Source organism: Blennius ocellaris (assembly GCF_963422515.1).
Source record: "Blennius ocellaris genome assembly, chromosome: 24".
Taxonomy (NCBI): domain Eukaryota; kingdom Metazoa; phylum Chordata; class Actinopteri; order Blenniiformes; family Blenniidae; genus Blennius; species Blennius ocellaris.
In genome coordinates, this window is record NC_137673.1 from 16,362,256 (window position 1) to 16,423,421 (window position 61,166).

Consider the following 61,166-nt stretch of genomic DNA (forward strand, 5'->3'; position numbering starts at 1 on the left):
CCTATATCACTAATCGATGTAGACCTTGACATGAACACAAAGGCATTGGCATGAGCAAGCAGAATGGAATGGATAATAACCCCACATACACCCTGATCACCCTCCTCCACACTGATCACCCTCCACCCTGATCATCCTCCACCCTGATCATCCTCCACACTGATCATCCTCCACACTGATCATCCTCCACACCGATCACCCTCCACCCTGATCACCCTCCTCCACACTGATCATCCTCCACACCAATCACCCTCCACCCTGATCACCCTCCTCCACACTGATCGCCCTCCACACTGATCGCCCTCCACACTGATCATCCTCCACACTGATCACCCTCCACCCTGATCATCCTCCACACTGATCACCCTCCACCCTGATCATCCTCCACACTGATCATCCTCCACACTGATCACCCTCCACACTGATCACCCTCCACACTGATCATCCTCCACACTGATCACCCTCCTCCACACTGATCATCCTCCACACTGATCACCCTCCTCCACCCTGATCACCCTCCTCCACACTGATCACCCTCCTCCACACTGATCACCCTCCTCCACACTGATCATCCTCCACACTGATCATCCTCCACACTGATCACCCTCCACACTGATCATCCTCCACACTGATCATCCTCCACACCGATCACCCTCCACCCTGATCACCCTCCTCCACACTGATCGCCCTCCACACTGATCGCCCTCCACACTGATCATCCTCCACACTGATCACCCTCCACCCTGATCATCCTCCACCCTGATCATCCTCCACACTGATCACCCTCCACACTGATCATCCTCCACCCTGATCATCCTCCACACTGATCATCCTCCACACTGATCACCCTCCTCCAGCCTGATCACCCTCCTCCACACTGATCACCCTCCTCCACCCTGATCATGCTCCACCCTGATCATCCTCCACCCTGACCACTCTCCACCCAGACCATCCTCCACCCTGACCACCCTCCACACTGATCACCCTCCACCCTGACCACTCTCCACACTGATCATCATCCACCTTGATCACCCTCCACCCTGATCATGCTCCACCCTGATCATCCTCCACCCAGATCATCCTCTGATCACCCTCCACTATGTATGTATATGTATGTGTCTGTGTCTGTGAGTGTGAGTGTGTGGGTCGGTGGGGAGGGGGGTGAATTGAGACTCCTGGGCGTTGGAGGGTGGCTGTCCTCCGGCCGGGCCCGGCTGGGTCTCTGCTCTTCCTCGTCTGGGGGGGGGTCTGGTCTGGGGGGGCTGGGGCCTTCTCGGTCCCGTCTGGTTTGGGGCTCTGCGCCTTTTATCCTTCTCCTGTGGGCCCCTCTGAGCTGGGGGGGGGGTCCTCTCTGCACTCTCCCTCTGGTGCCTTCCGGGTTGGGGCGTGGCTCTCCGGGGTGGTTTGTCGGGGCCTCCCCGGGTCCAGGGGGTGCCGGGTGCTGGACTGGCGGCATCTGGCCCAGTGGTATTGCAGGCCCCCCACAACAGTTCCAACCACACCCAGTGGACAACCCTCACACACACAAACACACACTTCCACTCCTCATCGATGAGATTTGCTGCTGATTTTTCTTATTTTCTGCTATTGTTCTTTAATGATCAAAATCATGTTTTTGTTCTTTGTTTTGTGTCGTTTTACTTCCTCTTTTTTTTTTTTTTGCCTACCTGTTAATTTATACTCTTGCGAGAAAATCCTGTTACTGTCTAGATAGAGCTGCTCAGGCTGGTTTAATCTCATAACAGTTGGAAAATATTTGGATCAGTGTGATTACTGTAAAAAAAATATATGTAGCACTAACAAGGGTGTTATATGTATCTCCCCACCCAGTCTATCTCTCTGTCTGTCCTATCTCCTCTCCTCTGACTCTGGTTTCTACAAACGTTCTTCCTGTTAAAGAGAGTTTTTCTTTCCACAGTCGTAAACAAACCTGCTGCTCATGTGGATCTGTTGGGTGTTTCTCTTTTCTTTCTGCCTAGGAATGACTGTGTTGTATTTGGTGCTATATATATATATATATAAAGCTGGATTGGATTGAATTGAAATTTAATTGGCTTTGATTTGATTTGATTTTACTGTATGTATGAAACAAACAAAGTGCATGATTAAAAAAAATTGCTATAAATCATTTTCTGGAGGTAAACGTGTTAAAATGTCAAGATTGTCAAAGGTGGAGTCATATTTGAAGGTAATAGGAGAGTTAATGTGTTGTTCTTTCTGGTTCAATAAAGGTTTAATTAAAAGATATAAAACATAGAGAATCAATGAGAAACTGACTTTCTGTGACAGACCTGGCTCTTGGTACTCAACCAAAATAGTTATGTTTGTTTTATATATAACAATTTAAACAATTTCTCCTGCTGCAGCTTTTGAGTTTTATTGATGCTATACATTTTATAATAACTTGATCTTTGTTCAGGAACCAGAAGCTACATTTTCAATCATTTCTGTGAGAAATAGTTTGGCTCTTTCATACGGATGCAGTGAAGAGATTGCCCTTCCTTACAACTTAATCTGGACTCTGAGTATGTGAGAACTGAAGGTGTGTATAATTACTAGTGAAGCTACACCCTCAACATGTGTTGTAATCACGATGAATTGTTCTGGTGGAACAAGAAGTGGGAGTGTATATAGTGTATATAGGTATTAGGATTTGTTCTCAGGTGTGTGTGTGTGTGTGTGTGTGTGTGTGTGTGTGTGTGTGTGTGTGTGTGTGTGTGTGTGTGTGTGTGTGTGTGTGTGTGTGTGTGTGTGTGTGTGTGTGTGTGTGTGTGTGAGACTTGCTGCTGATGCTGCTAACTGATATGTCAGAAAATCAATTAATTACTTTTAAGCGGGCGTTTACGGCATCCGCACAGTACACCCCATGAATTATAGATGAGCTGTGTGTGTGTGTGTGTGTTGTTAAGTACAACTGGTGATCAATTGAGGAGTGCTTTAATACCAATGTAGAGAGGAGTTGAAGTGGATGGATTATTTCTGCTGGTTCCTCCCTGGGTGTCGTTCAGGACTCTTCACTAATTCATGTTGTAACACACAGAGTGAATCCATAACATCACACAAGTTCATCAGTCCAAACGATAAACACTGATAATAAAGGTGTTATGAACGTATTTAACGTCACAGCATTGTCCTTCCATCCTGCGTCTGTTGCTCCGGTGAAATGAGCTGTTCTGTGTGGGGTTTGCATGTTCTTCTTGTGGTCTTAGTGTTCCAGGTCCAGATCTGGATACACATCCAGATCCTGATCCCTTCATCCATGGAGGGATATATACCATCATTCTTCTCATTTCTTCATGAAAAACCATTGTTTGGCATCAACCTTCAAAGGTTTGTTTCATATGAAAGTGTAGAAATGTTCTCTGGTTCAATCAAACGGCCCTCTACTCCATAAATCCTGCTCTTGGGGTGGCAGCCGGGGGTGGGAGGGGGATTGATCCTGCTGTGCCACAACAGCTGGTTGAAACAGGAGGTAACAGCCGGTAACAACAGCTGGTCGTAACAGCTGGTCATAACAGCAGGCAACAACAATTTGTTTTGACAGCAGGTAACAACAGCTGGTCGTAAAAGCAGGTAACAACAGGTGGTTGTAACAGAAGGCAACATGTGGTTGTTACAGCGGATAACAACAGCTAGTCGTAACAGCAGGTAACAGCTGGTCATAACAGATGGTTGTCATAATGGAGATCATGGAGATATGTAGGGAGAATATGGTGGGAGAACATGTAGGGAGAACATGGTGGGAGAACATGTCGGGAGAACATGCAAAAGAACATGGCGAGAGAACATGGTGGGAGAGCTGAAGGGAGAACATGGTGGGAGAGCTGAAGGGAGAACATGGTGGTAGAAAATGGAAGAAGAACATGGTGGGAGAGCTGAAGGGAGAACATGGTGGGAGAACATGGCAGAAGAACATGGTGGGAGAGATGAAGGGAGAACATGGTGGGAGAACATGGCAGAAGAACATGGTGGGAGAGATGAAGGGAGAACATGGTGGGAGAACATGGCAGAAGAACATGGTGGGAGAGCTGAAGGGAGAACATGGTGGGAGAACATGGCAGAAGAACATGGTGGGAGAGCTGAAGGGAGAACATGGTGGGAGAACATGGCAGAAGAACATGGTGGGAGAACATGATTGGAGAACGGGGGAGGAAACGTTAAAATGGAGGAAATGTTCAAATGGAAGAACCGTTAACAGTGCGGAAACGTTAACAGGGATGAAATGATGTGAGCTGCTAAATGAAATTAGCAGCTTTACAGCGCCGGAGGGCAAAGTGGAGCTGTGTCCCCCGTGGCTACGCTTTACAGGAGGAATGAATTCAGCTTGACTGGCTCTTTCCTCCTCCTCCTCCTCCTCCTCTCCTTGTCCTCACTTCCCTCTCCTCACTTTCTTCTGCCTTGACTAATATGTAGAGTTGGGGGGGGGGTAGTGTGACGGGGGTGAGGGATATAAAAGCAGGGTGCAGGATTGACTCGTGATTCTAATGATTTCTCAAAGCATTCAAAGAGGAAAACTTCTTTTTCCTCTTTGGTTCTTGTTTTTCCTTAACATCATTTGGTGGTTCTGCTGGCCGTGCAGATCTTTTGGCCAGTGAAGTTCTTTTGCAGCTCTGCTGGGAGTTTTGGCCAGTGGTAGTTTCCACTCCAGACAGAGGATGAATCCAGGGGCGTTGAGCAGCTCTGGTCTTTCATGGACCATGTACCTGATGAGGAAAGGTCGAACAGCCAGTGGGATCTTTGGTAAGAACACTTGGTTTTACTTCTAAATGTTTTGTTGTGTTTGTGTGTTGTGTCAGCACATCCATTACCGCACCACCTCAGTCGTCCTGCTTGTTGTTCAGAGGCTGAGCAACTTACTTGACCAGGTGGCATGGCTGGTTGGTAGAGTAGTCGTCTCCCAATCGGAAGGTGGAAGTGTCCTCGAGCAAGACGCTGAACCCCAGACTGCTCCCAGTGGGATTGCAGCACCTTGCACGGCTGTAGCCTCCATTGGCGTGTGAATGTGTGAGTGAATGGGTGAATGTGATGAACTTTGGGCCTGCTCACACAGCAGAAAGGTGCTAAAGAAGTGAAGTCCATTTAGCGTCCTCTTCATGGTTGGCCTGAGATTGAGGGATAATTTTAGCATTTTCAAACACAGAGATCGAGTCTAAGAAGATTTCTGTACTCAAGCTACAAAATATTTCATTGCAGACAGGACAGAAAGTTCTCCCAGGTTTTCCATCCAGTTGGTTAGTGTTTCTCCATTGTTAACACACACACACACACACACACACACACACACACACACACACACACACACACACACACACACACACACACACACACACACACACACACACACACACACACACACACACACACACACACACACACACACACACACACACACACACACACTTTCTGACAGCACACCTCACACTCACAAACCTTCGTCTGAGTCAACATTTATACCAACCAGCTGAACGCTGATCATTGGAAAGCATTCCTCCATTCATCATAAACACTTGGTTTACTCAGTGTTACTGCAGACAGTACTTACATGAGTGTGTGGCAAATTGTTTTAGAATACCGTGTTTATACTCAGAACACAAGATCACACATTATATATATTTACTGTACATTATCCCACTAAAACAATGTCCATAGTGCACATCCCAACCAACACAACATTGAGTATCCAGTGGCCTACATACACAACAACACAAGTGTTTCCTGTAGACAGATACAGAAAAACAGACTCTGCTGTCTCCTCTGGTCTGTTGGGGTCACTGCACCTGGTCCACATCTCAGGCAGTGTTTTCCCTGGACTAACAGCATTGGACATAGCCAAGCATGGCCACTCAGCCATGAACAGCATTGGCTGTTATACCACAGGAGGGGTGGGGTTTTGTTACTCTTTACATCTCCACAAGAGTAGGGTTCCAGCACATAGTTATATCTCAATTCTCTGACACTTTCTGAACTGCGATCAAATGTTGGCCTGATTCATCCTCACAGTTCTCCTGCACAAGACAGCCCAATGTTCATGAGATTACCGGTCAATACTTTGAAATATCTGCAACCTTTGTTTGTCTTTGCTGGGGTGGTATGATGCTGTTTTCTAGGACCATGTTCATGGTTTCACTTTCCACCTCCTGCTGGTAATCTTTTAGTTCTGCAATACAAACGGTAAAAGTAGTCCCTTGTAACACCCTAACCTGGGTCAGCATGCAAAGTACACACCAAGCCAGTGTAACAGTTGTTTAGTGGTGATTACATTTGTACCATGTTGTATATTTGTTGTACATTTGGTTCATTATTATTGTTTGTGGCCCTGTATGATATTAAGTTTTCCACTGTTTTCTTTTTTTTTCTTTTATTATGATTTCTAAGTTTTCAATTTTTGGTGGGCACTTTAACGCAACACGGCCAGCCCCTGCAGAGTTAGTCTGCTACCAGTAATTTGGCTAAAGCGAAGTTCCCATAAAATAACTGGCAAAAACAGAAAAAAGGTCCTTTAGTTGCCACACTTGCTAGGGTGTGCTCTATCCAACAGTTGCTGACGTTTTGTATTGAGTCATCTTGTGGTATATGGCTTCAGAAGATGCTGTATGGCTTTGCTGCATTGAAATTAAATGGCTAATGCTAGTTGCTCATGGTAATGGTTATGCTAATGACTAATGATAACAGCGTGGCCTTTGGCATTGGCTCCTGTCAGTTGGCTTTCAGTTCATTCTGTTCATGGACAAGGCTGTGAGACCTGTGATGCACCTATTTTATCGGTATTTCTCAAAACAATGCTTATTAAAGATAATCAATTCGAGCCGGACAGCCTGTCAACAATAAACACAAAGCATGACGACCATGAAACCGCTACACCAGGTTTGGAAAATGCCATGCTTTTATTATTGAACACAAATGACATAAGACTTCAGCACACCTGTGTTTCCCCCGGTCACGTGTGACCAGACGCCCCCTTATGAATCCAGACCCCTACCAGAGTCTGTAGTCGTGACCCCTGACCAGTCTGGAGTCGTGACCTCTGACCCCTGACCAGAGTCTGGATCGTGCCCCCTGAGCAGAGTCTGGAGTCATGACCTCTGACCCCTGATCAGTCTGGAGTGCTGCCTCTCCACTCTGCCAAAACTCTACATGCTGTGTCGGAAGACATTTCCCACATACTTGAAACTGCTGTAGTACTGTACTCAGTGAGCACTGTACTACTGTACCTACTGAGTACTCTACTACTGTACTCACTGTGTACTGTACAATAATATCTACTAAACTACTGTAGTACTGTTTTTCTGGACATTCTTTCATCCAAGATGGCAGCGTGTAGGGGCACAGCAGCTCATTGCTCTCCTGTGTTCGTTGGTCTCGTGCTGTTTTCTGTCTTCTGGAGAGCTTTGCTGTGTAAAGCTCTTATACACGACAAGAAATGATCAATATCGGACAAACTAAGTTCCCTAGTTACGTGGCAATTCCAGCAGAGCTGTGACATCTCAGCGGACATCTGCACGCCACCGGGAGCTCCAGCGAACTGGAGCAAACTGGGGCTAAGAATAGCGAAGAACAACTTAGTACTTAGAACTGTGGTGTGATGATCATGACTGAAACCTGGCTTCATCCCATGATCCCAGACTCGGCCGTGCAGCTTTGCAGGGTGTACCACTCACCAGCTTAATAAATGAGGGTTAGGGTGTACATTTCTATACCTCTTCGTCTGGTTAGGAGGGATTCTACACCTCCTCCTATGGTTAGGGGAGTTTCTATACCTCTTGGTCTGGTTAGGGGAGTTTCTTCACCTCCTGGTCTGGTTAGGAGGGCTTCTACACCTCCTGGTCTGGTTAGGAGGGTTTCTATACCTCTTGGTCTGGTTAGGAGGGTTTCTCCACCTCCTGGTCTGGTTAGGAGGGCTTATACACCTCCTGGTGTGGATCCCGGAGACCAGGAGGCACAGCAGCCACTGCGGCCAGGCCCCTGAAGCTCATCCTGCAGGCGCAAAGCCAGAGGACAATCCCCCACCCTCAGGGAAACATCTAGAACCTGCAGGACTGCAGCCCTCCAGGACCAGGATTGCCCACCCCTGCCCTAGTCTAACATGACACCAGTTCACCCCCCCACCCCCACAACCCATTCAGCCCCTGCACCACAAGAACTGTGCAACACACCCCACTATGCAGCAGCCAGCCCCACCATGAGTCCGAGTCCGAGTACTGAGTCCGAGCCAGGTAGGTGTTGGGACCCCGTCCAGACCCCTCCCTGGGGTAAGGGGGCCTTGAGCCATCCCAAACATGAAAAGTGCTGGGCACTATCCCTTCCTTTTTTTTTATTGCTGTGTGGTGCATTAACATTGGGTGCATGGATGGGCAAGGCGGGGTCCCAAAAGAGGGTGGTAGGGCACCACTGCTCTGTAGCCTTCCCCACCGGAAAGTTCTCCCCATTCCGCCTGATCCGTCACCCCCGCTGTGGGTGTATGTAATGTGTTTAAAACATGCTTCACGGGTGTGGCAGGGCTTGACATTAAGGATTAAGGTTTAATGGAAATGTATACGCGTGGGTGATGTATGACTTCAACCAAGATAACTTTTTATATAAAAACAACTAGTAGTTTCTTTAAAAATCAAGATATCTCAATGAAACTCAGGGAAGGTGTATCTCTTTTTACTCTTCAATCTGAAGGAATAGTAATCTATATTCTAAGATTGTTCTCCACAGCAAAAAGCCCAGAGTTGAATTAACACCCATGGTGTGCATTTTAGGCTAAGCGTCCTCAAATAAACATTTAATAATAATAATGATAATAATAATAATAACAATAATAATGTGTATAATGAACACAGCTTTTTGCTGTGTTGGTCTGAAATAAATTTGATAGTATTAAGATTGAAGCTGCCACACTCTACTGCAACATACTACGACATACTACCACACCATATTTATTGTATTCGTCACTTTTTATCCATATGCATTTTGTAAATAACATTATTAATGCATGACATGTATTTTTACCATAATAAATCAAATCCTGTCCCTGTTTCTCTTCCCCTTCCTGCTCAGTCAACATTTTTGTGAACCATAAAAAGATATGAAACTTCGGGATTAGAAAATCAAAATAATGAAAAATATGTTGTTTCAGTTGAAGTTGACTGAGTTTTTAAAATGTTCTGGTGACGATCTGAATCTTGACAGAAGGGAAAAATTCAAAGTAGCGGACAACGAGGAGTTTCACCGACGAGGTAATTAAATATTAACTAACTTAAAGGACTCATATTCTACTAAATGGACTTTCTGGTCTTTAAACATCATAAAAGTTCTATTTGGGGTTCATAAACATCCCCAAAGTGTTTTTTCATTGAATCCCTCCAGCTTGAGTTCACAGTGATCTTTCTCTGTTCTACCTGGTGGGGGAGCTCAACACCTTGATTCTATTTGATGACGTCACAGAGCTGGAGAAGCCCCGCCTCCAGGAAGATTGACATGAGGAGAAACCAAAACAAGACACGCCCACCAATGTGCCAAGGAGCCTCTTCTCTGCTCTCTGTCTCTGCTGCTTCACATTGAACTGCTGTTTTTGTTGTTCCACATCTGTTTTCCCCTTCATGTCCACTGGAGAAAATGTGTTTTCACCTTCATGTCCACTGGAGAAAATGTGTTTTCACCTTCATGTCCACTGGAGAAAATGTGTTTTCACCTTCATGTCCGCTGGAGAAAATGTGTTTTCACCTTCATGTCCACTGGAGAAAATGTGTTTTCACCTTCATGTCCGCTGGAGAAAATGTGTTTTCACCTTCATGTCCACTGGAGAAAATGTGTTTTCACCTTCATGTCCACTGGAGAAAATGTGTTTTCACCTTCATGTCCACTGGAGAAAATGTGTTTTCACCTTCATTTTCCGCTGGAGAAAATGTGTTTTCAGGTACAAGTATGGTTTTTGTTGTTCCACAACTGTTTTCACCTTCATGTCCACTGGAGAAAATGTGTTTTCAGGTACCAGTATGGTTCCTCACTATTTGTCTTGTGGAAGAAGAAGCACAGCGGCCAATGTGGCTGGACTTGTTGTTCTTTTCCACAAACAATGTTTGTTTGTGAGCGACTCTTCACCAAAGAAGCTTCCAGAACTACGGTACTTTGAAACTGGACTTCCTCAGAAGCTCCTCTTGAAACCTGCTGCTATTCCCACAATAAAGACTGAGGGCCGAGATGTGTCAGTACATTACTACAACTACCAGCTGAGCTGCTGGCTACGTCACCCAGGGGGTGGAGGAGGCGGCTGTGGGCTGGGCCGCAGTCTCCGTGAGGGTGGAGGAGGGGGAGAAGCTGAGAACCACCATCATGAGAGGTGACGTCAGCTCAGTCCAAGAAATAACTAGAATTTCACTAGTTGTGAGTGTTTATACTGGATCACCCACATTATTAGAGCAGAGGAGGGACTGTGAAACATGAAATATACACAATATGGGTCCTTTAAATAACCTTTTTACAAACGAGAGTGATAATTTGGTATTAGCTTTTTCCATTTTAGCTGGTGGTGGCCCAATTTTACTATTAATTGATACATACATTTATGGAAAAAAAACTAGTGCTGTCAATTAAAAAAATAAAAATTGCACAAATTTCTGTAATTGCGATTAATAATGTTTTTTTTTACTGAAGACTGAAGCGTGGAATTGATTTTTTTTAAACCACAGAATTTATATCAACTCAACACATGCAGACTATATTTAAATTGATGTAATGTTTTTTATAACATCCCTTTAGCTTTGCATGAAACTGTTTCTCTCCAAGATCAGCAAAATAATAGTAACACAAATGAACAAACATCTAACATAAGTCTAGGTTTTGATAGAGTGCAGCTCCACCACTGTGAGATTTTGAATATTTCCACAAACACAGTTGTAAACTTATTACATGAACAAAGTGGCAATAATATACTTTAATACACACTGAGAGAGAAAGACAGTAACACCCATTGAGAGAGAGAGACAGAGAAAAACGCACACAGAGAGAGAAACACAGAGAGAGAGAGAGAGAAACAGAGAGCGAGCACTCACACACACACACACACACTCAGAGGGAGAGAGGGAGAGAGAGAGAGAATACAGGAGAACCAGGGGATGAGAGAAAGAGGAAAAAATAGTATTTTACCTGTAAGTATTTCCGCCAGGTTTAGTAGTTTCTTATATCCTGGTGAGCCAACATGGCAACCTGCTGTCTTGCTGCAGAATTACTTCTGTTGTCGTTATATTCCTCTTTACAAAGTAAAATTAATTACTTTCACTTTCTCAATCAGTCTTCAGGAAACTTTTTTAAAGTCAAACTACCTGCCTTAATATTAATCCACTAGGTATTATGCTGCTCTGTAGTCTCAGTGCTACACACAGACGCTGCACGTTAGGCTGCTCAGGTAAGGGAGTAAAAAAACTATAAAAAAAACTGAAGTACACAAAATACGTTAATTACGTTAAAAAACGCATAAATTAATTAAAGTAATCCGTTATTTTTGACAGCACTAATATATATATATATATGTGTGTGTATCTATATATACATGTGTGTGTATCTACATGTGTGTTTATCATTGGTTAAGTTAAGTGCTTTTTAAATAACCATAACATATTTGGTGTTTGGATCAGATCTGTTTCAGAGTTTGAGTTGATCTGTGTATATTATTATTATATATTATTTATTTTTATTTGTTATTATTTATCATATCATATCATATATCCATTTCTATTGTATTCTACTATTTGATCTTGATAGGAGGTTGAGCCGGTCTTTTGTGCGGTCCTGAGGCGGGAAGCTGCTGCAGGTTGATGTCCTCTACTGCCCCCTGTCGGCTAGAACATACACGCACATGAACACACTCAGGCTCACACACGCACTCACAGGTATTTCGCCGTTGTGAGTGTCCAGATGTCCAGTGGAATCTTCAATGTCTAAATTAAAAGAATGATTCTTGTAGCTGCTCTGTCTCCGCTCTGCCTGAAGGTACAGGGACTGAAGGCCAGATTATGTTCTCCGTTCTGCCTGAAGGAACAGAGACCTGAAGGCCAGATTCTGTTCTCCGTTCTGCCTGAAGGAACAGAGACCTGAAGGCCAGATTCTGTTCTCCGTTCTGCCTGAAGGCCTGATTCTGTTCTCCGCTCTGCCTGAAGGCCTGATTCTGTTCTCCGTTCTGCCTGAAGGAACGGAGACCTGAAGGCCAGATTCTGTTCTCCGTTCTGCCTGAAGGAACAGAGACCCGAAGGCCAGATTCTGTTCTCCGTTCTGCCTGAAGGAACAGAGACCTGAAGGCCTAATTCTGTTCTCTGCTCTGCCTGAAGGAACAGAGACCTGAAGGCCTGATTCTGTTCTCCGCTCTGCCTGAAGGAACAGAGACCTGAAGGCCTGATTCTGTTCTCCGCTCTGCCTGAAGGCCAGATTCTGTTCTCTGCTCTCCCTGAAGGAACAGAGACCTGAAGGCCAGATTCTGTTCTCTGCTCTGCCTGAAGGAACAGAGACCTGAAGGCCTGATTCTGTTCTCCGCTCTGCCTGAAGGAACAGAGACCTGAAGGCCAGATTCTGTTCTCTGCTCTGCCTGAAGGAACAGAGACATGAAGGCCAGATTCTGTTCTCTGCTCTCCCTGAAGGAACAGAGACCTGAAGGCCAGATTCTGTTCTCTGCTCTGCCTGAAGGAACAGAGACCTGAAGGCCTGATTCTGTTCTCCGCTCTGCCTGAAGGAACAGAGACCTGAAGGCCTGATTCTGTTCTCCGCTCTGCCTGAAGGAACAGAGACATGAAGGCCAGATTCTGTTCTCTGCTCTGCCTGAAGGAACAGAGACCTGAAGGCCTGATTCTGTTCTCCGCTCTGCCTGAAGGCCTGATTCTGTTCTCCATTCTGCCTGAAGGTACAGAGACCTGAAGGCCTGATTCTGTTCTCCGCTCTGCCTGAAGGCCTGATTCTGTTCTCCATTCTGCCTGAAGGTACAGAGACCTGAAGGCCTGATTCTGTTCTCCGCTCTGCCTGAAGGCCTGATTCTGTTCTCCATTCTGCCTGAAGGAACAGAGACCTGAAGGCCCGTAGCTCACAATCGATCCGTCATGTTCATTCCATCAGGAACGTTCTCACCCGTTCTGCTTTATTTGACACTTTTTGAGGTCCGGACTTTGACGGACGCCACTTTGATTGGTCGTAGCTCGTGTGACGTCACTCTTCCTGAAGCCTACCATGAGCTGCCGCCCGGTGACGCGCGGCCGCGGGGTTGTGCCGGTCAAAGTGTGTGTGTGTGTGTGCGGGGTTGTTGTGCGTGACGGCGGAGCAGAGAGCATCTGGCACGGAGAGCGCAGCGCTCACGGTCCGTCCCGCTCTCACCTCACTGGGGGACACTTCTGTCTCTCGGTCAAACCCAGGAGCGCCGTCCCACCACAGGTGCGCACACTTCTCACGCAGAGTTTCGCGGGACGGTTTTTGCGCACGGACAATTTTTACGCAGACAGTTTTCACGCACAGATTTTACGCACAGACAGTTTTCACGCACAGTTCTTACGCACAGCCAGTTTTCACGCACGGAGAGACACCGTGGAATGTGGTGCTGAGGCGGAGCAAGACGGAAGTGGAGAGGTTGAGACGGAATCCGGAGCGCCGCAGCGGAGAGTTGAGACCGTGTGGAAGCACCGGGACGCTCCGATGGTATTTCTGTGGGACGCCAAATACGGTACTTTGTCTTCTTCCTCTGCCTCGCCAGCATCACGCGCTGCGGACGGAGGGTCTTTACTTCTCCTGCTTTAATTCACCTGCTGTTAAATTCCTTAGTCATCAAGACGCACTGATATTCAGTCACCCTCCAGCGCTGCCTTCTGCATTTTTAATTTCATCCAAATCATTATCATAACTAACACACACACACACACACACACACACACACACACACACACACACACACACACACACACACACACACACACACACACACACACACACACACACACAGACCCCCCCCCCCCCCCCCCACACACACACACACACACACACACTGTCAGCTCAGGGTTTTGAGATATTACTGAGAATTTTAAAATGCTGAATTATTAAATTCTGTCAGTTAAACGTAAAAATACGATTTATGCAGAATTCGAAAAGAAAATGTTCAAACATTCAGAATGTCAAGAACTATTGTTCTACTAATCTGACAATACTTCACAAAAAGTCAAGCTTAGTCCTTTATTTATCTCACACACTGTTTATTCTGCACAGTATAATGTGCAGTTAAATGCTGCGAGTACATGTTCCCAAACAGGTTTTTATGGGATAGACAAATGTGATTTTTTTTTTAAGTAAGTAGCAACACATATGACTATTAAAAATATTAAAGAAAATTAAGGCATGTGAAAGATCAAGGATGAATATAGGTACATCAGTGTCAGCAGTACAAGTACAAATGCAGTTATAGGGGAAGATCTGCTTCTTAATCTTCCAATTGTATTCTGAATATATATAAGTTGTTTAAAATGTCATTTCATCTAATTAAAATAATTTGCTCAGTACAAGTCAAACTCATTCTTAATAGCAGAAGCAGCAAACTGATTCATATTTCATCTTTCCATTGGTTTTAACTTCAAGTGCTGTATTCCTCTATTTGTCCCATAATCTCAGTTTATATTTCATATTTATTTCCATATTTGTCATATTTAATATATTTTTTTTTTTTTTATGTGACCATGCAGCAGACACTAGATTGATTATTTTACTGATGTCACGCACTCTTTAACCCATTCTTTTATTTTGACACCTCTCTCAGTTCCGGTACCATTTATTAAACATTGTTTCATGTTCCTATCAGGGAGGAAGTAGTGTCAAGCTGGAGGAATCTAACAGAATGAGGATTTCTCCACGATTAAGGATTCCAATGAGATCATGAAAGCTGGGAGTCACCTTCAATCCAGCCGTTCACCATCAGCACAACAGAAACACATGAAGTAAACTTGATAGATAGATAGATAGATAGGTAGATGTTGAAAAAAAAAGTTGAATCATAAAAGCAGAAAACATTACCGACAAACACCAGGTCAATGATGACCATTGTATATATTACTCCGACTAAGGACATAATAAAATCATCAGCGTCTGGTTTCTGCAAAGATTTCTTCCTGTTAGAGGGAGTTGCTCCTTTCCACAGTCGCAAATAAACCTGCTTGCTCGTGTGGACATGTTGAGCTTTTCAGGAAAGGGAAAAAAATTTTTTTTTTTATCAGCGTACATATTTGTTCGTCTGTCCCTATGTCTAGATTATGTCAAAACTACAGCTCAGCTTTAATGTAAATTTTCACCACAGGTTATATTAGATAGATGTTAGGCCCTGGAAGATTCCATTACATTTTGGAGGTGATTTTGATAAAAACATTTTTCTCAGTCCAAATAAACATTTGGTGGCCATCAGAAATCTGTGATTACTCTTGTTGGTAGCTTCTTGCAGCTGACTTCACAAGAACGAAGGATATTTAATAAAGTGATGGTTTTTCTATACTTATTCACTGAAGTCAGAATGTAGGAAACTGGAGTGATTCCAGATAGACTGGGAAAGTTTGTTCTGAAGAGAATACTGTTATGGGGGACATCCTGTAGCTGATCTCTCTCTCTCTCTCTCTCTCTTCTCTCTCTCTCTCTCTCTCTCTCTCTCTCTCTCTCTCTCTCTCTCTCTCTCTCTCTCTCTCAGACCCAGCCCAGGGTCGGCGCTACACGCCTCCCTCCAGCACACTGGCGTCGGGGGGCAAGATGGCGGAGGCTTTACCGCTCGGAGCAAAGGAGGCTGGAGGAGGCGCCGCTCTGGTGGGCAAGCTGCGTATGGCTGAGCGGGGGATGGTGGAGGTATGACCATCATCACTGTGATGTTCCACTGGTTATGGAATGGTGTAGTAAATGTTACACGGAGATGGAAAGTAATGTTGCACTCTTTTCAGAAACTTCTGTTCTCAGTGACTGATTGTGATTAAACATCCAGCCGAAATGTGGCACATATCCTACAGATTTTACTTGAAAACGTCATGTAAAGGCGAATGTATGTACTTCGATTAGATAAAAAGCTGCTTCACTCTTTTTAAGCATTTGCCTTTATTTACAAACAAGGTTTTTCATACAAACATCAAAAATAAAAGGCAAGTAAATATACAAGCTCAATTAATAAAAAGTTGGAATAATGTGCAACATTTAAAAAAAACCTGCACAAACAATCCATTTTACTTGTACAACACCTGTATTTCTCAATCATGTTGCCCGTCACTGTCCTCAAATTCTAAATGAGAAGTGTCTTGGTTTTTTTATCTGTTCAGTGTTGAATAAAATATGTTTTAAAGAGAAAAAAACAAGAATATGATGTGATGTTCCAGGTCATCTCCGATCATCCAGGAGAGTTGGTGAAGACAGACAGTCCAAACTTCCTGTGCTCGGTTCTACCCACCCACTGGAGGTGCAACAAGACACTCCCCATCGCATTTAAGGTCTGAGCTGTACAAACATTCTTCCCTCTAATCAATACCTCACACACACTTCAAACTGCAAAAGCCAAACCATGAGCCTGTGAGTACTGGAAGTTTTCACCACATGTTCTGTAATGTCAAAAACAAGTCCAGTTCTATTGGGTTTCACAAGATTTTTATCGTTTCACTCTTTTCTGTAATTATATTTCCTCCTCTTTGGACCTGATTGGAGAGTGTAGAGAAGCATGAGACATGAATTTAGAGTCAAACGCCAGCATCAAACTGCCTGCTTTTATTAATGACAAAGCTTTTTACACACTAAGTCTGACGGCTCTGCACAAGACGTGTTTCATGTATCGATGTGTGTGGTTGTGGACACTTTCCTGCACTTTAAAAAAAACATGCATTTGTGGAAAAGCAGCTTTTAGCTTCTGAACACACAACAAATGGATTTACTGAACTTAATGCATTAGCTCTTACACTGGTGTGTTTTCTGTCGGGTGCATTAAGTTCTTTCTGAAATATCACAGCTGCTCACTCATAGAAGACCAGTGGGAAACGTTGCATGTCTTCATGGAATGTCAGTGTGGTTTGTCCATCGTCCAAGTTGAACATCTTGATTGAATATGGGTAAATCAACAACCAACAATGGCACAGTCGAACCAATCAAACTAGTATTTCAGGGGCTCCTAGTTTGATTGGTTCAGTCAAATGACTAAATGGAATGAATTTAAATTGTGTTTCGGTCTTAGGTGGTGACCCTGGGCGATGTTCCTGATGGAACCCTGGTCACAGTCATGGCTGGAAATGACGAGAATTACTCAGCAGAGCTTCGAAATGCCACGGCGGCCATCAAGAACCAAGTGGCCAGATTCAATGACCTGCGCTTTGTCGGCCGCAGCGGAAGAGGTACAGACACATCTGTTCAGCACATCTGGAGAGTTTGGTTGTGGCCGGATTTACAAGGGTGTGAGAATGCATTGAATCTTACATGGGGTGAAGAAGTGTGCTCAGAATGACAGTTGATTTTAATGGTGTGGACCTCACCTGAGGAAACACTCATGTTGTGGAGGTATGGATCAGCTCAGAGGGCCTGCTGTGTCTTCCCTCCCAGTAGCTTCAGTGGGAGTTTGTGCTGTCTGGTTTCACCTGCTCAGTGGGGCTGATGGTCCTCAGGCCCAAAACACATGCTCACAGTGGTTGTGACTAAGGACTGCTCTTCTAATCAAATCAAATCAATCTTTATTTATACAGCACTTTTTAGCACAGTGAAGTAACACAAAGTGCTTTAACAAGAATTAAAAACAGTGCAAAGATAAAATGGATGAACAAAAAGCAAATGAACACACACCGGAGATACACACCATAAGTGAAGACATGCCTAGTGATATGTTTAATTCTGTTTAATCTGAGTTCAGAGAGAGAAAGGTGTGTCTTCAAATCAAGCTTCAGTTTCACCTGGTTCCACTGATCACTAAATTAGTGTATCAATAGAAGTGTTTCCTGATGATCTTCCTCCAGGAACCAGGTAGAAAGTGAAGAGTAGAGGACCCAGGACTAAACCCTGAGGAACACCAGGTTTAACTTTAGTCTGAGCTCAAGAGTTGTTAACATGAAAGAACCTGTCTGATCAATCTGATGGACCAGAAAGTGAGAAATGTCTGATCACCAAGAAAAGGACCACAGCAAATACGGGTGGAGCTGGAGGTGGAGCTACCATTAACAGTGTTGGGATTCATGGTTGGTTATTAGTGTGAAATTACTGTAAGTAATAGATTACTGAAAGTAATGGATCACTGGAAGTAATTTATTAAAAATTTAAATGATTAATATAAGTAAACAGTCATTTACTCATTAATACCTCAAAATAATTGAGTACCGTATTTTCCGCCCTATAAGGCGCACCTAAATACCTCACATTTTCTCAAAAGCTGCCAGTGCGCCTTATAACCCGGTGCGCCTTATATATGGAAGAATTGCTCTACTCGAGACTGACATTTGACAGCTGAACAACCAGAAGCTTTTATTTTGACAACTCTAACTTCGGAACCGGATCTTCAGAGCGGACGACACTCCACACAACACCTTCATCACTCATGGTTGCACACCAACATTCTAACAAACCAAAATAAACTAGATGAAATAATGACTCCCTAAACTGGGGGACAAAAACACATAAACACAATCAACACAACACCAAGCCCAACAACAACCCACAATAACCTCCAACAACACAAAACATGAATTTGTCGCTGCAAGGCATGATGGGACATCATGCCTTGCAGCGACAAATTCATCTTGAGCTCCTCAGTGCAGCCGATAGCTGCAATGAATTATGGGAGTTTCTGTTTGTGGTGTTTTAAATGCAATTATTGGGGGTTATATTTGGTTTGTGGTGTCGGTAATAATTGTGTTGTGTTGTGTTTTTGTTGCTTAGTTCATGTAGTTTAGTTTATTACCGGTAGTTGTAAGTTGTCAACCAGTAGTGAATAAGGTTTTGTGTGTAGTGTCCTCCTGGCATAGGCTGCAGGTAGGACTATCAAAATAAAGTGCATGCACCTCTCTGGGTGTTAGAATCAGTGGAAAATGTAACCTAATGGCTTTGAGCTATGAAGGTTGCTGACCACTGGTCTATTGCATACGCCTTATACTGCAGTGCGCCTTATATATGAACAAAGTTGTAAATTATGTCAATTGATGTAGGTGCGCCTTATAGTGCGGAAAATATGGTAATTACTTAAAAGTTAATAAAGTATCAAAACAATGTATTAATGAAAACTTAATATTTTGAATAAATTGGTTATTTCTCAATGAATAATTTGTCTTGTTTTTAAAAAGGTTTATTTAAGTGAGTTAATATTTCTGTTTAAATATAACAATCTTAAGTAACAGGGAAGGCATGAGATTCGAGCACAGACTGTTACAAACCAGTGAATTGTCAACAATAAATACACAATAATTACCAGGAATCATTCAATTCAGCTAACAGTGTGTGTGTGAGATGTGGGTTGCATGAGATGTGTGATGAGAGGGAATGGGTGTAATGACCTTGAACGTCCATGGGGTAATGAATGAGTTGGGGTCTTCATCCAAGATGGCGCCTCTGATGTGATTTCAAAGACCCAAAATGGCAGCCCAGTTTCAGTTGGCAGAAAGCAGAGTTACCAGGGTGACAGGGAGATGCTGTTGGAGGTCATGTGATGACCGGACGGTGTTGACGCTGTGCTGCGTGCCAGAAATCTAACTGGATGTGGAAACATGCAGCCAGAACTCTGGTGATTGTGCAGATGTGGTTAGTGGTCCGGGTGCTAAATGTGGCTTTGTCTGTGCGTCTATCTAATCGTGATCAGATAATAGCACAAGTGGGCAGTGGGTGCACAGGGCTCACGTGCGCAACGGGTTAGTGAAGGAGAAAGGAGGAGAGAAGAGAAGAGGACAGTTCTGGCGAGGTTTTGCTAGCACGATAGCCCGAGAGTTATCCACAGAAGCTGGGTTGGCTTGTTCAGGCCTACCCAGTCTTTGGTAGTTGTGGGATAACGTTAGCCTGGATGGTCGTGCGCACGTATGGTTGTTTACATAGAGAGCTATCTGCGCGCAGGAACAAACTACTTGGAAACGGAGGAAGGGAACAGCATCCCGGAGTCTCACAAGCACAAAATCAAACACACAGCAATACCAATAGCATGTTATTCTACCTTTCCTGCCCAGACAAAACCTCTTTACTTGGTACTTGGTTGGACGGGAGGTGAAACGTGTCCCTGCAGCTGGGGGAAATTCTTTGATTTGTGGCTACATGCAGCTCTTTTGCGTTCTGGGTAACGGAAGGCTTGAGTTGCATTTTGCGTAGAGCAACACAGGAGTCTGCAAAACGTGCTGTGAGTGATCTGGTGCTTCTTGCACGAGTGCAAAAGTAAGCTTCAGGTTGGCAGGCATGGGGAATTGCACGGCTGGAGGGGAAATAAGTTGGCTTGCAGCTGTGTGGGTCCTGGTGAAGAAAAGAAAAAAAATTAAAAGTAATCCCACTGATTTTTCTGCTCCTCCATCGAGGTTAGACAGTTCCAGTTGAGTTCCCGTGGGTTAACACGCAGCTCTTTGTGTCCCCCATACGGAGTTTCGTGTCTTGCCTAACGCAAATCTGTCTTGGAGAGAACTTGTTCCTTCCCAGGCTGGACGTTGTCTTCCGGCATCGTCCAATCCTGAGCGGGGTTCACATCAGAGTTTCCGGCTGGTGATGGAGGCTTTGAATCCCCCTGGTGGGGAGCTGCAGGGATGCAGCTTCCAAGGAGTGGGTTTGGAGTCCATTGGCAAATTTTTCCAGCGGTAACCACATGGTCCTTTCTTCTCAAAGAAAGCAGCATTGCAGTGTTACTATTATAGTGTTACTATTGTAGCATTACTATTGTAGCCTTACTATTGTAGTGTTACTATTGTAGCATTACTATTGTAGCCTTACTATTGTAGTGTTACTATTGTAGCATTACTAGGTTCAAGGTTCAAGGTGTTTTTATTGTCATCTCAACTGTAAAAGCCAGCTTTCACAGTGAATGAAATTCTTATTTTGCCGTCTACCCTGGAGCCGACATACATAAATAAGTAAGCATATACGCAAAAAATAGAATAAAAATAGAATAAAGTGAAACATAAAATAAAATAACAGAGCAGTGCAAAAATATTAGTAAGAATATTACTACTATTGTAGTTACTATTGTAGAGTTACTATTGTAGCGTTGCTATTGTAGTGTTACTATTGTAGCATTACTATTGTAGCATTATTATTATAGCATTGTAGTGTTATTATTGTAGCATTACTATTATAACATATATTAGTGTTACTATTGTAGTGTTAATATTTTATTTAGCATTACTATTGTAACGTTACTATTGTAGCATTACTATTGTAGTATTACTTTTGCAGCATTACTATTATAGTGTTACTATTGTAGCATTACTATCATAGTTACTGTTGCAGTATTACTATTGTAGTGTTACTATTGTAGCATTTCTATTGTAGCATTATTATTATTATTATACTGTTACTATTGTCACATTATAATTGTAGCCTTACTATTGTAGCATTACTATAGTAGCATTACTATTGTAGCATTGCTATTGTAGCATTATTATTATTATACTGTTACTATTGTCACATTATAATTGTAGCCTTACTATTGTAGTGTTACTATTGTAGCACTACTATTGTAGCCTTTCTATTGTCGCATCGCTATTGTAGCATTACTATTGTAGCGTTACTACTGTAGCATTACTATTGTAGAGTTATTATTGTAGCGTTACTACTATAGTGTTACTATTGTAGCCTCACTATTGTAGCCTTACTACTGGAGCCTTACCATTGTAGCATTACTATTGTAGCTTCACTACAATAGTAACGCGACAACAGTAAGGCTACAATAGTAATGCTACAATAGTAAATTGTACTGTTACTATTGTAGCATTACTATTGCCGTGTTACTAATATAGTGTTACTATTGTAGCATTACTTTGCAGCGTTACTATTATGGTGTTGCTATTGCAACACCATAATTAGTAGTGTAATAACTGTGTTACTTATAATAACACTATAAGTTGCGTTGTTATTGTACTGTTACTATTGTAGCACTACTATGGTAGCAACACTATTGTAGCGTTACTATTGGACCAATACTATTATAGTGTTACTATTGTGACGTTACTATTGTAGCATAGCTATTGCAGCATTATTATTAGACTGTTACTATTGTAGCATTACTATTATAGTTACCTTTGTAGCGTTACTATTGTAGCATTACTCTTGTAATATTACTATTGGAGCATTGCCAGTGTAGCATTACTATTGGAGCGTTACCATTATAGTCTTACCATTGCAGCATTACTATTGTAGTGTTACTATTGTAGCATTACTATTGTAGCATTATCATTATAGCATTGTAGTGTTATTATTGTAGCATTACTATTATAACATATATTAGTGTTACTATTGTAGTGTTAATATTTTATTTAGCATTACTATTGTAACGTTACTATTGTAGCATTACTATTGTAGTATTACTTTTGCAGCATTACTATTATAGTGTTACTATTGTAACATTACTATCATAGTTACTGTTGCAGTATTACTATTGTAGTATTACTATTGTAGCATTTCTATTGTATTATTATTATTATTATACTGTTACTATTGTCACATTATAATTGTAGCCTTACTATTGTAGCATTACTATTGTAGCATTACTATTGTAGGATTACTATTGTAGCATTGCTATTGTAGCATCACTATAGTAGCATTACTATTGTAGCATTTCTATTGTAGCATTATTATTATTATACTGTTACTATTGTCACATTATAATTGTAGCCTTACTATTGTAGCATCACTATAGTAGCATTCCGATTGTAGCATTACTATTGTAGCATTACTATTGTAGCGTGACTATTGTGGCATTGTTATTGTAGGATTAGTGTTTTAGCATTACTACAGTAGCATTACTATTGACGCGTCCAGCAGGACGGTTTCTTGTCTGTAGGTCAAAGGTTAAATACATACCAGCAGGAGGTCAAAGGTTAAATATGTACCAGCAGGTGCAGGAGGCAGGGATCAGCAGAGTTTTTGGTAAAACCAGTTGTAATTTTTATGGTCAGACGATGGCAGCTGCTGAAAGTCACTAAAAAGTAAATTGTAATCTAACTAAGTTACTTTTAGAAACAAGTAATCAGTGAAGGAACTAAATTACTTTTTAAAGGAGTAACTAGTAAACAGTAATCAGATTAGTTTTTATAAGAAACTGGGGCCACACTGGTAAATATTGGGGTTTATATTAGGTTTTTAGTGTTGGTACTGATTGTGTGGTTGCTTAGTTCATGTAGTCAGTTAGTTAATCTAGTTTAGTTTAGTTTATTAGTTGCAATTCGGCAACTGGGAGTGAAGAGGATTTTGTGTGTAGCGTTCTCCTGTCATGGTGTTCCTGTTTGGTTCAGTGTGAAAATAAAAGCCTGTGCCACTAATAGTAGGCATAAAAGGTGAGCCCAGCTTGAGTTCTATTTTTACATAGCATACTACACATTTATAGCAGTTGTAACTTTATTTAATTCTATTTCCTTGAAAAAACCACAGAACCTCCTGTGCTTTAATCCCCTGGTTCTGATTTGGTTGATGCATTTCTCAACAGACTTCACATTGTCAAACTTCAGGTAATTGCTGCACCAGCAGCAGTTGAGTACTGGGTGGCGAGCTCAAAAAAGGTGACTGCTGTCTGGATGTTCATTAAACGCTGTACTTTAGGACGCACTACTATTATACTTTCATATCAAGGTGGAGGCCACAAAACATTGTCCTGCGGGCCGTGAGTTTGAGACCCCTGGTCGAGAGCTTTAATGAGGATGAGTGGAGAAGGAGGTGGAGCTGGAGGTGGAACTACACCTAACACCTAACCCTAACATCTTGGCTGAGTCCGTGGCCACCCCATTACCGCTGACCATGTGACCCAGAAATTCCGTTTCTCCTTTCAGGAGGCTGCACTTAGCAGGGTTAAGTTTCAGGCCGGCCTGGTGAATGGCGGTGAAAACCTCCCTCAGATTGGCCAGGGCCCCTTGTACCTGCCTGTGTGCACCAACAGGTAGTCCAGGTAGACGATGCAGTGGCTCCACGGAACATCAGATACGACTCTCTCCATCAGCCATACGAATGTCACTGGCACATTCCAAAGTCCAAATGGCATCACTCAGAACTGCCATAGTTCCTGGCCAATGCTGATCGCAGTCTTGGGTTTAGCATCCTGGGCCAGCTCCACCTGCCAGTAGCCACTCCGCAAGTCAAGGGAGCTGAACCAGGTGGACCCAGTGATCCAGTCCAGGGCATCGTTGATACAGATGAGGGGATACGAGTCCTTCTTTGTGATGCTATTGAGGTGCCGATAGTCCAGGCAGAACCTCCAGTCACCATTTTTCTTTTTCACCAGCACAGCCTGCACCGCCCATGGGCTGTCAGACGGCTCGATCACTCCTGCAGCAGCCATGTCACTGATCATGTCTGCTGCAGCCTGGTATTTGCGAAAGTCAGTCTATGGGAACGCAGGCGGATGGGCTGGGCTGAGCCAGTGTCGATATGGTGCTGGACCAGTCCGGTCTGTGTGCAGTCCTCATTTTTAGTGGCAAAAATGTCTGTAAACTCCTTCACCAGTGGTGCTCGGCAATATTCCTGGCCGAACCAGAGAAATGGTGGACCCCGTGTCCATGAGAGCCTGGCAGCGCACAGAGTCTAGCGCACAGCTCAAATAAAGTCCTCTGGTGGAGTCACAACGCCCCACCAGCGTGCAGCCTTGGAAGGGTGTGAAAGGTTGGGATGGGGAGCCTTTCATCTCCTCATCCCGTTTGTGTTTCCCTCCGGCATGGCAGTGCTGGCTCTCGGCGTGAGGGCGTGGCAGTTGCGCGCAATGTGGCCGCAGAAGTGGCAGCAGAAGTTTGAGTGCTGCGGACCCCGTCTGGGTGAAGACGTCCAGTGCCGGGCTGGTCTTGGCGACTGGACTCAGCAGACCTCCTCCAGTTCTTCCTGGCCATAGTCGGTCATCTGGATGCAGGGTCAAGTGCCGGACCCCACCCACGGTGAGGAGAGGATAATCTCAGCACGCTCTGCCTCCTGGAGTGCTTCCTCCAGGGTCTTGGGTGTGACGAGGCGGACGTGCTAGCGGAGCCGTTTGGGGGTGAGTCCCCGACCGCCACTGCACAAACTGCCACTCGAGGGCCGAGGTCAGTTCGCCCAGGTCCAGATCTTCCTCCGGTGCCAGGTCCAGGAGTATCTGCTATGCTGGTCCTTCCAAGGCGAAGGCAAGATGCATGGCGGTGTCCTTGTCTCCCCAGCCATTGTGCGCCGCCACGATGCACACCTGCTTCAGGTACAGTTCAAGCGGGTTCGTTCCATCATAATTGGGCAGCTTCACTGTCGCTCTTGGTGTGGCAGCCCGGGGCAGGAATGCGGTGGGGTGCCTCGTTGTCACCGTCATGGTGAGCTCGCAGGTCGCTGTACCCATCCAGGTGACCGAGCATCCTCCACTCTTCGGCTGTCCAGGCTGCTCTCTCTGTGCTGCAGCCAGCTGCGTCTTGAAAAAGACGGTTGTGCTCTTAGAAGTGGGATCAGGATGGAATCACCCAGATACCAATGTAGCACTGCTGTGCACATACATGGACTAGGAGACTCAAGAATGCTCAGGAATTACTTTATTTGAACCACACATAGTACATGCGCTGCTCAGAGGGGTGCGCTCAGTCGCAACCGCCCCGTGACTCGGTGTCACATGAAATGCACATGAACCACATGTAAAACAGACACACTGATACACAAACTTTAACTGTAAGAACAGACACACAAATACACAAACTATAACTGACTGCGACAGTAAAACTAAAACACGGAACTATAACATGTAACTAAGGCAACATATAAACAAAGTTACAAGAGGCACTTCCTATGGTCCTTTGCGCCGCCACCCCTTCACTGCACAGCAGTCGCTACAATATGTTGTATTTTTTAAGTGGTTTATTCAGATTTTTCTATGTGTAAGCATTATCATTTGTTGTTTGGTGAACAAATACACCAATAAAACATGTATGTATGTATTTATTTATTTTCAAGTAAAAAGCAGTGTAATGTGATTCAGCCAATCAGTGCAGCAGACACATTAACCTATGAACTTACTGCTTCCTATGAACTTACTTTGAGAGCACATATTCCTGGTGACTGCATGACTTAAATATAGTAATAAAACATTAAGCAATTTTTGCAAAAAAAGAAAAAGGGACACATTTATTGATGTCTTCACTCTAAACCACAACAACCGACATGGTGAGTGATCATTATTGCCTATTTGGTGGTTTAGAGCTGAATTCTGACTCCTGGTCTTCTCGATGCAGTGTTTATTTATGTCATTAGATCCTTTGAACCAAATATGTTTCTTCCAGTGGAGGTTTTGGTGACTGGCAGCAGGACTTAGTGTCTTTGTGTTTGAGGCCTAAATGAAAACTTGCAGTGTGTTTTGCTTTGTGCTGCTGTTGAGGCTCCATCAGTGACATTCTGCTGTTGACGTTTCCATTCAGTGGTGTGTTTAAGTGGCGGGCTGGTAAACCTTTCATCTTTATCACTTTGGCTAAATATCCTGTGTATTGGGTCACATAATATTGTTTTAAATAGCAGAGCTTTTACTGTATGTGCGAGAGTTTTTTACATGTGCGGTGTGCACATTGTCAGTGCTCAGTAGGAATTAATGAGAGATCCCCAACAGCACCATCACTGAATGATTGAGCTCCCTCATAGCACCAGCAGAAACAAATCTCTGGTGCAGCCACTGCTGCTGGCTGGCTGCAAACTGTGGAATGGATTTCTGAATGGAGGCGAGTCTCAACGAGACGCAGAGTAGTGAGTCAGGAAATCCATTCCACAGTTTGCAACACGCTGGCCGGCTCGCATTGTCACGTTGTGCTATTCGACTGTTCATGGCATGTCGCTGTTTGGATGTATTTTACACTCAAAACACCACAAAGCATCGCAGCCATGTGCAATCTATGCAAAGCAACACATTTGATGTTAGCAAAGCTGTTGTACAGTGAGGCGGTGGTCTGCCGCCAGACGTCAGTGTTTTTAATCTCCAGCTCTCCAGGAGAACAGCTCTGACATCAAAACACTGAACAGTAACTCCTCCAGGCTGTCAGCAGGCGATTCACACCTCCGTTAAGCTGCATCCTCCTCCACGCTAAACTCCCTGAAAATAGTCCCAATCATTCTTGCTGCATCAGAGCTGGAAACATTCTGTTGCTGCTGCCTGGCTAAAGAATTTATCCAGGGATTAAAACAGTTTTTGTGAGGTTTTTAATATAGAACTAGTTTATTATGATATGATGATGTCATGCAGACCCCCACATTGTCCACATGTAGCTAAAATACTTTTTACTGCTTCCTTTTCTGACCTTCTACTAACCTCAAGTTGTTGTTTGAGAGAATACATGCAAACATTCCTATATTTCATACTTTACTGTGGAGAGCAGTTTATTACAGCCTCATATAAAATCAACTCTAATGATAACAATATTGAAGCAAACAGAGCTCTGGTATCAGAATAGTATCGGTATTGGCAAATATCCAAGATCAGGTGTCGGGATCGGATCGGAAGTGAAAAATCCTGGTGCTTTTAGACCCAATTTCCACACCATTTTTTAAACCATACTATGTGTTCTTTGAGTTTGAGCTTAATATCATGAATTACTCTCTGCAGATGTTGTTTTCCTTGCTGTTTTTAAAATGACGGTGGTGAAGCCCCTTCTGAAGAAGAGTCATTTAGACCCCAACACTTGATAATTACCCAGCAGTATCCATCTTACCTATTCATAGCAAAGTTTTTACCCAATGAAAGGACTTTTTTTAATAGAATGGAAATCAGTCTAGTTCAGGATGAACCACAGTACTGAGGACAATCCCGAGTAAACATTGTTAATGACCTTAGTGATAACATGGACACTCAGAAGCTTTCTGTCCTGGTGCTACTGGATCTCAACTCCTGGTTCTACTGGATCTCAGCTCATGGTGCTACTGGATCTCAGCTCATGGTTCTACTGGATCTCAGCTCCTGGTTCTACTGGATCTCAGCTCATGGTTCTAATGGATCTCAGCTCCTGGTTCTAATGGATCTCAGCTCCTGGTGCTACTGGATCTCAGCTCCTGGTGCTACTGGATCTCAGCTCCTGGTGCTACTGGATCTCAGCTCCTGGTTCTACTGGATCTCAGCTCCTGGTGCTACTGGATCTCAGCTCCTGGTGCTACTGGATCTCAAATCAACTAGTTTTATGAGCTCATAACCTGCCCGGTAACCTGCCAATACCAACTAGTTTTATTAGCTCAAAACCTGCCGGTAACCTGCCAATACCAACTAGTTTTATTAGCTCATAACCTGCCAGTAACCTGCCAATACCAACTAGTTTTATTAGCTCATAACCTGCCGGTAACCTGCCAATACCAACTAGTTTTATTAGCTCATAACCTGCCGGTAACCTGCCAATACCTACTAGTTTTATTAGCTCCTAACCTGCTGGTAACCTACCAATACCAGTGCTGGTGCTGATGGTAGGAAGACATTCTCAATACGTTTACAGGACCTCATGGCGACGTGTGCCATAACTTTTTTTTACTTTTTTTAAGTCTGCTTGTTGACTGAGTAGCAGGTCAAGCGGGTTGTTCAGTTATTATCAATCACTGATTCATGTCGCCAGATACAGCTTTTCAAGCCTGTCAAACATTCATATTTAGTCCAAAAAAAAGCATTACAACCAACGAGGAAACGGGACGAGAGAGAGAGAGAGAGAGAGAGAGAGAGAGAGAGAGAGAGAGAGAGAGAGAGAGAGAGAGAGAGAGAGAGAGAGAGAGAGAGAGAGAGAGAGAGAGAGAGAGAGAGAGAGAGAGAGAGAGAGAGAGAGAGAGAGAGAGAGAGAGAGAGAGAGAGAGAGAGAGAGAGAGAGAGAGAGAGAGAGAGAGAGAGAGAGAGAGAGAGAGAGAGAATCACTCCAGTTTCCTACATTCTGACTTCAGTGAATAAGTAAATAAAAATCATCGCTTTATTAAATATCCTTCGTTCTTTTGAAGTCAGCTGCAAGAAGCTACCAACAAGAGTAATCATATATTTCTGATGGCCACCAAATGTTTATTTGGACTGAGAAAAATTGTTTACTGAGTTTTGATAGTTAAAACTTGTTCAGTGTCATTTGTGTAGAAGACGTGTCAATACACTGAGCAGACGACACATTCTGTTCTTTCTTGTCTTGATTTTTTATGTTCGCTGGTGAAGTAATCCAAAAGTAACTAAAAGTACTCTGGTACATTACTTTTTTATTTTAGTACTTACAGAAAGTTACTGATTACATTTTTTCACAAGTAACTTGTAATTGTAACTGACTACAGTTTTCAAGTAACCTTTCCAACCCTGCTGATGTTTAAAATGAATCCATGATGTGTTGAAGGAGACTTTCTTCAGTTTGATGCTTTTTGTCGCAGTGTTCAGTGTTTCCATGGCAATGTGCATCGTTGAGTCGCTGTTCTTTTAACTCTGAGCTGTCGTTGTGGACGAACCAGAAGAATTCTGTCCTGAACCAAAAGCTAAACAAGGTTCCTGAAGCCAGTCTTCAGGTTGTCTTTCAGAAGTTTTGACACATTCCTCCCTCTCCTCTTCTTCCAGGGAAAAGCTTCACTCTGACCATCACGGTGTTCAGCAGCCCCCCCCAGGTGGCCACATACCAGAGAGCCATCAAGATCACAGTGGACGGGCCGCGGGAGCCACGTCGTGAGTCCTTACTCTGCTTCTCCATCAGTTACAAACAGTCTCACTACTCTACACAGAGACACACACACACGCACACACACACACACACACACACACACACACACACACACACACACACACACACACACACACACACACACACACACACACACACACACACACACACACACACACACACACACACTCTATTACTATTGTAACTGAGTACTGTATTGATTAGTAGAAATGTATGGCTATACTCACTGAGTAGTGTATTTATGTGCAGTATTTACTTGTGAAGTTGATGCAGTAATTAGAGTAGTTAAACTGTCACTTATGAAGTTGATGCAGTAATTAGAGTAGTTACACTGTTACTTGTGAAGTTGATGCAGTAATTAGAGTAGTTACACTGTCACTTGTGAAGTTGACGCAGTAATTTGAGTAGTTACACTGTTACTTGTGAAGTTGATGCAGTAATTAGAGTAGTTACACTGTTACTTGTGAAGTTGATGCAGTAATTAGAGTAGTTACAATGTCACTTGTGAAGTTGATGCAGTAATTAGAGTAGTTACACTGTCACTTGTGAAGCTGATGCAGTAATTAGACTAGTTACACTGTCACTTGTGAAGTTGATGCAGTAATTTGAGTAGTTACACTGTTACTTGTGAAGTTGATGCAGTAATTAGAGTAGTTACACTGTCACTTGTGAAGTTGATGCAGTAATTAGAGTAGTTACACTGTCACTTGTGAAGTTGATGCAGTAATTAGAGTAGTTACACTGTCACTTGTGAAGTTGATGCAGTAATTAGACTAGTTACACTGTCACTTGTGAAGTTGATGCAGTAATTAGACTAGTTACACTGTCACTTGTGAAGTTGATGCAGTAATTTGAGTAGTTACACTGTTACTTGTGAAGTTGATGCAGTAATTAGAGTAGTTACACTGTCACTTGTGAAGTTGATGCAGTAATTAGACTAGTTACACTGTCACTTGTGAAACAAACAAAGGAGACACTTGTGTTGACGAGAGAAAACATTGAACGTGAACCAATGAATTGACGATGAGAACTGATCACACTGATCACTCCAGGTCATCGGCAGAAGATGGACGAGGTCAAACCTGGTTCGCTGGCCTTCTCTGAGAGGCTGACGGAGCTGGAGCAGCTGAGGCGGAGCTCCATGAGAGTGACGCCTCCTCACCACCATCACCACCACCATCATCATCATCAGTCCTCCACCAGTGGCCGGCAGCCTGCACCACTCAGCTCCAACAGCTTCTCCAGCCCCGCCCACTCCCACATCACTGCAGGTACCAGGGCAGATTGAGTACTTGAAAAAATGTGTGTGTCTCTCACCATCTCTCTTTGCAATGTTTATGGTACCACCATTACTACTATTATACTCACGGACTAACTCTGGGGTATAGTCACAGAATACTGTAATACTGTACAACCTGTGGAGTGTACTACTGTACAACCTGTGGTCTCTATTACTATTGTAACTGAGTACTGTATTGATTAGTACAAATGTATGACTATACTCTGAGTAGTGTATTTATGTGCAGTATTTCGGTATTGTAATCAGAGTAGATTGCTTACATGTTGTGAAGGGAGGAGTTAAACTGTCACTTGTACAGTTGACACAGTAATCCGAGTAGTTACACTGTTACTTGTGAAGTTGACGCAGTAATTAGACTAGTTACACTGTCACTTGTGAAGTTGACGCAGTAATTAGAGTAGTTACACTGTCACTTGTGAAGTTGACGCAGTAATTAGAGTAGTTACACTGTTACTTGTGAAGTTGATGCAGTAATTTGAGTAGTTACACTGTCACTTGTGAAGTTGATGCAGTAATTTGAGTAGTTACACTGTCACTTGTGAAGTTGACGCAGTAATTAGAGTAGTTACACTGTCACTTGTGAAGTTGACGCAGTAATTAGAGTAGTTACACTGTCACTTGTGAAGTTGATGCAGTAATTACATTAGTTACACTGTCACTTGTGAAGTTGACGCAGTAATTAGAGTAGTTACACTGTCACTTGTGAAGTTGATGCAGTAATTACAGTAGTTACACTGTCACTTGTGAAGTTGACGCAGTAATTAGAGTAGTTACACTGTCACTTGTGAAGTTGACGCAGTCATTACAGTAGTTACACTGTCACTTGTGAAGTTGACGCAGTAATTACAGTAGTTACACTGTCACTTGTGAAGTTGACGCAGTAACTAGAGTAGTTACACTGTCACTTGTGAAGTTGACGCAGTAATTACAGTAGTTACATTGTTACTTGTGAAGTTGATGCAGTAACTACAGTAGTTACACTACCACTTGTGAAGTTGACGTGGTAATTAGAGTAGTTACACTGTCACTTGTGAAGTTGATGCAGTAATTACAGTAGTTACTTGTACTTGAACAGTAATATTTGAATGTTCATCATTCCACCTCACTTACCAGGAATGTCCCTGGGTTTTCTTTGTTCAGACTCCAGACAGATGCAGTCATCTCCATCTTGGTCCTATGATCAATCCTACCCCTACCTGGGCCAGATTACCACGCCCTCCGTCCATACAGCCAATCCTCTGTCTCCTAGTCGCTCCTCGCTGAGTGACCTGTCGTCACGACTGACAGGTAGGTTGACTAGAAACACTTAGACAACACACCAGGACTGCAATAGGCAGTAACCCCTAACCTTTTCCCTCTCTCAGGTCCTGACCTCACAGCATTCGGTGACCCCAGGATGTCCTTGGAACGACCGTTCACTTCCCTCCCGTCATTGCCAGACTCCCGTTTTTCAGATCCCCGGGTGCACTACCCTCCCACAGCAGCAGCCTTCACTTACACCGCATCCCACAACCCTGTTTCCAACAGTGCCCTTGGTATCACCATGGCAACAGCAATGGCAACCACGCCATCAGGACGGTACCACTCCTACCTCCCTCCTCCTTACCCTACCAATACCCCCCATCAGGCTCAGAATGGACCCTTCCAGTCCACGTCCTCACCATACCATCTCTATTACTCTACCGCCACTGGATCCTACCAGTTCTCCATGATGGCTGGGGGTGGAGGAGGGGCGAGCAGTGACTCCCGATCACCACCAAGGATCCTCCCACCATGCACCAATGCCTCCACAGGCCCCTCTCTCCTGCACCCCTCGGTGCCCAACCAGAACGAAGGCGTGAGCGTAGAGGTGGAGTCCAGTCACAGTGGATCTCCTACAAACATGGCTGCTGCTGAAGCAGTGTGGAGACCCTACTGACAAATTATGACACATGAAACATGGCTGCTGCTGAAGCTGTTTGGAGTCCCTACTTAACATCATGACACATGGCTGCTGCTGAAGCAGTGTGGAGACCCTACTGAACATCATGACACCTGGCTGCTGCTGAAGCAGTGTGGAGACCCTACTGAACATCATGACACCTGGCTGCTGCTGAAGCAGTGTGGAGACCCTACTGAACATCATGAAACATGGCTGCTGCTGAAGCTGTTTGGAGTCCATACTGAACATCATGACACATGAAGCATGACTGCTGCTTAAGCAATGAGGAGTCCCTACTGAACATCATGATACATGAAACATGGCTGCTGTTGAAGCGGTGTGGAGACCCTACTGAACATCATGAAACATGGCTGCTGCTGAAGCTGAAGTAGTGTGGAGTCCCTACTGAACATCATGACACCTGACTGCTGCTGAAGCAATGAGGAGTCCCTACTGAACATCATGATGCATGAAACATGGCTGCTGCTGAAGCAGTGTGGAGTCCCTACTGAACATCATGATGCATGAAACATGGCTGCTGCTGAAGCAGTGTGGAGTCCCTACTGAACATCATGATGCATGAAACATGGCTCCTGCTGAAGCAGTGTGGAGTCCCTACTGAACATCATGATGCATGAAACATGGCTGCTGCTGAAGCAGTGTGGAGTCCCTACTGAACATCATGATGCATGTAACATGGCTCCATCTGAAGCAGTGTGGAGTCCCTACTGAACATGAAGAAACATCATTGTTTGCTCGTGTTATGGTCGACAGCATGAATAAGTTACGTCAAATAATGTCAATCTTTGGGCTTATCAACACCAAGCTTCAAACCCATTACTACACTTTGAGTGTGCAATGGACTGAGGTATTGTTCTCCACAAGTCTGCTATTTTTCCAGGTAGAGAAGAAGAAATGGGCCGCCGAAGCAGCAGTTCACACCACATACAACTCATTCAAACAGTGCTTTTCCATATGTCAGCTCCACATGTATACAAGAACACTGAATTGTACAAATATTGGTGTTTTGTAGTTTCCGGAAACACTGCTCTGAATACTTAATACTGACTCACTCAAGCATGAGAGGCCATGGAGTGTAGCACCACTGGTTTCTTTTAGACCTGGAGTCACGAATTTCTGGTAGGTTGAGGAATGAGCGGAACAACAGAGAGAAGCACTTCTGTCCTTGTTCAAACGAAGCTCTACCCTGACCATACATGCAGCAGTACATCACAAACTCTTCATCACATCCGGTGATCACATGACTGTCCTCCAATGGCTCGCACCCACTTCCTTCTTTACATCACCATACACCTCCTTTGGTTTACATACACAGGAAATCAGCACACATTGGAATGAAATGTTCTGCACTACAAAGCAGCATTAGACAAAACACAACACCTCCAGATATTGATTTAAATACAGAATGTGGAATGGAGAAAGTGAAACATCAAGCGGAAGTGAGAGTAACTTGTCAATAGTTCTAAAATTCTCAGGGTGTCCAGCAGGGAAACAAACTACTGTACGGCCCCCTCAACAACCATAATAACACGTATCTCACAGTCGATCCCACAAAATCTTGACTGCTTGAAACAAGCAAACGTCATGTGAACAGGTCAGCACATCCACTGCACTGGTCCACAGACCTTCTTATCCACCTTGTGAGAGTGAAGGTTTGTAAATCAGCCAGAACGTGATTGTGTACAGGGCCGGCAGGAGCAGAACATTACAAACACTTACAAAACTTCAGACAGATTTACATTTTGGGAAACATATTTACTTATAAAACAAAATTACATTTCCATGTGTTGTGCAAGTCCCAGGTTTACATTTCAGAAAACAAAATAGCAGACTAATGTAGAGATGTAGTCTCCTGGAAATGGAACATCCAGAACCCGGGCTTGACCCAGAAGTGGTGACGGGGAAGGTCCAGTCCAGGTTTTAATGTTGACGAATGGAGATGGACGAAACAGGGTAAGAGGAGTTTTTCAGCCTTTTTTCAGTCCTTCAGCGATATAGCGACCTGTTGCTGTGGTCACTTCCAGGTCAGCCTGGGTTTGGCCCCTCCCAGCTACCATCGTTCAGTCTAACAGCAGGGAAACTAACAGTTACTAACAGTTAAACTTTTAAAAGAAAAGTATTTATTGTAGGAGTTTAGTTCAAATACTTTTTCTTGATGAAATAAGTAAAGCTATTTCTTTTACATGTTTGTTTAAGGTTTACATAATTTATCACCACTGTGCGTTCTTGTGGAATAAATATTGTTTTGTGAAATAAATAGTGGAAAATTAAATGAGTTGTCCAGTGTTTTATTAGGAGGGTGGAGCTTCACTGTGTCATGCCTGTGTGGGTAAGATTTCATGACCAACAGCCGCTGGCAAGAGAAATGCTCCTTCACTAAACACAGTGCTGACACATCTGTGGGGTAAACTAGATAGTGCCCAGGCTGAAGACTTTCTCCACATAAGTTAACTCATGGGTCTCAAACTCACCGCCCGCGTGCCAATTGTGGCCCGCACATTGATAAAAAAGTATATTAGTGCAGCCCACGAGGGGAGTGGACCTTTGACATTGCCACTCAGCCAGCTCCCACCCGCCATCACCCTGGTACTTTCTAACATCTACAAATCCCATGATTATAACCCTCCCCCACTGGCTGTGGGGCAGAAGGTCGATTACAGCAGGTGGAGCAGGTTGCTCTGGCTGTGGGGGAGAAGGTTGGTTACAGCAGGTGGAGCAGGTTGCTCTGGCTGTGGGGGAGAAGGTCATTTATAGCAGGGGGAGCAGGTGGAGCAAGTTGCTCTGGCTGTGGAGGAGAAGGTTGGTTACTGCAGGTGGAGCAGGTTGCTCTGGCTGTGATCGGCGTCGTGGTGGTCTTTGTGGACCAGGTGGAGACAGGCATCACCGTGGTTGTCTTTGTGGACCAGGTGGAGAAGGACAACTCCGTGGTGGAGACGGGAATCACCGTGGTGGTCTTTGAGGACCAGGTGGAGACAGGAATCACCGTGGTGGTCTTTGTGGACCAGGTGGAGAAGGACAACTCCGTGGTGGAGACGGGAATCACCGTGGTGGTCTTTGAGGACCAGGTGGAGAAGGACAACTCTGTGGTGGAGAAGGAATCACCGTGTTGGACAGGTATGTCCAGGTGCAGCCGCTGTCTCAGCCGGCTGTCCGGGTCATCCTGTCCAATGTCCCTCCTTTTGCGCCAGACGAGCTCTTAACTAAGGAGCTTTCCAGATTTGGGACAGTAGTGTCCTGCTACAGAGACATTCTGTCTGGAATTAAGTCTCCACTGCTGAAACACACGACATGTTTCAGAAGACAAGTCTTTATGATACTCAATAACCGGCGTGAGGAGCTCAGCCTCCGTTTCCCTGTGAGAGGAAATGATTATGACTACATTGTCTTCAGCTGGCATGAAATGTTTCGGCTGTGGTGAGGAGGGGCACGGTGAAATCCTGTCTGCTGCAGGCTGAGTCGACTCAACCCGGCTCCACAGAGTCCCCCGGCGCTGCCGCCACGGCTGCCGCTGCCCCGTGGTCCGGTCTCCCGGGAGACACCATGGCCCTGGGCCAGCAAAGGGCCATCATTCTTTGCAGTATGTGGGCCGAGCCTAAGTGCGTCACGTGGGTCGGAGCCAGGCCACACCAATTTCGTTATGTGGGCCCTTTCCTCTGATTGAGAGGAAAGAGCAGGATGGTGAACAACAGCAAACACATATTGGTACAGCTCTTTTGGTGAGTGTGTCCAATGGGGGACTTTGGCATCATCATGCCAAAAGAGATGGTGAAAGTTTCACCCACAGCAGTGAGAAGATCAGAAAATCTGCATCTTCTGTGCCGATGTAACATAAAGAGCAGATTCCCTGTACTTTCCTTCCTCTGAGATTTCTGAGTCTTTCAGTCTCAGTGGGAACTTAACGCAGGTGCTGCACACATCTTTGATGGACGTCCAAAACCTAGTCAAAGCCATACATGAATATTCTCCAGTATAAAGTGTAGGACATTAACTCCTTGTTCTGACACTCACACAGTTCATGCACTTTTTTCCCATTCAAATCTACACAAAGGAACTTCCTGCCAGGTGAACCACGGCTAGTATTCAATACTTGGCGACGTTGCAGAGACGATCTTTCTTGACATCTGCAATCACAGAATATATTTTACCAACTGTTGACACATCCTGCAAAACTGGTCACATCAAGATGAGAAAACTTGATGAACATGATAAAAATCATTAATCATCTGTCCTAAGTATTCATCCTAAAAACCTAAAATCTGTCTCATTATTTTGGCATACTAAATTGAAATATTGATTTATCATATCATTATTTATACTCTTGTCATAATTTAGATTTATCATGGGCTATGTGTTTATTATTGTAGTTTTTTTTTCCTTGAGAAGAAATGGGTTTTCAAACCAACAATTAATCTTATCCATGTTTAAATATATAAGTCAATGTTTTTAAGCCCAAAACTCCAATTCAGATCGTCATTGTTGTAACTACCGCTGCTGCCATTTTCCTGTCACTTGATCTCAACACCCCACACATCACCAACACCCCCCACATGTTACCAACACACCCCACACATCACCAACACCCCCCACATGTCACCAACACCCCCCCGCGTCACCAACACACCCCACACATCACCAACACACCCCACATGTTACCAACACACCCCCACGTCACCAACACACCCCACACATCACCAACACCCCCCACATGTTGCCAACACACCCCCACGTCACCAACACACCCCACCTGTTACCAACACACCCCCATGTCACCAACACACCCCACATGTTACCAACACACCCCCACGTCACCAACACACCCCACATGTCACCAACACACCCCCACGTCACCAACACACCCCCACGTCACCAACACACCCCATACATCACCAACATCCCTGCAAAGGACAAGTGTTCACTAACACAGATTTAGACAGATTTGTGAACAATATTTGAGAGAAATAGGTCTTTTGTGTCTACAGTAAGACCTCTAATGTAGGGACATCCCAAAAATCCAAGGGCAAGTGTCCCCTGAAGACAGGTGTACTCTTCAGAGGGATGAGTCACAAGGACAAATTGTAGTACCAGTTGATATTGAATGAACCAAACACCAAAAAAACATGTTATGATTATTTAAAAGCAAATGACTGAATCAATTCAAGATGTATACAATATAAATGCATATACACACATGTATAAAAGATCTTTAAATAATCTTTAAATAATTATTAAATAAGAATGTACTTTAGAGACAACATAAAGTCCAGTTTCATCCTGAGTGGACCGGACTGGTGAAATATTATATATAAATATAATAACTTTTAAATTTACACTTCAAGGTTTTTCTTTGTTGTGGTCACAGTGCATGGGATGAAACTGTCTATATTTTTACAAGATCAAACAGTTAATACTGAAAATGTTCATTTTGTTTAAAAGCAAATAAAGAACCAGAGGCTCCTGAAGTGAAACATAAACTACTTGAGGAAAGGTGGAGAACGCCGGGTAGCAGAAATGGAGATATTTTTGGGATCGCTATGTTACGTTATTGAACGTTATGGATCGTTATGTTACGTTATGGAACATAAAGGAAGTGAACCAGAGTGTAGTATGGATGCAATCATGTAGAACCAACGGTGTGGAAATTCTAATAATCGGGTCCAGCCCAAGTATTTTGGGTATTTTCGTGTTGCTCAGCTTGAACTTTTCCAGGAGAACCTGTCCTTTGTCCGCTTTCAGCAGGTGGTCACTCATAAAGGTGTATTAACAGTTATATGTGTGTCATGCATAGTGATGTGTCGTCCAGCACAGGGCATCGCTCTAACCGGGTCTGCTTCTCGCAGGGTCTACTGAATAGAAAATGTTTTATATCTTTGAGTTCAGCTCATGAAAAATGTGAGCAAAAACAAAAGTGTTGCATTTATTTTTGTATTTTTGTTCAGTATGTTTTACACACACACACACACACACACACACACACACACACACACACACACACACACACACACACACACACACACACACACACACACACCACCAAAACAGGTGAAAACAAGGAAGGTTAAGATATGTTAACCCTATCAATCTCTCTCTCTCTCTCTCAATCTGTCTATCTATCTGTCTGTCTGTCCATCCATCCATTTTTCTATCTATGTCTAAAGCATCTATGTCGGTATAACACTATTTATGTTTATATCTATGGGTATAATATCTATGGTAGACTACGACTGTGTTTTATAAATAAAGTTTCTTAACCCCCCCCACCCCAAAAAAAAAAAAAAAAAAAAAAACCCATCCATGGAGAGCACTGTGGTCAACAGTGAGGGACTGTAGCAGGAATAAACTGCTCCACGTCTAGTATTTCAGAGTGAGGGTTTGTTTTTCAGAAAAATGATCCGGCCTCGCCTACTTTGAGGCTACGGTGCGTTTTAAAACGTTTTTTTTTTTTTTTTCCCGCCAAAATTCAGCCTTGCTACGTCATTAAAACACCATACGTCATTATTGTGCGCCCCGGAAGTGTGGAAGAGGAAAAGTCCAAGCACTGAGACCTCGAAACTTGTCCAAGAAGCAGAACCCTCTCCGACATGGACGAAGAGGCTGGGTACTCCCCGAGCTTCAAGCGACCTGCTGAAGTCCTGCGAATGAGGAGGAGACGGTCGGGACTGGGCTGGTCCTCCAGCCCCGCGACCAGCCCCGGAGCGAGCAGCTCGTCCACCGCCGCCTGCCTGCGACTCTCCCCGGTGCCGAGCTCACACCTGAGAGCCCCCTCCACTGGGGGGACCAAACGGAGGAACCCCTTCACACACCGGGAGCCTAAACCCAGTCCCAAGAAGAACCGCGTGGCTGAATCTGATGAGGAGGAGGAGGAGGAGGAGGAGGAGGAGGAGGAGGAAGGAGAGGAGGAGTCCTCACAGAGAGACTGTCTGCCACTTCTGTATTCTAATGACCGGTCCCAGGAGGCAGACCACCAGGACCGGTCCCAGGAGGCAGACCACCAGGACCACCAGGACCGGTCCCAGGAGGCAGACCACCAGGAGAACACCCACAGCAGGGTACCGTTGTGTTTTTAAAAGTTTCACACCATCCAGACAGTTCTACCTCGATGTCCACGGGTTTTAACATGAAGTGTGACAAGGTCTGTTTGCCTTGGTCAGTGTCTTCTGGGTTCATGGAAGAACTGGAGCTACAGACAAGGTCAGTGATTCAGTGAGAATAACTGGAGCTACAGACAAGAAGGTCAGTGATTCAGTGAGAAGAACTGGAGCTACAGACAAGGTCAGTGATTCAGTGAGAATAACTGGAGCTACAGACAAGGTGGTCAGTGATTCAGTGAGAATAACTGGAGCTACAGACAAGGTCAGTGGTTCAGTGAGAATAACTGGAGCTGAAGACAAGAAGGTCAGTGATTCAGTGAGAATAACTGGAGCTACAGACAAGGTGGTCAGTGATTCAGTGCGAATAACTGGAGCTACAGACAAGGTGGTCAGTGATTCAGTGAGAATAACTGGAGCTACAGACAAGAAGGTCAGTGACTCAGTGAGAATAACTGGAGCTACAGACAAGGTGGTCAGTGATTCAGTGAGAATAACTGGAGCTGAAGACAAGAAGGTCAGTGATTCAGTGAGAATAACTGGAGCTACAGACAAGAAGGTCAGTGATTCAGTGAGAATAACTGGAGCTACAGACAAGAAGGTCAGTGATTCAGTGAGAAGAACTGGAGCTACAGACAAGGTCAGTGATTCAGTGAGAAGAACTGGAGCTACAGACAAGGTGGTCAGTGATTCAGTGAGAATAACTGGAGCTACAGACAAGGTGGTCAGTGATTCAGTGAGAATAACTGGAGCTGAAGACAAGAAGGTCAGTGATTCAGTGAGAATAACTGGAGCTACAGACAAGAAGATCAGTGATTCAGTGAGAAGAACTGGAGCTACAGACAAGGTGGTCAGTGATTCAGTGAGAATAACTGGAGCTGAAGACAAGAAGGTCAGTGATTCAGTGAGAATAACTGGAGCTACAGACAAGAAGGTCAGTGATTCAGTGAGAATAACTGGAGCTACAGACAAGGTCAGTGATTCAGTGAGAAGAACTGGAGCTACAGACAAGGTCAGTGGTTCAGTGAGAATAACTGGAGCTACAGACAAGAAGGTCAGTGGTTCAGTGAGAAGAACTGGAGCTACAGACAAGAAGGTCAGTGGTTCAGTGAGAATAACTGGAGCTACAGACAAGAAGGTCAGTGATTCAGTGAGAATAACTGGAGCTGAAGACAAGAAGGTCAGTGATTCAGTGAGAATAACTGGAGCTACAGACAAGGTCAGTGATTCAGTGAGAAGAACTGGAGCTACAGACAAGATCAGTGGTTCAGTGAGAATAACAAGCTACAGACAAGAAGATCAGTGATTCAGTGAGAAGAACTGGAGCTACAGACAAGGTGGTCAGTGATTCAGTGAGAATAACTGGAGCTACAGACAAGAAGGTCAGTGGTTCAGTGAGAATAACTGGAGCTACAGACAAGAAGGTCAGTGATTCAGTGAGAATAACTGGAGCTACAGACAAGGTGGTCAGTGATTCAGTGAGAAGAACTGGAGCTACAGACAAGGTGGTCAGTGATTCAGTGAGAATAACTGGAGCTACAGACAAGAAGGTCAGTGGTTCAGTGAGAAGAACTGGAGCTACAGACAAGAAGGTCAGTGGTTCAGTGAGAAGAACTGGTGCTACAGACAAGAAGGTCAGTGATTCAGTGAGAAGAACTGGAGCTACAGACAAGAAGGTCAGTGATTCAGTGAGAAGAACTGGTGCTACATAGGGATGGGTATCGTTAGGATTTGTATGATTCCGGTTACTAACGACTCCTTACTTCGATTCCAAAATAGTGAAAAAATAGCCCAATTGTTTATTTAACAAAAGTATCTTTATTCCTTTACGTTTGAAGAAACTGGTAAACAAAAATAAAATGCTGTCTGAGCATCATTAATGCTAAAATACTGAAGGGCTTTGAAGTCACAGCAAATAAACGTGAAGAATTAAAGTGCATTCAGTATATAGCAGCTGTTTACAATCATTAGATATCCCTGAGAAATAAACTGAAATAAAGATTATGGGTACGAGGGCTGCTCCATTATGGAAAACCATCATAATCACCATTGTTCTGGACAAGATTGAAATCACGTCTTTGAATTTGGAACAGCATTTATTGAACATGTTTTTAAAAAAAGACTTTCCTGTTAAATATATAAATACATCTTGTATTGTAGTAGTAAAAACAAACTTTTGTACTGCTCTCAAACTTTTGAAAACAAGAAATAAATAAAATACAATAACAGATAGATTTACTTCAATAAATGATAAATACTTCAATGAATTGGTACAAAATAAAATTGTGTCAGTTCAACAAGGAACTCCAAACTTTATTTTCTATTCAGAAACGCTTTTCCTTTCTCTCTTTTTTTCTCTCGTCTCTCCAACGGAGCTTCACACGATGTAACAACAAAACTACTTCCTCTCTACAAAATAAAGTTCCGCTCCACCGTCACTGGGTGAATTATGACCTGAACTCATCACCACAGTGGTGCCGACACAAACTTGTTGGGCCAGAAGGAACCCGCCGGCGGAAGTGACGTCATTTGTTTAGTCTTCTTCTTATGCAGTATACATTGGCCTTCAAGCAGTACTTTGTGGTGAGGGAAGAGTCTTAGCAGTACTTTGTGGTGAGGGAAGGGTCTTAGGAGTACTTTGTGGTGAGGAAAGAGTCTTCAAGCAGTACTTTGTGGTGAGGGAAGGGTCTTCAAGCAGTGCTTTGTGGTGAGGGAAGGGTCTTCAAGCAGTACTTTGTGGTGAGGAAAGAGTCTTGGCAGTACTTTGTGGTGAGGGAAGAGTCTTAGCAGTACTTTGTGGTGAGGGAAGGGTCTTAGCAGTACTTTGTGGTGAGGGAAGGGTCTTCAAGCAGTACTTTGTGGTGAGGGAAGAGTCTTAGCAGTACTTTGTGGTGAGGGAAGGGTCTTAGCAGTACTTTGTGGTGAGGGAGGAGTCTTAGCAGTACTTTGTGGTGAGGGAAGAGTCTCGGCAGTACTTTGTGGTAAGGGAAGAGTCTTAGCAGTACTTTGTGGTGAGGAAAGGGTCATAGCAGTACTTTGTGGTGAGGAAAGGGTCTTCAAGCAGTACTTTGTGGTGAGGGAAGGGTCTTAGCAGTACTTTGTGGTGAGGGAAGGGTATTCAAGCAGTACTTTGTGGTGAGGGAAGGGTATTCAAGCAGTACTTTGTGGTGAGGGAAGGGTCTTGGCAGTACTTTGTGGTGAGGGAAGAGTATTCAAGCAGTACTTTGTGGTGAGGGAAGGGTCTTCAAGCAGTACTTTGTGGTGAGGGAAGAGTCTTCAAGCAGTACTTTGTGGTGAGGGAAGAGTCTTCAAGCAGTACTTTGTGGTGAGGGAAGCGTCTTAGCAGTACTTTGTGGTGAGGGAAGGGCCTTCAAGCAGTACTTTGTGGTGAGGGAAGGGTCTTCAAGCAGTACTTTGTGGTGAGGGAAGAGTCTTCAAGCAGTACTTTGTGGTGAGGGAAGAGTCTTAGCAGTACTTTGTGGTGAGGGAAGAGTCTTCAAGCAGTACTTTTTGGTGAGGGAAGAGTCTTAGCAGTACTTTGTGGTGAGGGAAGAGTCTTCAAGCAGTACTTTGTGGTGAGGGAAGAGTCTCAGCAGTACTTTGTGGTGAGAGAAGAGTCTCAGCAGTACTGAGGGAAGAGTCTCAGCAGTACTGTGGTGAGAGAAGAGTCTCAGCAGTACTGTGGTGAGAGAAGAGTCTCAGCAGTACTTTGTGGTGAGGAAAGGGTCTTAGCAGTACTTTGTGGTGAGGGAAGAGTCTTCAAGCAGTACTTTGTGGTGAGGGAAGAGTGTTAGCAGTACTTTGTGGTGAGGGAAGTGTCTTCAAGCAGTACTTTGTGGTGAGGGAAGAGTCTTAGCAGTACTTTGTGGTGAGCAAAGGGTCTTCAAGCAGTACTTTGTGGTGAGCAAAGGGTCTTCAAGCAGTACTTTGTGGTGAGGGAAGGGTCTTCAAGCAGTACTTTGTGGTGAGGGAAGGGTCGTCAAGCAGTACTTTGTCGTGAGCAAAGGGTCTTCAAGCAGTACTTTGTGGTGAGCAAAGGGTCTTCAAGCAGTACTTTGTGGTGAGGGAAGAGTCTTAGCAGTACTTTGTGGTGAGCAAAGGGTCGTCAAGCAGTACTTTGTCGTGAGCAAAGGGTCTTCAAGCAGTACTTTGTGGTGAGCAAAGGGTCTTCAAGCAGTACTTTGTGGTGAGGGAAGAGTCTTAGCAGTACTTTGTGGTGAGGGAAGGGTCTTCAAGCAGTACTTTGTGGTGAGGGAAGGGTCTTCAAGCAGTGCTTTGTGGTGAGAGAAGGGTCTTCAAGCAGTACTTTGTGGTGAGGGAAGAGTCTTAGCAGTACTTTGTGGTGAGGGAAGGGTCTTCAAGCAGTACTTTGTGGTGAGGGAAGGGTCTTCAAGCAGTACTTTGTGGTGAGGGAAGAGTCTTAGCAGTACTTTGTGGTGAGGGAAGAGTCTTCAAGCAGTACTTTGTGGTGAGGGAAGGGTCTTAGCAGTACTTTGTGGTGAGGGAAGAGTCTTCAAGCAGTACTTTGTGGTGAGGGAAGGGCCTTCAAGCAGTACTTTGTGGTGAGGGAAGGGTCTTCAAGCAGTACTTTGTGGTGAGGGAAGGGTCTTAGCAGTACTTTGTGGTGAGGAAAGGGTCATAGCAGTACTTTGTGGTGAGGGAAGGGTCTTCAAGCAGTACTTTGTGGTGAGGGAAGGGCCTTCAAGCAGTACTTTGTGGTGAGGGAAGGGTCTTCAAGCAGTACTTTGTGGTGAGGGAAGGGTCTTGGCAGTACGTTGTGGTGAGGGAAGAGTCTTAGCAGTACTTTGTGGTGAGGGAAGAGTCTTAGCAGTACTTTGTGGTGAGGGAAGAGTCTTAGCAGTACTTTGTGGTGAGGAAGGGGTCATAGCAGTACTTTGTGGTGAGGGAAGGGTCTTCAAGCAGTACGTTGTGGTGAGGGAAGAGTCTTAGCAGTACTTTGTGGTGAGGGAAGAGTCTCAGCAGTACTTTGTGGTGAGAGAAGAGTCTCAGCAGTACTGAGGGAAGAGTCTCAGCAGTTCTGTGGTGAGAGAAGAGTCTCAGCAGTACTTTGTGGTGAAGGAAGAGTCTCAGCAGTACTGTGATGAGAGAAGAGTCTCAGCAGTACTTTGTGGTGAGGAAAGGGTCTTCAAGCAGTACTTTGTGGTGAGGGAAGGGCCTTCAAGCAGTACTTTGTGGTGAGGAAAGGGTCTTAGCAGTACTTTGTGGTGAGGAAAGGGTCTTAGCAGTACTTTGTGGTGAGGGAAGAGTCTTCAAGCAGTACTTTGTGGTGAGGGAAGGGCCTTCAAGCAGTACTTTGTGGCGAGGGAAGGGCCTTCAAGCAGTACTTTGTGGTGAGGGAAGAGTCTTAGCAGTACTTTGTGGTGAGGGAAGGGTCTTCAAGCAGTACTTTGTGGTGAGGGAAAAGTCTTAGCAGTATTTTGTGGTGAGGGAAGAGTCTTAGCAGTACTTTGTGATGAGGGAAGGGTCTTCAAGCAGTACTTTGTGGTGAGGGAAGAGTCTTAGCAGTACTTTGTGGTGAGGGAAGAGTCTTAGCAGTACTTTGTGGTGAGGGAAGGGCCTTCAAGCAGTACTTTGTGGTGAGGGAAGGGCCTTCAAGCAGTACTTTGTGGTGAGGGAAGAGTCTTCAAGCAGTACTTTGTGGTGAGGGAAGAGTCTTCAAGCAGTACTTTGTGGTGAGGGAAGCGTCTTAGCAGTACTTTGTGGTGAGGGAAGGGTCTTCAAGCAGTAATTTGTGGTGAGGGAAGAGTCTTAGCAGTACTTTGTGGTGAGGGAAGAGTCTTAGCAGTACTTTGTTGTGAGGGAAGTGTCTTCAAGCAGTACTTTTTGGTTAGGGAAGAGTCTTAGCAGTACTTTGTGGTGAGGGAAGAGTCTTCAAGCAGTACTTTGTGGTGAGGGAAGAGTCTTAGCAGTACTTTGTGGTGAGGGAAGAGTCTTAGCAGTACTTTGTGATGAGGGAAGGGTCTTCAAGCAGTACTTTGTGGTGAGGGAAGAGTCTTAGCAGTACTTTGTGGTGAGGGAAGAGTCTTAGCAGTACTTTGTGGTGAGGGAAGGGCCTTCAAGCAGTACTTTGTGGTGAGGGAAGGGCCTTCAAGCAGTACTTTGTGGTGAGGGAAGGGTCTTAGCAGTACTTTGTGGTGAGGGAAGAGTCTTAGCAGTACGTTGTGGTGAGGGAAGAGTCTTAGCAGTACTTTGTGGTGAGGGTAGAGTCTTAGCAGTACTTTGTGGTGAGGGAAGAGTCTTCAAGCAGTACTTTGTGGTGAGGGAAGAGTCTTAGCAGTACTTTGTGGTGAGGAAAGAGTCTCAGCAGTACTTTGTGGTGAGAGAAGCGTCTCAGCAGTACTGAGGGAAGGGTCTCAGCAGTACTGTGGTGAGAGAAGAGTCTTAGCAGTACTTTGTGGTGAGGGAAGAGTCTTCAAGCAGTACTTTGTGGTGAGGGAAGGGCCTTCAAGCAGTACTTTGTGGTGAGGGAAGGGCCTTCAAGCAGTACTTTGTGGTGAGGGAAGAGTCTTAGCAGTACTTTGTGGTGAGGGAAGAGTCTTAGCAGTACTTTGTGGTGAGGAAGGGGTCATAGCAGTACTTTGTGGTGAGGGAAGGGTCTTCAAGCAGTACGTTGTGGTGAGGGAAGAGTCTTAGCAGTACTTTGTGGTGAGGAAAGGGTCTTAGCAGTACTTTGTGGTGAGGGAAGGGCCTTCAAGCAGTACTTTGTGGTGAGGGAAGGGCCTTCAAGCAGTACTTTGTGGTGAGGGAAGAGTCTTCAAGCAGTACTTTGTGGTGAGGGAAGAGTCTCAGCAGTACTTTGTGGTGAAGGAAGAGTCTCAGCAGTACTGTGGTGAGAGAAGAGTCTTAGCAATACTTTGTGGTGAGGAAAGGGTCTTAGCAGTACTTTGTGGTGAGGGAAGGGCCTTCAAGCAGTACATTGTGGTGAGGGAAGCGTCTTCAAGCAGTACTTTGTGGTGAGGGAAGAGTCTCAGCAGTACTTTGTGGTGAGGGAAGAGTCTTCAAGCAGTACTTTGTGGTGAGGGAAGGGCCTTCAAGCAGTACTTTGTGGTGAGGGAAGCGTCTTCAAGCAGTACTTTGTGGTGAGGGAAGAGTCTTAGCAGTACTTTGTGGTGAGGGAAGAGTCTTAGCAGTACTTTGTGGTGAGGAAGGGGTCATAGCAGTACTTTGTGGTGAGGGAAGGGTCTTCAAGCAGTACGTTGTGGTGAGGGAAGAGTCTTAGCAGTACTTTGTGGTGAGGGAAGAGTCTTAGCAGTACTTTGTGGTGAGGAAGGGGTCATAGCAGTACTTTGTGGTGAGGGAAGGGCCTTCAAGCAGTACTTTGTGGTGAGGGAAGAGTCTCAGCAGTACTTTGTGGTGAAGGAAGAGTCTCAGCAGTACTGTGGTGAGAGAAGAGTCTTAGCAGTACTTTGTGGTGAGGAAAGGGTCTTAGCAGTACTTTGTGGTGAGGGAAGGGCCTTCAAGCAGTACATTGTGGTGAGGGAAGCGTCTTCAAGCAGTACTTTGTGGTGAGGGAAGAGTCTTCAAGCTGTACTTTGTGGTGAGGGAAGAGTCTTCAAGCAGTACTTTGTGGTGAGGGAAGGGTCTTCAAGCAGTACTTTGTGGCGAGGGAAGAGTCTTAGCAGTACTTTGTGGTGAGGGAAGAGTCTTAGCAGTACTTTGTGGTGAGGGAAGAGTCTTCAAGCAGTACTTTGTGGTGAGGGAAGAGTCTTAGCAGTACTTTGTTGGTGAGGGAAGAGTCTCGGCAGTACTTTGTGTTGAGAGAAGAGTCTTGGCAGTACTTTGTGGTGAGGAAAGGGTCTTGGCAGTACTTTGTGGTGTGGAAAGGGTCATAGCAGTACTTTGTGGTGAGGGAGGAGTCTTAGCAGTACTTTGTGGTGAGGGAAGGGCCTTCAAGCAGTACTTTGTGGTGAGGGAAGAGTCTTCAAGCAGTACTTTGTGGTGAGGAAGGGGTCATAGCAGTACTTTGTGGTGAGGGAAGGGTCTTCAAGCAGTACGTTGTGGTGAGGGAAGGGCCTTCAAGCAGTACTTTGTGGTGAGGGAAGAGTCTTAGCAGTACTTTGTGGTGAGGAAGGGGTCATAGCAGTACTTTGTGGTGAGGGAAGGGTCTTCAAGCAGTACTTTGTGGTGAGGGAAGGGTCTTCAAGCAGTACTTTGTGGTGAGGGAAGAGTCTTAGCAGTACTTTGTGGTGAGGAAGGGGTCATAGCAGTACTTTGTGGTGAGGGAAGGGTCTTCAAGCAGTACGTTGTGGTGAGGGAAGAGTCTTAGCAGTACTTTGTGGTGAGGAAAGGGTCTTAGCAGTACTTTGTGGTGAGGGAAGGGCCTTCAAGCAGTACTTTGTGGTGAGGGAAGGGCCTTCAAGCAGTACTTTGTGGTGAGGGAAGAGTCTTCAAGCAGTACTTTGTGGTGAGGGAAGAGTCTCAGCAGTACTTTGTGGTGAAGGAAGAGTCTCAGCAGTACTGTGGTGAGAGAAGAGTCTTAGCAATACTTTGTGGTGAGGAAAGGGTCTTAGCAGTACTTTGTGGTGAGGGAAGGGCCTTCAAGCAGTACATTGTGGTGAGGGAAGCGTCTTCAAGCAGTACTTTGTGGTGAGGGAAGAGTCTCAGCAGTACTTTGTGGTGAGGGAAGAGTCTTCAAGCAGTACTTTGTGGTGAGGGAAGGGCCTTCAAGCAGTACTTTGTGGTGAGGGAAGCGTCTTCAAGCAGTACTTTGTGGTGAGGGAAGAGTCTTAGCAGTACTTTGTGGTGAGGGAAGAGTCTTAGCAGTACTTTGTGGTGAGGAAGGGGTCATAGCAGTACTTTGTGGTGAGGGAAGGGTCTTCAAGCAGTACGTTGTGGTGAGGGAAGAGTCTTAGCAGTACTTTGTGGTGAGGGAAGAGTCTTAGCAGTACTTTGTGGTGAGGAAGGGGTCATAGCAGTACTTTGTGGTGAGGGAAGGGCCTTCAAGCAGTACTTTGTGGTGAGGGAAGAGTCTCAGCAGTACTTTGTGGTGAAGGAAGAGTCTCAGCAGTACTGTGGTGAGAGAAGAGTCTTAGCAGTACTTTGTGGTGAGGAAAGGGTCTTAGCAGTACTTTGTGGTGAGGGAAGGGCCTTCAAGCAGTACATTGTGGTGAGGGAAGCGTCTTCAAGCAGTACTTTGTGGTGAGGGAAGAGTCTTCAAGCTGTACTTTGTGGTGAGGGAAGAGTCTTCAAGCAGTACTTTGTGGTGAGGGAAGGGTCTTCAAGCAGTACTTTGTGGCGAGGGAAGAGTCTTAGCAGTACTTTGTGGTGAGGGAAGAGTCTTAGCAGTACTTTGTGGTGAGGGAAGAGTCTTCAAGCAGTACTTTGTGGTGAGGGAAGAGTCTTAGCAGTACTTTGTTGGTGAGGGAAGAGTCTCGGCAGTACTTTGTGTTGAGAGAAGAGTCTTGGCAGTACTTTGTGGTGAGGAAAGGGTCTTGGCAGTACTTTGTGGTGTGGAAAGGGTCATAGCAGTACTTTGTGGTGAGGGAGGAGTCTTAGCAGTACTTTGTGGTGAGGGAAGGGCCTTCAAGCAGTACTTTGTGGTGAGGGAAGAGTCTTCAAGCAGTACTTTGTGGTGAGGAAGGGGTCATAGCAGTACTTTGTGGTGAGGGAAGGGTCTTCAAGCAGTACGTTGTGGTGAGGGAAGGGCCTTCAAGCAGTACTTTGTGGTGAGGGAAGAGTCTCAGCAGTACTTTGTGGTGAAGGAAGAGTCTCAGCAGTACTGTGGTGAGAGAAGAGTCTTAGCAGTACTTTGTGGTGAGGAAAGGGTCTTAGCAGTACTTTGTGGTGAGGGAAGGGCCTTCAAGCAGTACATTGTGGTGAGGGAAGAGTCTTCAAGCTGTACTTTGTGGTGAGGGAAGAGTCTTCAAGCAGTACTTTGTGGTGAGGGAAGGGTCTTCAAGCAGTACTTTGTGGCGAGGGAAGAGTCTTAGCAGTACTTTGTGGTGAGGGAAGAGTCTTCAAGCAGTACTTTGTGGTGAGGGAAGAGTCTTAGCAGTACTTTGTTGGTGAGGGAAGAGTCTCGGCAGTACTTTGTGTTGAGAGAAGAGTCTTGGCAGTACTTTGTGGTGAGGAAAGGGTCTTGGCAGTACTTTGTGGTGAGGGAAGAGTCTTAGCAGTACTGTGTGGTGTGGAAAGGGTCATAGCAGTACTTTGTGGTGAGAGAAGAGTCTTAGCAGTACTTTGTGGTGAGGGAAGAGTCTCAGCAGTACTTTGTGGTGAAGGAAGAGTCTCAGCAGTACTGTGGTGAGGGAAGAGTCTCAGCAGTACTTTGTGGTGAGGGAAGGGTCTTCAAGCAGTACTTTGTGGTGAGGGAAGGGCCTTCAAGCAGTACTTTGTGGTGAGCAAAGGGTCTTCAAGCAGTACTTTGTGGTGAGGGAAGGGCCTTCAAGCAGTACTTTGTGGTGAGAGAAGAGTCTCAGCAGTACTTTGTGGTGAAGGAAGAGTCTCAGCAGTACTGTGGTGAGAGAAGAGTCTCAGCAGTACTGTGGTGAGAGAAGAGTCTCAGCAGTACTTTGTGGTGAGGGAAGAGTCTTAGCAGTACTTTGTGGTGAGGGAAGAGTCTCAGCAGTACTGAGGGAAGAGTATCAGCAGTACTGTGGTGAGAGAAGAGTCTCGGCAGTACTTCGTGGTGAGGGAAGAGTCTCAGCAGTACTTGGTGGTGAGAGAAGAGTCTCAGCAGTACTGAGGGAAGAGTCTCAGCAGTACTGTGGTGAGAGAAGAGTCTCAGCAGTACTGTGGTGAGAGAAGAGTCTCGGCAGTACTTTGTGGTGAAGGAAGAGTCTCAGCAGTACTGTGGTGAGAGAAGAGTCTCGGCAGTACTTTGTGGTGAAGGAAGAGTCTCAGCAGTACTGTGGTGAGGGAAGAGTCTCAGCAGTACTGTGGAGAGGGAAGGGTCTCAGCAGTACCGTGGTGAGAGAAGAGTCTCAGCAGTACTGAGGGAAGAGTCTCAGCAGTACTGTGGTGAGAGAAGAGTCTCAGCAGTACTTTGTGGTGAAGGAAGAGTCTCAGCAGTACTGTGGTGAGAGAAGAGTCTCAGCAGTACTTTGTGGTGAGGGAAGGGTCTTCAAGCAGTACTTTGTGGCGAGGGAAGAGTCTTAGCAGTGCTTTGTGGTGAGGGAAGAGTCTTCAAGCAGTACTTTGTGGTGAGGGAAGAGTCTTAGCAGTACTTTGTTGGTGAGGGAAGAGTCTCGGCAGTACTTTGTGTTGAGAGAAGAGTCTTGGCAGTACTTTGTGGTGAGGAAAGGGTCTTGGCAGTACTTTGTGGTGAGGGAAGAGTCTTAGCAGTACTGTGTGGTGTGGAAAGGGTCATAGCAGTACTTTGTGGTGAGAGAAGAGTCTTAGCAGTACTTTGTGGTGAGGGAAGAGTCTTCAAGCAGTACTTTGTGGTGAGAGAAGAGTCTCAGCAGTACTTTGTGGTGAAGGAAGAGTCTCAGCAGTACTGTGGTGAGGGAAGAGTCTTAGCAGTACTTTGTGGTGAGGGAAGGGTCTTCAAGCAGTACTTTGTGGTGAGGGAAGGGCCTTCAAGCAGTACTTTGTGGTGAGCAAAGGGTCTTCAAGCAGTACTTTGTGGTGAGGGAAGGGCCTTCAAGCAGTACTTTGTGGTGAAGGAAGAGTCTCAGCAGTACTGTGGTGAGAGAAGAGTCTCAGCAGTACTTTGTGGTGAAGGAAGAGTCTCAGCAGTACTGTGGTGAGAGAAGAGTCTCAGCAGTACTTTGTGGTGAGGGAAGAGTCTTAGCAGTACTGAGAGAAGAGTCTCAGCAGTACTGTGGTGAGGGAAGGGTCTCGGCAGTACTGTGGTGAGAGAAGAGTCTCAGCAGTACTATGGTGAGAGAAGAGTCTCAGCAGTACTTTGTGGTGAGGGAAGAGTCTTAGCAGTACTGAGAGAAGAGTCTCAGCAGTACTGTGGAGAGGGAAGGGTCTCAGCAGTACTGAGGAGAGGGAACAGTACCATTGTACCACAGTGTCTGGACCATGTGTTCCTGCTGTTCCAGGCCCGGGGCTGCAGCAGAGACTACCCTGCAGACTGGAGCCTGAAGACCCGCCTGGTGGTCACTTCGCCCCGGTCCCTGTCCTGGGCCCAGCAGCCCAGAGCCCAGGAGGAGGCCCTGGCTCTGCACCACCACTGCAGAGCTCACTTCAGCCGGCTGCCACCCGACCTCTCGGTACGCGCCCCCCCCCCCCCCCCCCGGGGGCCGGACCTGGGTTGACCCCCCCCTCCCTGTGTCTGCAGGATCCAGGCTCATGCCCTGAGCTGCGAGCTGCCTTCCAGCAGGCGCTGGTCTACTGGCAGCACCCGTCCCTGCCCTGGCTGTCCCTGTTCCCCCGAGTCAACGCCAGCTTCTCTGAAAACAACTGCCCCTGGAGTCATGACACCACCGTGCAGCACAGTCTGAGGAGGGACTGGTAAGTCACAGCCTGAGGAGGGAGTCACAGTCTGAGGAGGGACTGGCGAGTCACAATCTGAGGAGGGAGTCACAGTCTGAGGGGGGAGTCACAGTCTGAGAAGGGAGTCACAGACTGATGGGGGAGTCACACTCTGAGGAGGGACTGGTACACTGTTTCAGGACCCTCAGTCTGTCCTCCACACTGTTTCAGGACCCTCAGTATGTCCTCTACACTGTTTCAGGACCCTCAGTCTATCGTCCACACTGTTTCAGGACCCTCAGTCTGTCCTATACACTGTTTCAGGACCCTCAGTATGTCCTCTACACTGTTTCAGGACCCTCAGTCTATCGTCCACACTGTTTCAGGACCCTCAGTCTGTCCTATACACTGTTTCAGGACCCTCAGTCTGTCCTCCACACTGTTTCAGGGCTCTCAGTCTGTCCTCCACACCGTTTCAGGGCGCTCAGTCTGTCCTCTACACCGTTTCAGGGCACTCAGTCTGTCCTCTACACCGTTTCAGGGCGCTCAGTCTGTCCTCTACACTGTTTCAGGACCCTCAGTCTGTCCTCTACACTGTTTCAGGACCCTCAGTCTATCGTCCACACTGTTTCAGGACCCTCAGTCTGTCCTCTACATTGTTTCAGGACCCTCAGTCTGTCCTCTACACCGTTTCAGGGCGCTCAGTCTGTCCTCTCTCTACGGTCTGCTGAAGTCCGGGCTCTGTCCATACTTCTACCTCTGCTCCTACCAGGTAAGCTTCACTCTTTGTTCTCAATGTCCAATTCACATTGTTGTTTGATGGTTTTTCACAGTATCATGTGATGGTAGTTCACAGCATTGTTTGATTGTAGTTCATTGTTTTGCGTGTTGATAGTTAGTATTTTTTGTTTGTATTCAGCAGTGTTGTTTTGTTGGTAGTTCACAATGTTATTTGGTGGTAGTTCACAGTGTTATTTGGTGGTTTTTCACAGGGTTGTTTGTTGGTAGTTCACATTGTTGTTTGATGGTCGTTCACAGTGTTGTTTGTTCATATTTCACAGTGTTGTTTGATGGTTGTTCACGGTGTTGTTTGATGGTTGTTCACGGTATTGCCTGATGGTTGTTCACAGTGTTGTCTGATGGTTGTTCACGGTGTTGTTTGCTGGTTGTTCATGGTGTTGTCTGATGGTTGTTCAGTGTTGTCTGATGGTTGTTCACGGTGTTGTCTGATGGTTGTTCACGGTGTTGTCTGGTGGTGGTTCACGGTGTTGTTTGATGGTAGTTCACAGTGTTGTTTGATGGTAGTTCACAGTGTTGTTTGATGGTGGTTCACGGTGTTGTTTGATGGTGGTTCACGGTGTTGTTTGATGGTGGTTCACGGTGTTGTTTGATGGTTGTTCACAGTGTTGTTTGATGGTATTTCATAGTGTTGTTTGTTCATAGTTCACAGTGTTGTTCAGGGCCGCTGGTCTGGCAGGGTTCAGCAGTATCACTGCCCTATTGTCTCCGACCACCAGAGGGCTTCGAGAGGCCATGAAAGCTGAAGGTAGGACCCAAACCTTTCCCCTCATAAATCAATAAATAGTAAATGATGCCGTTACACAAGTGACCGGTGTGCAAAATGGTAACGCTGTAGTTTCTGCACAGCTAAGACAGGACAAACTAAATAAATAAATAAGCAATGGCAGGGTGCGCCCTGCTCTGACTCTGCTCTGGCCCCTCTCTGGCTCCACTCTGGCCCCGCTCTGGCCCCGCTCTGGCCCCGCTCTGGCCCCGCTCTGGCTCCACTCTGGCTCCACTCTGGCCCCGCTCTGGCTCCACTCTGGCCCCGCTCTGGCTCTGCTCTGGCCCAGCTCTAGCTCTGCTCTGGCCCTGATCTGGCTCCACTCTGGCCCCGCTCTGACTCTGCTCTGGCCCAGCTCTAGCTCTGCTCTGGCCCTGATCTGGCTCCACTCTGGCCCCGCTCTGACTCTGCTCTGACTCCACTCTGGCCCCGCTCTGGCTCCACTCTGGCCCCGCTCTGACTCTGCTCTGGCCCAGCTCTAGCTCTGCTCTGGCCCTGATCTGGCTCCACTCTGGCCCCGCTCTGACTCTGCTCTGGCCCCTCTCTGGCCCAGCTCTAGCTCTGCTCTGGCCCTGATCTGGCTCCACTCTGGCCCCGCTCTGACTCTGCTCTGACTCTGCTCTGGCCCCTCTCTGGCCCAGCTCTAGCTCTGCTCTGGCCCTGATCTGGCTCCACTCTGGCCCCGCTCTGACTCAGCTCTGGCCCCGCTCTGACTCAGCTCTGGCCCAGCTCTAGCTCTGCTCTGGCCCTGATCTGGCTCCACTCTGGCCCCGCTCTGACTCTGCTCTGGCCCCTCTCTGGCCCAGCTCTAGCTCTGCTCTGGCCCTGATCTGGCTCCACTCTGGCCCCGCTCTGACTCTGCTCTGACTCTGCTCTGGCCCCTCTCTGGCCCAGCTCTGGCCCCTCTCTGGCCCAGCTCTAGCTCTGCTCTGACTCTGCTCTGGCCCCGCTCTGGCCCCGCTCTGGCTCCACTCTGGCCCCGCTCTGGCTCCACTCTGGCCCCGCTCTGGCTCTGCTCTGGCCCAGCTCTAGCTCTGCTCTGGCCCTGATCTGGCTCCACTCTGGCCCCGCTCTGACTCTGCTCTGGCCCAGCTCTAGCTCTGCTCTGGCCCTGATCTGGCTCCACTCTGGCCCCGCTCTGACTCTGCTCTGACTCCACTCTGGCCCCGCTCTGGCTCCACTCTGGCCCCGCTCTGACTCTGCTCTGGCCCAGCTCTAGCTCTGCTCTGGCCCTGATCTGGCTCCACTCTGGCCCCGCTCTGACTCTGCTCTGGCCCCTCTCTGGCCCAGCTCTAGCTCTGCTCTGGCCCTGATCTGGCTCCACTCTGGCCCCGCTCTGACTCTGCTCTGACTCTGCTCTGGCCCCTCTCTGGCCCAGCTCTAGCTCTGCTCTGGCCCTGATCTGGCTCCACTCTGGCCCCGCTCTGACTCAGCTCTGGCCCAGCTCTAGCTCTGCTCTGGCCCCGCTCTGACTCTGCTCTGGCCCCTCTCTGGCCCAGCTCTAGCTCTGCTCTGGCCCTGATCTGGCTCCACTCTGGCCCCGCTCTGACTCTGCTCTGACTCTGCTCTGGCCCCTTTCTGGCCCAGCTCTGGCCCCTCTCTGGCCCAGCTCTGGCCCAGCTCTGGCCCCTCTCTGGCCCAGCTCTAGCTCTGCTCTGACTCTGCTCTGGCCCCTCTCTGGCCCAGCTCTGGCCCAGCTCTGGCCCAGCTCTGGCCCCTCTCTGGCCCAGCAATGAAGTGTGGCCGGCTTAGCAGTGGAAAAGCTCCCATAGAACTAGAACCTGGCTCTTTATGAATGAAAAGCTCCCATAGAGAAAGGTTTGCTATCACCAGGTCAGTGGTTGTGTTTCCTGTTTCAGGCATTGAGTTCAACCTTCCTCTAGTGGAGGAGAGCAAGAAGAGCAGAAGAGAGCCTGGAGGAGAAGAGGAGGAAAGGTGTGTGTTGTTACAATCACTGTTGATGCTGGTTCTGAAGAACTTGGTGAGAGGTGTGTGTGCTTTATGTTTGAGGTTGAAGGAGGCTGCAGACCTTCAGCATAGTGATGGAGACGACAGCTTTTGCTGGCTGAAGGAGATCGGAGTGCAGGACCAAATCAAGAAGCCCGAAGGTCTCCTGATGCAGCTGTATCCTCCTGAACAGAACAGTTCCTTGTTTGATTTCAGTGTGTCCTCAATGAGGAGGTTCCTCCTGAACAGAACAGTTCCTTGTTTCACACTGGTGTGTCCTCAGCAAGGAGGTTCCTTAACCTGTGGTGCAGTCAAAAGGAGAACCACGCCATGTCCCTAGACCACAAGCCTGAGTCTGTGGCTTTGGTGGAAGGTCTGCACACCTTCACCCTCATCAACTTCCTCATCAATTCCAAGAGCATCGTGGCTGCAGCTGGTTCCCAGACCGGTCTACCTCCAACACTACTGTCTCCAGTGGCCTTCAGAGGAGCCAGCATGCACATGATGAAGGTTTGTCTCTTCACACTGGAAATGCCAAAAACACCACTTCCATGGTTGTTCCACACTTTTATTTTGCCATTTTAACTTTCTCCCTCCAGAAAGTTCTGTCAAAAAAACACAGTTGCAGGGATGTCCCCCTGGCTGTGACACATTACATCCCCAAATAGTTACTGAAGTCTCACAGATTCACGTCACCACACTACGTTACCCTGGGAGTTAACAAGAACCTCCACTTTCAGCTCTACAACTGTTCTTGTTCTTGTAAGGAATGATCCGAGCACAATGACAAACTGAAGACCGCTCCGAAAGGCTTTCCTGTTAAACCTTCCCACATGTTCCAGGTGTAGGGTGTTACCGTTAAACCTTCCCACATGTTCCAGGTGTAGGGTTAGGGTTAGGGTCTCATGTTGGAGTGTGTACATGTGGTTGCTCGGGGGAGAAACACTGTGGTTCCAGCTGTTTGTCTGCAGGTTATTAACAAGTCCCCAGCTCATAGTGATGACATTCTGTATTTGAAATAGTTTATTTTCCCAATCCTAAATGGCGTCTCCCAGCACAGCAGCATGATTTTCTGCTAGTTGGCTTCCAGGACAATAAGTTGTCAAGAGGTGTTCAGATTGAGCTTTCGGTTTAAGTGTTATGGAGTGGACGTTCACCGAGATATATAGTGTAATGTTATCTGAAGGCCAGCTGCAGCTTTCAGTGATTCTCTCACAACCCATATGTGAACCTCTTTTGTAACTTTATGATGTCACGTCGGATGTTTTGGGGAAGTAATTCGGTCCCGGCTAGAGACTTCAGAGCTTAGCGTTTGTTCAGCTTCACTTTCACTTCTGAGCTTCACGTGACGACATCAAAGCCAAATAATTTATTCCATATAATTCCATATAATTTATTGTTCTGGAGGACAGGGTTGGGATCCTGGAGGACGGGGTGGAGGTCCTGGAGGATGAAGTGGAGGTTCTGGAGGACAGGGTTGGGATCCTGGAGGACGGGGTGGAGGTCCTGGAGGATGAAGTGGAGGTTCTGGAGGACAGGGTAGGGGTCCTGGCGGACGGGGTGGAGGTCCTGGAGGATGAAGTGGAGGTTCTGGAGGACAGGGTAGGGGTCCTGGAGGACGGGGTGGAGGTCCTGGAGGATGAAGTGGAGGTTCTGGAGGACAGGGTAGGGGTCCTGGAGGATGAAGTGGAGGTTCTGGAGGACAGGGTAGGGGTCCTGGAGGACGGGGTGGAGGTCCTGGAGGATGAAGTGGAGGTTCTGGAGGACAGGGTAGGGGTCCTGGAGGATGAAGTGGAGGTTCTGGAGGACAGGGTAGGGGTCCTGGCGGATGAAGTGGAGGTTATGGAGGACAGGGTAGGGATCCTGGAGGACGGGGTGGAGGTCCTGGAGGACAGGGTAGGGGTCCTGGAGGACGGGGTGGAGGTCCTGGAGGATGAAGTGGAGGTTCTGGAGGACAGGGTAGGGGTCCTGGAGGACGGGGTGGAGGTCCTGGAGGATGAAGTGGAGGTTCTGGAGGACAGGGTAGGGGTCCTGGAGGACGGGGTGGAGGTCCTGGAGGATGAAGTGGAGGTTCTGGAGGATGGGGTGGAGGTCCTGGAGGACGGGGTGGAGGTCCTGGAGGATGAAGTGGAGGTTCTGGAGGACAGGGTGGAGGTCCTGGAGGATGAAGTGGAGGTTCTGGAGGACGGGGTGGAGGTCCTGGAGGACGGGGTGTTGTGGATGTACTGCAGTGTATTGAGGACTTTTGAAGACGAGCTGTACAGAAGCTGTTGCAGGATGTGAGTAAAGCCTGGATGAACTCAGAAGGAGAGTGAGTTGCAGAGATGGGCAATGTTTTTGAGGTGAAAGGTGTCCAGCTGATCTGGGTGATGTGTTTTATGGAGTTGTTCATGGTCAAGGTGGACACTGTAACTTTATCCTTTCCTATTGGTTGTAGCTTCGTTCTGTGTTGAGCTATCTCACTCACTCACAACTGAGCGTCTATGTTTCCGAAGTGCTTGATATGTCTTTGTTGAAAGTATCCTAAAGTATCCGATTACAGCACCATGTTCTCTCCTGTCCTCAGTCTAGATTTGTAGTTTGAGAGGAAAAGACCTTGTTCTCTGTTTCACCTCCAGAGCCGCTGTGTGAATGTCAAGAGCCAGGTGGACTTCAGCTACCAGAACCTCAGCAGTCTGGAGATCACAGGTACTAATGGAACAGACCGTCTGGAGCTCCTTTTAATGTTCCTCACAGACCTTTGAACGTTGTTCACATTTCCTTTTAATGTTCCTCTCACACCTTTTAATGTTGTTCACACCTTTTAATGTTGTTCACATTACGTTTTAATGTTCCTCTCACACCTTTTAATGTTCCTCTCACACCTTTTAATGTTCCTCTCACACCTTTTAATGTTGTTCACATTACGTTTTAATGTTCCTCTCACACCTTTTAATGTTCCTCTCACACCTTTTAATGTTCCTCTCACACCTTTTAATGTTGTTCACAGTCCTTTTAATGTTCCTCTCACACCTTTTAATGTTCTTCACAGTCCTTTTAATGTTGTTCACAGTCCCTTTAATGTTCCTCTCACACCTTTTAATGTTCCTCTCACACCTTTTAATGTTCCTCTCACACCTTTTAATGTTGTTCACATTACGTTTTAATGTTCCTCTCACACTTTTTAATGTTCTTCACAGTCCTTTTAATGTTCCTCTCAGACCTTTTAATGTTCTTCACAGTCCTTTTAATGTTCCTCTCACACCTTTTAATGTTCTTCACAGTCCTTTTAATGTTGTTCACAGTCCATTTAATGTTCCTCTCACACCTTTTAATGTTCTTCACAGTCCTTTTAATGTTGTTCACAGTCCCTTTAATGTTCCTCTCACACCTTTTAATGTTCTTCACAGTCCTTTTAATGTTGTTCACAGTCCCTTTAATGTTCCTCTCACACCTTTTAATGTTCCTCTCACACCTTTTAATGTTCCTCTCACACCTTTTAATGTTGTTCACATTACGTTTTAATGTTGTTCACATTACGTTTTAATGTTCTTCACAGACCTTTTAACGTTGTTCACATTACGTTTTAATGTTCCTCTCACACCTTTTAATGTTCCTCTCACACCTTTTAATGTTCTTCACAGACCTTTTAACGTTGTTCACATTACGTTTTAATGTTCCTCTCACACCTCTTAATGTTTCACACATATGTTTTAATGTTCCTCTCTTCCTCTCACACCTTTTACTGTTCCTCACATATATTTTAATGTTCCTCACATACCTTTTAATGTTCCTCTCTCATCTTTTAATGTTTAATGTAGCCATCTTTGCTAGTCCTTCCCTTTACTCCCTGACCGGCTGTGTTACTTGTCTTTGCAGGACCAGTTCTCCCCTCCTCTCTTCATGCCATTACAAAGGTCCTCCAGCGTGCACAGAAAGGGAACTTCTGGGCTGTTCTCTCCACACACAGACCCACTGCTGTCCTGAACACACATTCCACAACTGTCCTGAACACACTTGGCATCCGGCAGCAGGGAGGAGCAGCACTGATCGATCATTCTTCCTGTGGCCTCCACCCTGAGAGCCTCCAGCAGCTCCTGCAGCCCTCCAGCCTGGGAAAGACATTTCTCACGCATATCAAGATGAGCCAGAACAGCATTAGTTGGAGGAACTGACGTGACCTGCTCACCTGGAGGACCTTCTCCAACCTGCTCATTTGAAGGACCAGATACAGATGATAATCCAGCTGTTTCATGTGTGGATCATTTAATAAACCATCTACTTCATGTCTGTTTAATAATCCAGCTGTTTCATGTCTGGATCGTTTAATAATCCAGCTGCTTCGTCTTCCTGATGTTCTTTTTGTGTCTGTGCTCCAGCAGTGCAGGACTAGTTATTCAGCCAAAAAACTAAGATTCTGTCACATGGTGGAGGGGCGGAGCCACGCCATACTGCACCTTGCAGACCTTTTCCTGTTTCACTTGTTAACAAATCACATTACAGATCTGATCTGCACCTGAGCTGAATTTAATACATTGTCGACTATTAAATACTACATTGTGTGATGTGATAAATGGTAGGGACAATTGATATTGAGGAACTATATATGTGTGTATATATATATGTGTGTGTGTATAGACAAATAATACATTTATAATTATAAACTCACTTTACAGTATACAAACCAATATGCAATTTTTTCAACATTTTATAAACTCAAACAGTTCATATACTTAAAGTATAGATAAATAAATAAAGTAAACTATACATGTAGTCAAAATACTATAGAAAAGTATAAATATACCCAATATGATATTTATCCTTTTATTCACTACTTTAAATGACCTTTGCCTTAAATAGCTCAGGTCAACTTCTAATCTCTATTGGCAGAATAAACGTTTTGGATGAATTTCACGGTGTCAGTGCGAGTGGGTGTAATGACCACGAGTGTCCACCAGGTGGCGTCGGGCCTTGGAGGGTCAGTGTGAGTGGGTGTAATGACCTCGAGTGTCCACCAGGTGGCGTCGGGCCTTGGAGGGTCAGTGTGAGTGGGTGTAATGACCACGAGTGTCCACCAGGTGGCGTCGGGCCTTGGAGGGTCAGTGTGAGTGGGTGTAATGACCTCGAGTGTCCACCAGGTGGCGTCGGGCCTTGGAGGGTCAGTGTGAGCGGCGGCGCACGGAGGGAGAATGCAATGACTCGA

General features: G+C 45.7%; 2 protein-coding genes across 2 annotated transcripts; both read left to right on the forward strand.

Moving 5' to 3' along the window:
• Nucleotides 1–13,653: 13,653 nt before the first annotated feature.
• Nucleotides 13,654–32,980, forward strand: runx1 (RUNX family transcription factor 1; the record flags this gene model as incomplete). The annotated part of the gene is made up of 8 exons (XM_080519762.1): nucleotides 13,654–13,681; nucleotides 15,677–15,828; nucleotides 16,347–16,457; nucleotides 17,189–17,345; nucleotides 29,642–29,746; nucleotides 30,815–31,033; nucleotides 32,203–32,325; nucleotides 32,427–32,980. The coding sequence occupies 8 exons, from the start codon at nucleotides 13,654–13,656 to the stop codon at nucleotides 32,978–32,980; spliced, it is 1,449 nt and encodes a 482-aa protein (XP_080375888.1).
• Nucleotides 32,981–39,582: 6,602 nt separating this feature from the next.
• On the forward strand, nucleotides 39,583–60,589 carry donson (DNA replication fork stabilization factor DONSON; the record flags this gene model as incomplete). Its single annotated transcript, XM_080519763.1, has 10 exons — nucleotides 39,583–40,050; nucleotides 52,101–52,271; nucleotides 52,340–52,512; nucleotides 53,170–53,245; nucleotides 53,917–54,019; nucleotides 55,897–55,972; nucleotides 56,048–56,161; nucleotides 56,296–56,494; nucleotides 58,603–58,672; nucleotides 59,843–60,589. 10 exons carry the CDS (start codon nucleotides 39,583–39,585, stop codon nucleotides 60,136–60,138), a joined length of 1,746 nt encoding a protein of 581 aa, XP_080375889.1. The 3' UTR covers nucleotides 60,139–60,589.
• Nucleotides 60,590–61,166: the final 577 nt, after the last annotated feature.